Below are 72089 nucleotides of genomic sequence, written 5' to 3'. Positions count from 1 at the left end.
CACCGCGGTATGGGCCAATGTCGCGTCCCAACCGCCCTTCTAGCTACAGCCCGACATCCCAGGTAGTCCATCTTCCTTTTGGAGCCGGCTTGCTCCACTGCCGTAGCTCCATCTCCATGTCGATCTTTCTCTACTTCTATTGCCTTCTACTTGTGATGAGTTTATGTCTCATGAACTAGTTCCAGTACTATTATTCTAATCACACTTCTTCAATATCTTTGCCATCAGGGATGCTCAGGTCGATTTTAGCGGAACTGCACAAAAGCATCGTATGATCCGAGGGTGCCAGCCATCTTTCCTTCGACAGGTTCTACCTGGCCAGGAAATTAAATCATGTTTAGGGTTTAGGGTTTAAGTCGTAGTGACCCCATCAGTAGTTTTTCTATCGTACATGCTCTCACAACTTTTTTTCTTTAGTTGTGAAGTAAATATTGGCTATGATATGTGAATCATTGAGATGCATCAGCAGCGTGTTAGTTTTCCTTTGTATTTGATGGAATGTTGTAACGGGGCAACCTTGGAATAGGAATGAAAATGGAGTCGAAAAGTTTCCGTTTTTCCGGAGAAAAATGGAAATGGAGAGAAACCAACATTTCGTTTCGTTGGATCGCGCCATCGAGCAAAACCAACGTTTAAATCACGTCCGTCGTGTTCGTGTCTCACCCTCCTCCACGGCTCGACCCCACACGGTCGCTAGGCATGCCACTCACCGCAAACCGAGTAGTATACCATAACTTTCCCGCCTGCTTGTCGATGGATCGCACCATGGAGTACTAGCACTACTGGAAGAGATTGACGAGTTGGGGGAGGACAGCTAGTTGTAGCACGGACTCCCAAGAACTTACTACTGGAAGAGATCACGCATGTTGTAGCCGGCTATTGCGACCTTTGAACGCGGAGCAGCTGCGTGCACCCGGAAGCGGCGCGGGCGACGCTCTCTCGGCCAGCGCGCCGCTTCAATGCCGACGCCAGTGAGAGGTCGCGTCCGCTCTAGCCGGGCATGAATGCGGCACTAACCGTTTCGGGCGGGAAGCACGCGCGGGTGATGAAGAGGGTTCGGGTTCGTCAGGACCGGCTGTGGCAGCGGTCCGGACGTGCGCAAACAAGAGATGTTGTACGTTAATATTGCTGTGTATATAATTAACAACGTAAATAATGTGCCAGTTGGACAAATATGATTGGAGATGGAGATGGAAATGGAATTTTACGTAAACACGGATATGCATGTCTATGTCTATGTGTGTGTGAGCGATGACTCTCGCGACCTGGAAGCGGGGGCGTGTTTTTGATTGAGTTCTCTTAAGGGAGGGTAGTGTACCACACGTGAAGGACAGGAAGTGCGACCAGGATGCGTGGGCGTGGATCGTTAGTTCATCGGAAGTAGTACTAGTTTTCTTCACTGTACATTAAATAAAGAGTTTCGTTTCGTACTTACACAATTTAAAACGATTGTTATGGAGAGAATAAGAAAACCACTCCACTATATTTTAGTCGTATACACGAGAGTACTATATGGACGCAGCTTCATTGACTTAGTGCACCTGCCTTTGGATTTACGACAGGTGGGCCCAAAATGTGGCTGGCTCATCTGTCATACAGCCAAAAGCAGGTGCAGTGAAGGCACCGGAGCTTAGTCCATACTATAGTAGTATACATATAAGTGGGAGCCTCAGCGCTTGTTCGCTAGGGTTTGCACTCTCCACACGCTTGCCGCACTACATATATGTTACACGCTGGAGGCTCAGCGTTCATTTGCTAGGGTTTGCTATATTCACAGTCTCTCACCCTCTCTTCACCAGATCTAAACAAGACTGCATTGGCCTCTTGTCTCTCTCTCCCCCTCACAGCTGGTGAAGGAGGCGTCCGTATCCCATCGCACCGGGAAGGGGAGGAGGTGCAGCGTTCACTCTATCGCCTTCGGTGAGGGAGGCAATCCACTGTCGGCTGCGCTGTTCTCTTTCACCCAGCGCCTGTGCGGGAGGGCCACCGACCCCTTCTTCCTCGCTGTCGTACGTAGTGTGGGCAGATCCGTCCTCCCGCCGCACGCCTTTCCACATCCCGACGACCCTAAGGTATAAGTTTCTTTGAAACCGTCGTTGCTCTAGCTGCATGTGGATCTTTTTCGATCTGTAGTCGAATCTAGGTCTTGGTTCAAAGAGGAAAGAAGGGTGCGGTTGGCTGGAGCAAGAATCTAGGACATGGTTCAATGAGGAAAGGAGGGGCGGAAAGTAGTATAGACTGGCTATCCAGCCGCTTTGTAGGTCGAAAAGGGAAAAATGGGGTAACCTAGTACACACATCTGTAAGGAACCGATCTCTTTGTTGAAAAGGGAAAGAAACTAGGGGTCGAGTAGTTTGTGCACGACTAGATTTGTTGCCCTCACATAGGAAGAAGGTTGAAAGAGAACAAATATGGGACCAACGCATATATGCTGCTTGGCTACATACTCTGCATCACCCATTTATACGTGTGGACGCACATGGTGCTGGCATGTCCCATGCAGCTATTTTGCTGTTGTTAATCTCAGAATTAACTACTGATCTGTTTAAAAGAATTTCTCTGTTAATATGAATCAATGCAACCGTTTTAGAAATGCTACTATCCTATACTTTGTTTCCATCAAGATAAGGTAGATGCTTCTTTTTGTGGCCGCATGTTTCATCCTCCTTTATTGGCCAGTAATTGTTTTCTTTTTTGCCTCTTAAAACAGGGATATCTATTCAACTTGTTGCTATAGAAAACTTAAATGTCACATCGGCAACTTTGCTTGATTTCAGTGCAACTGCACAAAACTTGATTGGATTTCCTATTCGTGTTGGTAGATTCGTATTTTATGTTGGTCGTCTCATGAAAGGTCAGTACAGGCCTTCATCCACATGATTGTGTAGTGTGCTTTGAGATGATGTGCTACTTGTATTGGTATTGTTTTAAATAAATGATGAATTGAAGCTATTGTATTGCTGTCTTTTCCCATTAAGTAGTGAACAAAAATGGGACCAACCCAGACATGATGCTTGTTGCTTTGTTACAACAAATTCAGCATCACCCCCTTTATAAGTCAGTAACCGATGCCACTCTCAGAATTAACTACTGAATCTTATTTCAAAACTGCAACACTTGTTAGGGATTGGCAGGATTACCATTTTTGTGGCCGCATGTTTCATCCTCCTTTATTAGCCAGTAATTGATTCTTTTTTTGCCTCTGTTTATACAGGGATATCTATTCAACTTGTTGCTATTGTGACATTTTGCTTCGCTACGCGAAACACTTTGCTTGATTTTTGTGCAATTTCACAAAACGAGATTGGATTTCCTATTCATGTTGGCAGATTCGTACGTGATCTTGTGTGCGTCATGACAGGTTGGTACTTGCCTTCATCCACATGATCGTGCAGTGTGTTTTGAGATGCTGTGCTACTTTGTATTGGTACTGTTTTAAATAAATGATGAATTGAAGCTATTGTATTGCTGCCTTTTCCCATTAAGTAGTGAACAAAAATGGGACCAACCCAGACATGATGCTTGTTGCTTTGTTACAACAAATTCAGCATCACCCCCTTTATAAGCCAGTAATTGATGCCACTCCCAGAATTAACTACTGAATCTTATTTCAAAACTACAACACTTGTTAGGGATTGGCGGGATTACCATTTTTGTGGCCGCATGTTTCATCCTCCTTTATTAGCCAGTAATTGATTCCTCTTTTGCCTCTGTTTATACAGGGATATCTATTCAACTTGTTGCTATTGCGACATTTTGCTTCGCTACGCGAAACACTTTGCTTGATTTCAGTGCAACTATGCAAAACGAGATTGGATTTCCTATTCGTGTTGGCAGATTCGTATTTTATCATTGTCGGTCTCATGAAAGGTCAGTACAGGCCTTCATCCACATGATTGTGCAGTGTGCTTTGAGATGTTGTGCTACTTGTATTGGTACTATTTTAAATAAATGTTGAATTGAAGCTATTGTATTGTTGTCTTTTCCCATTAAGTAGTGAACAAAATGGAACCAACCCAGACATGATGCTTGTTGCTTTGTTACAACAAACTCTGCATCACCCCCTTTATAAGTAGATGGAAGCACATACTGTTGTTGCGCCCACTCTACCCTGGAACTGAATCTTAGTTCAAAACTGCAAACACTTGTTAGGGATCAGCAGGAGTACCATTTTTGTTAGGGATCGGCCGTAGTACATGTTTAAGAAATGTATTGTTCAGATAATGTCTCTGTTATTATATATTAGTTATAGACTTATAGTGTTTTACAAATGGTACTATCCTGCTTTGTAGTTCTTTCTACATGTTTAACCAAGGTATTGTTAAGATAATGTCTCTGTTAAAATGAATCAGTCGCATTGTTTTAGGAATGATACTTTTCTACTTTTTTGTTATTTATACATCTTGAAACAAGGCATTGTTAAGATAATGTCTCAGTTAATATGAATGAATCACACTGATTAAGAATTGCTACTCTCATGCTTTGCTTCCCATTAAGATAAGGTAGATCAGTAGATGTTTTTCTTCTGGGAGTACAAGTCATCAACCGTTATTTCTCAGTAATTGTTTCCCTTATACCTTTTGTTGCTTACAGGGATATCAAAATTAAAGCTTAGTTTTATTCCGACTTCGTTTTTAGTTCAACTGCACAAAAGGAGCCAATGTGTCCAAGGCAAACTGCTGCATTACTGGGTCCAGTTGGTCGTTCCACTTTGCAGAAACAAGTAGTCATTGTTTGCGCTACATTACAGAAGGAATGATCGAGAAGCTTTACAGAGTATTAGGCCTTCCACTATGTAGTCCAAAAGAGGTGCCAATTTCACCTTTTCTTAGTTTGGCACCGAATCCCTCCATTGCTACAGCCGGTGCCATAAATATTAGACACGGTGACATGACTAGTCTGCAGAGACCATTGGCAATTTAACAACATGTGGAGTGCCCTGGGCAAGAAGTGCCCAAACAAGTACAAGAAGCGACAGGACTCCAGGATCATAGGCATTACATATTTTGAATGGGAAAAGCTTGTCAAAGTTTAATCATTGATGTTAGCAAGAAGCGACAGGACTCCACGATCATAGGCATTACATATTTTGAATAGGAAAAGCTTGTCAAAGTTTAATCATTGATGTTAGCAAGAAGATGTTAGTTTAATATATTGGAATTGGAAAACCTTGTCAAAATTTGCTCATTGATGTTAGCCAGAAGACATGCATTTGATATTTTTGAGTGGGACGCCCTTGCTGTGAGCAGCGCCGAGTGTTTTTTCCTATTCCTATGTTCAGTTTAGAAGTAAATAGTTACTCTGCTGAGATATTCCTGTGTTAAGAGTTTGTTCTGAATATTGTCTATGTAATGCCAGGCCTTGTGTTTGATTGCAAAGTTGAGCTTGGAATGTTGTGGCATGCGGCATCACGAGTTGTTCACCGTGCCTCCTGAGAATAATGCTTCGTATTGTTTTGCATGTCGATCTAATGCCAGTGATTTGCTTGTTAAGAAGATCATACTCTTCTGTTGTTTCCGTGCTTAAGAAGTTCATCGTCTGATGTTTCATTCATAGCCTATACGACAAGTCGGGTAGGTTAGACGTGAAACCATATGATCTTCCGACCAACTCATGATATTAGGCCGTAATTGGATCGTTGTTTTCCAACCAAAACCGCTTGTAAAACTGACGCTTGTAAATTAAAGCAGATGGTCTCGGGCGACGGCGCTTGGTTGGTCGATTTCGACTAGTAAAATATCAGAAGTACTTGACACACGATAAAAACGCTGAACGACACTCGGACGATTGCTAATCCAGCCGTTAGCTGTTGTTTCAGCCTTGCCCATGGATGGCATGATATGCACGTCGTGCATGTATCGTCTGGTAATGTCGTCCATATAGCCGTGCTCGTAAAATATACACTGGTCTCTCAAATTACACGCGTAACCCGCCGGTTTTACTTACAGACCTCGGGCCCTCGGTTTCATTACGCCTGTATTTTACGCATTGTTTTCGATGACGAGTAAATTACACTTGTATGTTAATACAGGTTTGAAATAAACCAGAGCTCCCAAGCGCGACCTTACCGTTTCATGCCGTCTCAGTTTCTCGAAGGTGCTCATAGGTGTCCAATGATCCTGGCTTCCTGAATGAGTAGCGGGCGCTGTATCAGACCATCCGTAGGGCCCGCGAGGCCCTCTCTGTTGTCCTTCGAGTTGTTGCGCTCGTCGTGGCGCCGAGCATTGTTAACATCGTCAATGAACATGAGGATTCAGGAGATGACTTTATTCTGACTGGATGACACTAGGGACCCACTAGGGCCATAGCCGTACGTACGCAAGGGCCTCATTATGTACAACTATATTTTTTTTGCTTTCTCCTGGTTTCCTGACATCACGGTCCCACACCATTGTCAACCTATGTAGTCAATACAAACGAGAGAATTGCACAAGGTGTGGCCGACAGCTAGGACCAAGCAGCTCGAGCAGTATTTGTGTTTTTGAGGTGTGAGCACTGCAGAGTTTTTCTTGGCGATGATTTCGTTGTTGTTCAAAGGAGAGCAGGGTATTAACTGGGCGGGCTGTGGCCCGTCTAGCCCAGGCCAGATATCCAGCCCAGATACTAATTTTTTCAAGATGAAAATGGCTAGCCCAACTATACGTCTTTTTGAGGAATACCCAGGCAAGGTCAACTTGTTATTCTCCGCCCGGTTGGGCTGCAAATCTTTCCTAGGAGGGATGCATTAGGCTTAACAGGAAAATGGGCTTTAAAAATAATAAATGGGATGTAACTATAAAAACTGGGCAGTAACTATAAAAAAATGCACCAAACACGAAATTAGTTGATAAAATATTATTTATGGATTTTAAAAATCTTAAATTTTCATTGTTGCGCGCGCAATGTTTCGTTGGATTTTTACGTAATACAAATTTATATTTAATCTGACTACAAATTTCGGGATAAAAATATTTCAGAGCCCATCAAAATGTGGGAAATTTTATTGAATTCTGTCTTCAACGGTTGGTTGAAATTATTAATTATTGTCCTAGCTAGAAAATGGGTTGTACTTTTAACAAACTGTAAATGGGCTGTTGTAAATTCCATTAGAATTCCAAAATGGGCTATACATTCTTACAAAACGCAAATGAGTTATAAGTTCTCTGCCACACACTTGTGGGCCTACTAGGTGACGCATCCCCTAAAAAAATAAGTTGACACGTATGCAAGGCTTTGCCAACTTATTATAGTCAACACACGGTTCTAGCAGCAGTGGCCGTTGGATGTCTATCCAACGGATGTCGTGCTTCTTCTTCAATCTCGGATATTCTTAGCTTCGGCCGCCAAAAAAATGATTCCTCCCCCTGACATCTAGGGCGCATCGTTTCGGAGGCTGACCTGTGGGCCTACTAAGTTGGAGCGTACCAAGGGCTTTGTCAAATTAGTCAATAATAAACGTTTCTAGCTTCAGTGACTGTACGATGTCCATCCAACGGTCGTAGTGCTTCTTCAACCTCTGGTCTTCTTGGTCCAGCCGCCCAAAGCAGCGCCGGTCGTGCCGCCTACTCCTGCCTCCCATGGCCGGCTGTGCTGCCGTGGAGGCCTCACCACTCCCATACTACTCCCACCGCTGGCCAGGCCATCCCTCCACTCACCCACACCCCCTGTTATTCTGCGGCGATGGCAGCCTCACACCGCAGCCGAACCAGTGAACCCTCGTACTCCTCTCCGCGCGGGCTTCCACTGGTGCGTCTTCCCCGGCTCCGCGTCATCCCCTTCCTAGGCCTCGCCGTCGTCCAGACCACCGCCCTGGTGCTCTCGGTGCGGCGTGGTCAACATGGTCAACGACCGACTTCCATCGGAAGAGTACTGTACGTGGAGAGGCTGACAGCTGGGTCCAGGCGGCCGCAAGGAAGTGCCTCCTTATTACGCGCAAAATAATTATTCCTCCACCTTACAGTGGGGACCCACCGGACGGGCCACCTTATTTCACGAAAAAAAATGTTTCCCCCCTGACTGCTCGGACCCACCGGACGGGCCAGCGTATTTCGCGAAAAAAACGTTCCCCCCGCTGTCAGCTCGGACCCACCGGAAGTGCCTCCTTATTACGCACAAAAAATGAATACTCCCCCTGCTAGCTGGGACCCACCATGGTGGGAGGCGGACTTGTGGGCCTACTAAGTTGACTGGGACGGGGCCTTTGTCAACTTTAGTCAATATGAACGATTCTAGCTGCAATGACCGTACGATGTCCATCCAACGGCCTAGTGCTTCTTCAACCTCTAGTCTTCTTGCTCTAGCCACCCAAAGCAGTGCCGGTCGTGCCGCATGCTCCTACCTCCTGTGGCCGGCTATGCTGCCGCGGAGGCCTCACCTCCCCTACTATTCCCACCGCTGGCCAGGCCCTGCGGCGACGGCAGCCTCACACCGCAGCCGAACCAGTGAGCCCTCGTACTCCTCTCCGCGCGGGTTTCCACTGTCGCCTCTTCCCCGGCTCCCCGTCGTCCCCTTCCTAGGCCTCGTCGTCGTCCACCACCCTGGTGCTCTCGGCGCGGCGTGGTCAACGTGGTCAAGGAATGACTTCCATCGGACATGGACTATACGTGGAGAGGCTGACAGCTGGGTCCACGGTCGCAGCAAGGAAGTGCCTCCTTATTACATGCAAAATAATTATTCCTCCACCTGACAGCGGGGACCCATCGGATGCGACACCGTATTTCGCGAAAAAAACGTTTCCCCCCTGACTACTGGGACCCACCAGCTACACCTTCGCACGCAAGGAAGTGCATTCGGGCAAAAAAACAAAACGATTCGCCGCCCTGACTGCTGGGACCCACCAGCTACATCTTCGCACACAAGGAAGTGCCTGACAGTCGGGACCCACCTAGTCGAAGCGTACATAGCGTTGTCATTCTGGTCGCGAACGTGTACGTACATATATACTGGTTGATGTAGAGGCGCGCACGTGTGGTAGTAGAGGCGCGCACGTAGCATGTACATGTACGTACCGCGGTCAGGGTGCAAGAAAGAAAATACGGCCATGTATGTGTACATACGAGCAGGGTCTCGAACGCCTACTCGCGCATACGTACGGCGAGGGCTCATGTACATGGTTGGGTCGGAACGGAGAAACAGCATCGTCGTGCTCATGGGGAGGCAACGGAATGCGTCGTGTTCATGGGGAGGCAACGGAATGCGTCGTGTTCATCGGGAGGGCTTGGATGGAATAGGCGATGGAAACGAGGCCTAGCATACCGCATAACGGAGGAAACAACCTTGTGTTCGACCGGCCACGTTCGAAATGGGATCCTGTTCATCGGGAGGGGTGTGGCGTGTTGGAAATATGCCCTAGAGGCAATAATAAAATGGTTATTATTATATTTCTTTGTTCATGATAATTGTCTATTGTTCATGCTATAATTGTGTTATCCGGAAATCGTAATGCATGTGTGAATACATAGACCACAACACGTCCCTAGTGAGCCTCTAGTTTACTAGCTCGTTGATCGAAAGATATTCATGGTTTCCTAACTATGCACATTGGATGTCATTGATAACGGGATCACATCATTAGGAGAATGATGTGATGGACAAGACCCAATCCTAAGCATAGCTCAAAGATCGTATAGTTCGTTTGCTATAGCTTTTCTGAATGTCAAGTATCATTTCCTTAGACCATGAGATTGTGCAACTCCCGGATACCGTAGGAGTGCTTTGGGTGTGCCAAACGTCACAACGTAACTGGGTGACTATAAAGGTACACTATAGGTATCTCCGAAAGTGTCTGTTGGGTTGGCACGAATCGAGACTGGGATTTGTCACTCAGTATGACGGAGAGGTATCTCTGGGCCCACTCGGTAATGCATCATCATAATGAGCTCAATGTGACCAAGTGGTTGATCACGGGATCATGCATTATGGTACGAGTAAAGTGACTTGCCGGTAACGAGGTTGAACGAGGTATTGGGATACCGACGATCGAGTCTCGGGCAAGTAACGTACCGATTGACAAAGGGAATTGTATACGGATTGATTGAATCCTCGACATCGTGGTTCATCTGATGAGATCATCGAGGAGCATGTGGGAGCCAGCATGGGTATCCAGATCCCGCTGTTGGTTATTGACCGGAGAGTCATCTCAGTCATGTCTGCGTGTCTCCCGAACCCGTAGGGTCTACACACTTAACGTTCGGTAACGCTAGGGTTGTTGAGATATTAGCATACGGTAACCCGAAAGTTGTTCGGAGTCCCGGATGAGAATCCGGACGTCACGAGGAGTTTTGGAATGGTCCGAAGGTGAATATTTATATATAGGAAGTCAAGTTTCGGCCATCGGGAAGGTTTCGGGGGTAATTGGTATTGTACGGGACCACCGGAAGGGTCCCGGGGGTCCACCGGGTGGGGCCACCTATCCAGGAGGGCCCCATGGGCTGAAGTGGGAGGGGAACCAGCCCCTACTGGGCTGGTGCGCCCCCCATGGGCCTTCCCTGCGCCTAGGTGTAATGCCCTCGATGCAGCTATATCTCCCACGTGTCGAAGCACGACTTAGAGGCATAACCGCATTGAAAGCAATGTCGCAAGTGAGGTAATCTTCACACAACCCATGTAATACATAAGGGAAAGAGATACATAGTTGGCTTACAATCGCCACTTCACACAAATACATGAATAAAGCATTACATCATCCAAATACAATCAGGATCCGACTACGGAACCAAAATAAAAGAAGAACCCCAAAAGCGACAAGGTCCCCGATCGACCCCAACTGGACTCCACTACTAATCAACTAGAACGAAACAACACAAAGGACAAGATCTTCATCGAGCTCCTCCTTGAGCTTGATTGCATCACCTGCTCGGTAACATCGGCACCTGCAAACTAGTTTTGGAAGTATCTGTGAGTCACGGGGGCTCAGCAATCTCACACCCTCGCGATCAAGACTATTTAAGCTCATGGGTAAGGTAAAAGGTATGAGGTGGAGCTGCAGCAAGTGACTAGCATATATGGTGGCTAATATACGCAAATGAGAGCGAGAAGAGAAGGCAAGGCATGATCGAGAAACTATGATCAAGAAGTGATCCTAGAGCAACCTACGTCAAGCATAACTCCAACACCGTGTTCACTTCCCGGACTCCGCCGGAAAGAGACCATCACGGTTACACACGCAGTTGATGCATTTTAATTAAGGTCAACTTCAGGCTTTCTACAACCGGACGTTAACAAATTCCCATCTGCCCATAACTGCGGGCATGGCTTTCGAAAGTTCAAATCCCTGCAGGGGTGTCCCAACTTAGCCCATCACAAGCTCTCACGGTCAACAAAGGTTGTTCCTTCTAGCGGGAAGACCCGATTAGACTCGAAATCCCGGTTACAAGACATTTCGACAAGTTAAAACAAATCCAACAACACCGCCCGAATGTGCCGACAATTCCCGATAGGAGTTGCACATATCTCGTTCTCAGGGCACACTCAGATGAGACATCCTACGAGTAAAACCAACCCTCAAGTTGCCCCGAGGTGGCCCCGCAGTCTACTCGGTCGGACCAACACTCCGAGGAGCACTGGCCCGGGGGGGTTAAAATAATGATGACCCTCGAGAGAGCGACTCCCAAGGGAAAAGTAGGTGGTGGTGAGGCAAATGGTAAAACCAAGGTTGGGCATTGTTGGAGGAGTTTTATTCAAGGTGAACTGTCAAAGGGGTTCCCATTATTACCCAACCGCGTAAGGAACGCAAAATCCGGGAACATAACACCGATATGACGGAAACTAGGGCGGCAAGAGTGGAACAAAATGCCAGGCATAAGGCCGAGCCTTCCACCCTTTACCAAGTATATAGATGCATTAATTAAATAAGAGATATTGTGATATCCCAACAAGTAAACATGTTCCAACAAGGAACAACATTTCCATGTTCCAACAAGGAACAAACTTCAATCTTCACCTGCAACTAACAACGCTATAAGAGGGGCTGAGCAAAGCGGTAACATAGCCAAACAACGGTTTGCTAGGACAAGGTGGGTTAGACGCTTGGTTCAACAATATGGGAGGCATGATAAGCAAGTGGTAGGGATCGCAGCATAGGCATAGCAAAAGAGCGAGCAACTAGCAAGCAAAGATAGAAGTGATTTCGAGGGTATGGTCATCTTGCATGAAATCCCGCAAGGAAGAAGAACGAGTCCATGAAGAAGATAAACGGACATAGTCGAGCAGATCCTCACACACACGACGTTACCGGAACCAACCCGAAGAAGCAACACCGGAAAGAAGCACACAACATAGTAAACAACCACCACATAAGCATGCCATGATGCACAACCAAATATGATGCATGTCCGGATTAATGAGGCATGGCATGGCAAAGTGCACAAACAATCCTACAAATTAAGTGGAGCTTAATATGCAACTCCGTTGCATATCGATGAAACACCACATTCAAGTTATTTAGTTCGATCTCGTTTATGTACCCAACAATATTAAATGTTGTTAAACATGGCAAGAGGGTGAAGCAAATGAGAACTACCTATCTAGGCAAGTTTAAATGAGGCCGGAACAACAAACAACAAGTCCGGAAACTCCTCATGTGCACATATTAGGTTAGGTCCTGTTCTGCCCTAAACCATATTTTAGAGTTGTTAAACATGCTAGGTGAGTGCATCATGATAAACTAGGCAAAATTCTACCCCATATACATATAAAGTTTGTTAAGTTTGGAGCTACGGTTAATTAGTTATGAATTAAAGCATTTTAACATGGCATAGGAGCAAATTTAATCAAACAACATTTTAAACATTTCAAACATAGATGAAAGTGGCATATTATGAAACTACAAAAAATTCTAAGCATCTTTCATATATTAAGTTTTTACATGTGATGCATGGTTGGTGAGTTATTAAATGCAAGAAGAACAGGGTCTTTTCTGCAATTCTGCAAATCCCTGGAAATTAGCTAAATTTGTCCCGAGGAAAAAAACACTATATGGGCCGAAACTGGCTAGCCCAACAGGAGGAAAAGAAAAAAAACAAGAGGGGCGCTGGGGCAGCATACCCATGGGCCAAGCCTAGACGGAGGAAGAGGCAGGCCGCGAAGGGAGGCGCTGGGCCGGATCTGCTTGTGGCCCATGCGATCGCTAGAGCTGGCCCAGGGCACTGCGCTACGCGTGAAGTAGAGGAGGGGGTCGTGCTCATCGCAGAGTCAACGCCGGCACTGCCTCATCCTGTCGCTCGAAGCAGGGGAAGCAAAGGTCAGCGACAGGGTCGCCAGGCACGGGAACGACGTGCAAGTAGGCGAGGGGCGGCGAGCTCGACCAGATCACCCGCTTGGTCGCCGGACTTGGCCGGGCGGCGCTTAGGACGGAATGGAGGTCGGCGGCGGCTGGCGAGGAAGGAGACGGCGAGGCACGTCCTGGCAGGGCGGCGCGACGAACTGCATAAGGGTCGCCCTGGTTGGGTACTCCGGCGAGGTTGGAGGTCACCGGTTTCCTCTCTCCTGCAGCGCGCGGGGAAGACGACGCAGGGGCGAGGCTCGGTTCGAGATGGCGCTGACGGAGGCTGCAGGAAACTCCATGGAGTGCATCGGCATGGCATATCGAGGCGGCTACAGCAAGAACTTGACGCACGGGCGAGGAAGAGGGACTTGGCGCGGCAGCGGATGCAGGAGATGGCGGCGTCGGAACCTCGAGGCCGAAATCAAACCATGACGCTGGAGCTCCTGTTGAGGTACAGAGAGATGAAGAGGTTAGGGAGAGAGAGTTGCAGGCATGAGGGAACGAAAGCAGAGGGTCGCGAGGAGCTGGCCTGGCGGTTCCGATAGAGCTCCGGCGAGGTCTCCGGCCGGTGGTGGCGCGTGGGGTCGAGCGAGGCTCTCGGCGGCGGCAGTTGGGTGGATGGATCGATGGAATTGGAAGTTTTTTTTGGTGGTGGCTGATAGGTGCGAAGGGGATCCCGAGGTGGGAGAAAGACAGTGGCAGCGGCATCTGGACAGGGGAGGATTTGGATCGAGGAGGAGGTGGCTGGTTCGATGGATCTGGGAGGATCCCGAGGAAGGAGGGAGTTGGTCGGCTGGCGGCGGAGAGGGGATGGATGGATTGGACTAGGGTTTGATTCGGATATATATACCGAGTGGATTTGGGTAGGGTCGTTTGAATCCCTCCGATCGTAATCGGACGGCCCAGAATAAATAGGTAGGGAGCCTAAAAAAGAAAACGGAGACGTTTTGTAGATGTTTGGGGATGATCCAAATCCAACGGTGACGACTATTCGGGTCGGGTTCGGGACAGTTCCGGACGCGCGCATGAGGAGGTCCGCGGGCTGACAAGAGAGCTTAGGTTGGGCTTGGCGAAAGGCAGTGGACTGTTTAGATGGTCTCGAGCTGAGAGAAGAGAAGAGAGAGAGGCCCGGCAACTGTTTCCGGAGACCGAAAACGTCCGATGATAGACTGGCTATAATGCTGCTATAGTTTAACGGTTGGGCTATCAAACGAGCTCCGAATGCGATGAAACTTGGCAGTCGGTCTACCTACAACAAAAAAACACCACACGCCAACTTTCATCCCATTCGAGAACATTTCCCAGCCACTTATAAAATAATATTTCGGACATGCCGCGGGCGCGTGCAAGTGTGGTCGAACTCAGAAGGATAACGGAGGGAACTGGGGGAACCCGGACGGATGCAGGTTTTGAAAACATGATGATGCAATGCACATGATGACATGACAAGATGCGACACGCAAGCAAAGACAGGGCAACAACAGCGAATAACTGGAAGACACCTGGCACATCAGTCTCGGGGCGTCACAACACCCCACCATTACGAGAGGATCTCGTCCCGAGATCAAGAATGGCACCGGAGGGACAACGGAAGAGAAAGAGAAGAGGTAAAACTAAGTTTCTTCTTTGACAAACGAGTGAAACCACGAACCTTTAAAAAGTTAAGCCATTTCGAGAAAAGAATCAACGGCGATGAACGAAGTTGAAAACACTCCGTTAGAAAAGAGGGACAAGGAAGAACAACTTCGAGCAGCACTCCGTTTGGAAAGATATGCAAGGCTTGATAAAATGAAAGAACTTGAGCATCAGGCACACACTCCGGTTAAATGGATGAACCCAGAAAAGAACACGATCCTGACAAAACAAGAAGATGGGTTGAAGAGAGCAACATCACAATGCCTCCAGAACAAAAGAAAGAATGGAATTAAATGAACAAAGGGAAACAAGATCTTCTATCTCGAATGAGCTTGAAAAGGCATCCTTAGGGGAAGTGTCGAACGGAGTTGTTGGAAAACCAACAACGAAAAGAGTAAGCTTGATATGGTCTTATGGAATACATCTCAAATTATGAGGTGACAACCTGCCACTCACGGGAAAAGAATTGGATTGGTATGACCAAGGAGACGAGAAAATATTTCACCGAGAGGATAAAGAAGAACTTGGGTCCTTTATAAGCACCATAGATAGCAACAATCCTTAGGGAAGGCTTTAGGTGAAATATAACCCAAGACAACTCCAAAGAAGAGATTGATGCATTTAAAATATCTCATTCTTAACGACATGTGAATTAAGAAACATGAACTCAAATTATCAAGAATGACATAGCAGCACCTTAAATGGTACGGAAGAAAGAATTGCACACCGGATTGCAAGATGAACAATGCTTGAGTTCCTCTAAAAAGAATCTCAAAGAACACTTTGAGAAGGAATTAAATCCTTGATGAACCAACATGTAGAACCTCCATGAAGAACTCCAGTAACAAAAGAATAACAAAATAAAGAGAAGTCGGAAACACAAGGTGAAGACTTGCAATGATTTAGATGAAGCTTTTCGACGAGATAGAGTGGAAACTTGGAACTCCGGAAAAGAGAGATGGACAACTTGAATTGAGAATTTGAAGAACCTCCGGAATAAGGAATTAATCATTAGGATGAAACAAGAATAAGAATTACATTATGCTTGTCCTTCATCAATTAAATTGATGACAATCAATGTATTTGACATATTACTTATTCTCGTAGAAAAGATTAAGAGAGATATAACATATACTTGAGAATGTCTTCAACGAACCGCCAGTAGGATTGGAACATCGAATAAATTGATAAATAAGAGAACTCTTGAACAAACCACCGTTAGAATTAAAATGACCAAAGGAAAGACAGAGGAACACCGGGAAGAATTATGAAATGAACGAGGATACTTTAGAGAATTTAGATACAAGTGAACGAAGGGATCACGAACTGATTAGAGAATATTGAATGATGCACCGGTAAGATTTGGAGAATGATAGCTGAAAGGCTGAGAACGAATAACTTTGAGATGATGGGCTCCGGATAATCAAACTAAAAAGACTCCTGAATTGCTCCGGAAGGGTGAAAAGAATTCTCACAACCGAAAATAATTATGAGAGAATGGCATAAAGCTAGAATCTCGAATCTTGAAGAGAAAAGAGCAAGATTGAAAGAAGAATCTTCTTCGGTCTTCCAAAATCTGAGAATGACGATGAGAAACACCACTAAATTGTTGAGATACTCCGGGATGAAAAATTATAAAGGTTGAACCAACGATGAAAGAAAAGAATGATCTTGGAGAAAAGCATTTGACTGATGATAACTCATTCTTACGTTAAACTTTGAAATGAATTTGAGAATAACTCCGGAAGAATAAGAAGAGTCAGGTAAGATCCTAGAAAAAAACATGTGGGTTAGGGCCCACTCAAAAGATACACCGTTGAACGATTTAAAAGAAAGATTGCACCGGTTGAATTAAATGGCTTGAATTGAAATAACAACCTGGAAATAGGTTGGACGGAACTTGAATGACAAGACAAGCCTATTGAGATATCTTGAGCACTCCGGAACAATAGCAAGCGGGGAAGATTAAGAGGTGCACTGGCATAAGAACATATTTGAAACGAGGAAAAGGATGTGATCGACACCAAAAGCTTGAATTGAATCCACCGGAGAAGAAAAGAATGGAGAATATTGAACTAGTAGAGCATCTACATGAGAACCACCGGGTAAGAACATTAACGAAAAGGAATGGAGAAAATTCACATGAATAAAATGGATACTTGATTAAGAAATCTGAGTCCCCGAAGAAACAAGGGTGGGAGGGAGGGAAAAACAAAGGCAACTTGGAGACGGATGAAAACAAACACCGTTGAGAAGAAATGGTAATTGATCTTGCTGATGTTGAAATGATCGGATCCACTTGAAGAGAGACACGCCGGTTGAAAAAGGATTGACATGTCAATCCCGATTATCATGAAGGATTAGTGTTCACATTGGAGTATGAGAACACCGCTTAGGAAAAGTATGGAATCAACATTTGACTTCGAAGCAACTCGAATACCATAACTCAAAACAAAACAAAGGATTGACTTGCGGAATAAGTCGGAACAAACATATGATAGAGATTTCATCTGAAATTTTCGTGGTGGGGCCTACACGGGCTCGATCGTACAGCACCAGCATGTACAAGGCAGTGCACATGACATACGAAGCGTCCCCGAGTCGGCATAGCCAAGGACTCTTTAAGACACAATGAGACCACTGTAAAACCAACCGTGAATAGGCGGACCACTAGATGTCAAACCCCAATTTCATATCATACATCTGTCGGAAAGATATCCTAAGAGGTACTTGAATTCCCACTTATGAAACTCCTGAACCTTTCCGGTTATGCAATCAGGTGTTGGGGATACAGGGGAAGCATAATATCTCACCCAAAACTAGCAAATCCTACATCTAGCTGTATCCATCCTTCAACACATAACCAAGAAACCTTCGGAAATCGTCTACCTCAACCTTCGAAAAAACATCCGTTATACAAGTTATGGCAATACTCCCGAACTCCCGCCCCAGTACTGGGTGGCGTCGAGGTTATCTCACCAACAACTACATAAAAGAGATTTTCGATGTCGGCGAAACTAATCTCAGGTATTCCAGAACTGCAACGATAAAATTGTGACGACAACACCTTGGAGCTCAACTCCCCGGGACACTGCCACAACCACTAAATGACAGGAGGCACCAACAACAATGTTCTCGTCACAAATCCATCAGAATGATTCTAAGATACCCGCGTGATCCTAAAAAAAATTTAGTGAAATTTGAGAAGAGAAGAGTCAAAACTCTACGTCAGGATGCCTCACCAGAGCGACGAAGGGACTGGGGAGTAAAAAGAATTCCTAACTCTCTGATATATAATTCCTAATTGACTCAAAACATTTTTCTAGACTCAACAACGTCAACTAATTCGATCAAGCAGTGGGGCTCCTAAGATCAGGGAAGGCTCTGATACCAACTTGTAACGCCCTCGATGCGGCTATATCTCCCACGTGTCGAAGCGCGACTTAGAGGCATAACCGCATTGAAAGCAATGTCGCAAGTGAGGTAATCTTCACACAACCCATGTAATACATAAGGGAAAGAGATACATAGTTGGCTTACAATCGCCACTTCACACAAATACATGAATAAAGCATTACATCATCCAAATACAATCAGGGCCCGACTACGGAACCAAAATAAAAGAAGAACCCCAAAAGCGACAAGGTCCCCGATCGACCCCAACTGGACTCCACTACTAATCAACTAGAACGAAACAACACAAAGGACAAGATATTCATCGAGCTCCTCCTTGAGCTTGATTGCATCACCTGCTCGGTAACATCGGCACCTGCAAACTGGTTTTGAAAGTATCTATGAGTCACGGGGGCTCAGCAATCTCACACCCTCGCGATCAAGACTATTTAAGCTCATGGGTAATGTAAAAGGTATGAGGTGGAGCTACAGCAAGCGACTAGCATATATGGTGGCTAACATACGCAAATGAGAGCGAGAAGAGAAGGCAAGGCACGATCGAGAAACTATGATCAAGAAGTGATCCTAGAGCAACCTACGTCAAGCATAACTCCAACACCGTGTTCACTTCCCGGACTCCGCCAGAAAGAGACCATCACGGTTACACACGCGGTTGATGCATTTTAATTAAGGTAAACTTCAGGTTTTCTACAACCGGACGTTAACAAATTCCCATCTGCCCATAACCGCGGGCACGGCTTTCAAATCCCTGCAGGGGTGTCCCAACTTAGCCCATCACAAGCTCTCACGGTCAACGAAGGATGTTCCTTCTAGCGGGAAGACCCGATCAGACTCGGAATCCCGGTTACAAGACATTTCGACAAGTTAAAACAAATCCAGCAACACCGCCCGAATGTGCCGACAAATCCCGATAGGAGCTGCACATATCTCGTTCTCAGGGCACACTCAGATGAGACATCCTACGAGTAAAACCAACCCTCAAGTTGCCCCGAGGTGGCCCCACGGTCTACTCGGTCGGACCAACACTCAGAGGAGCACTGGCCCGGGGGGGTTAGAATAATGATGACCCTCAAGAGAGCGACTCCCAAGGGAAAAGTAGGTGGTGGTGAGGCAAATGGTAAAACCAAGGTTGGGCATTGCTGGAGGAGTTTTATTCAAGGCGAACTGTCAAGGGGTTCCCATTATTACCCAACCACGTAAGGAACGCAAAATCCGGGAACATAACACCGATATGACAGAAACTAGGGCGGCAAGAGTGGAACAAAACACCAGGCATAAGGCCGAGCCTTCCACCCTTTACCAAGTATATAGATGCATTAATTAAATAAGAGATATTGTGATATCCCAACAAGTAAACTTGTTCCAACAAGGAACAACATCTCCATGTTCCAACAAGGAACAAACTTCAATCTTCACCTGCAACTAACAACGCTATAAGAGGGGCTGAGCAAAGCGGTAACATAGCCAAACAACGGTTTGCTAGGACAAGGTGGGTTAGAGGCTTGGTTCAACAATATGGGAGGCATGATAAGCAAGTGATAGGGATCGCAGCATAGGTATAGCAAAAGAGCGAGCAACTAGCAAGCAAAGATAGAAGTGATTTCGAGGGTATGGTCATCTTGCCTAAAATCCCGCACGGAAGAAGAACGAGTCCATGAAGAAGATAAACGGACGTAGTCGAGCGGATCCTCACACACACGACGTTACCGGAACCAACCCGAAGAAGCAACACCGGAAAGAAGCACACAACATAGTAAACAACCACCACATAAGCATGCCATGATGCACAACCAAATATGATGCATGTCTGGATTAATGAGGCATGGCATGGCAAAGTGCACAAACAATCCTACAAATTAAGTGGAGCTTAATATGCAACTCCGTTGCATATTGATGAAACACCATGTTCAAGTTATTTAGTTCGATCTCGTTTATGTAACCAACAATATTAAATGTTGTTAAACATAGCAAGAGGGTGAAGCAAATGAAAACTACCTATCTAGGCAAGTTTAAATGAGGTCGAAACAACAAACAACAAGTCCGGAAACTCCTCATGTGCACATATTAGGTTAGGTCCTGTTCTGCCCTAAACCATATTTTAGAGTTGTTAAACATGCTAGGTGAGTGCATCATGGTAAACTAGGCAAAATTCTACCCCATATACATATAAAGTTTGTTAAGTTCGAAGCTATGGTTAATTAGTTATGAATTAAAGCATTTTAACATGGCATAGGAGCAAATTTAATCAAACAACATTTTAAACATTTCAAACATAGATGAAAGTGGCATATTATGAAACTACACAAAATTCTGAGCACTTTTCATATATTAAGTTTTTACATGTGATGCATGGTTGGTGAGTTATTAAATGCAAGAAGAACATGGCCTTTTCTGCAATTCTGCAAATCCCTGGAAATTAGCTAAATTTGTCCCGAGGAAAAAAACACTATATGGGCCGAAACTGGCTAGCCCAACAGGAGGAAAAGAAAAAAAAACAAGAGGGGCGCTGGGGCAGCTCACCCATGGGCAGAGCCCAATCAGAGGAAGAGGCAGGCTGCGAAGGGAGGCGCTGGGCCGGATCTGCTTGTGGCCCATGCGATCGCTAGAGCTGGCCCAGGGCACTGCGCTACGCGTGAAGTACAGGAGGGGGTCGTGCTCGTCGCAGAGTCAACACCGGCACTGCCTCATCCTGTCGCTCGAAGCAGGGGAAGTAATGGTCAGCAACAGGGTCGCCAGGCACGGGAACAACGTGCAAGTAGGCGAGGGGCGGCGAGCTCGACCAGATCACCCGCTTGGTCACCGGACTTGGCCGGGCGGCGCTCAGGACGGAATGGAGGTCGGCGGCGGCTGGCGAGGAAGGAGACGGCGGGGCACGTCCTGGCAGGGCGGCGCGACGAACTGCATAAGGGCCGCCCTGGTTGGGTACTCCGGCGAGGTTGGAGGTCGCCGGTTTCCTGTCTCCTGCGGTGCGCGGGGAAGACGACGCAGGGGAGAGGCTCGGTTCAAGATGGCGCTGACGGAGGCTGCAGGAAACTCCATGGAGGGCGTCGGCATGGCAGATTGAGGTGGCTACAGCAAGAACTTGACGCACGGGCGAGGAAGAGGGACTTGGCGCGGCAGCGGATGCAGGAGATGGCGGTGTCGGAACCTCGAGGCCGAAATCAAACCATGGCGCTGGAGCTCCTGTTGAGGTACAGAGAGATGAAGAGGTTAGGGAGAGAGAGTTGCAGGCACGAGGGAACGAAAGGAGAGGGTCGCGAGGAGCTGGCCTGGCGGTTCCGGTAGAGCTCCGGTGAGGTCTCCGGCCGGTGGTGGCGCGTGGGGTCGAGTGAGGCTCTCGCTGGCGGCAGTTGGGTGGATGGATTGATGGAATTGGAAGTTTTTTTGGTGGTGGTTGATAGGTGCGAAGGGGATCCCGAGGTGGGAGAAAGACAATGGCAGCGGCGTCTGGACAGGGGAGGATTTGGATCGAGGAGGAGGTGGCTGGTTCGATGGATCTAGGAGGATCCCGAGGAAGGAGAGAGTTGGTCGGCTGGCAGCGGAGAGGGGATGGATGGATTGGACTAGGGTTTGATCCGGATATATATACCGAGTGGATTTGGGTAGGGTCGTTTGAATCCCTCCGATCGTAATCGGACGGCCCATAATAAATAGGTAGGGAGCCTAAAAAAGAAAACGGAGACGTTTTGTAGATGTTTGGGGATGATCCAAATCCAACGGTGACGACTATTCGGGTCGGGTTCGGGACAGTTCCGGACGCGCGCATGAGGAGGTCCGCGGGCTGACAAGAGAGCTTAGGTTGGGCTTGGCGGAAGGCAGTGGACTATGTAGACGGTCTCGAGCTGAGAGAAGAGAAGAGAGAGAGGCCCGGCAACTGTTTCCGGAGACCAAAAATGTCCGACGATAGACTGACTATAATGCTGCTATAGTTTAACGGTTGGGCTATCAAACGAGCTCCGAATGCGATGAAACTTGGCAGTCGGTCTACCTACAACAAAAAAACACCACACACCAACTTTCATCCCATTCCGAGAACATTTCCCAGCCACTTATAAAATAATATTTCGGACATGCCGCGGGCGCGTGCAAGTGTGGTCGAACTCAGAAGGATAACGGACGGAACTGGGGGAACCCGGACGGATGCAGGTTTTGAAAACATGATGATGCAATGCACATGATGACATGACAAGATGCGACACGCAAGCAAAGACAGGGCAACAACAACGAATAACTGAAAGACACCTGGCACATCGGTCTCGGGGCGTCACACTAGGGTTGGAAACCCTAGGGGTGGGGGCGCCCCACTTGGCTTGGGGGGCACTCCACCCCCCTTGGCCGCCGCCCCCCTTGGAGATTCAATCTCCTAGGGCTGGCGCCCCCCTAGGGGTCCTATATATAGTGGGGGGGAGGGAGGGCAGCCGTACTCTAGCCCCTGGCGCCTCCCTCTCCCTCCCGTGACACTCCTCCTCTCCTTGAGCTTGGCGAAGCCCTGCCGTGATCACCGTTGCTTCCACCACCACGCCGTCGTGCTGCTGGATCTTCATCAACCTCTCCTTCCCCCTTGCTAGATCAAGTTGGAGGAGACGTCTTCCCAACCGTACGTGTGTTGAACGCGGAGGTGCCGTCCTTTCGGTGCTAGGTCATCGGTGATTTGGATCACGACGACTACGACTCCATCAACCCCGTTCGCTTGAACGCTTCCGCGCGCGATCTACAAGGGTATGTAGATGCACTCCTCTCTCCCTCGTTTGCTAGATGACTCCATAGATTGATCTTGGTGATGCATAGAAAATTTTAAAATTCTGCTACGTTCCCCAACAGTGGCATCATGAGCTAGGTCTATGCGTAGTTTCTATGCATGAGTAGAACACAAAGCAGTTGTGGGCGTGGATATTGTCAATTTGCTTGCCGTTACTAGTCTTATCTTGATTCGACGGCATCGTGGGATGAAGTGACCCGGACCGACCTTACACGTACGCTTACGTGAGACTGGTTCCACCGATTGACATGCACTAGTTGCATAAGGTGGCTGGCGGGTGTCCGTCTCTCCCACTTTAGTCAGATCAGATTCGATGAAAAGGGTCCTTATGAAGGGTAAATAGAAATTGGCATATCACGTTGTGGTTTTGGCGTAGGTAAGAAACGTTCTTGCTAGAAACCTATAGCAGCCACGTAAAAACTTGCAACAACAATTAGAGGACGTCTAACTTGTTTTTGCAGCATGTGCCGTGTGATGTGATATGGCCAAAAGGATGTGATGAATGATATATGTGATGTATGATATTGATCATGTTCTTGTAATAGGAATCACGACTTGCATGTCGATGAGTATGACAACCGGCAGGAGCCATAGGAGTTGTCTTTATTTATTTATGACCTGCGTGTCAACATAAACGTCATGTAATTACTTTACTTTATTGCTAAAGCATTAGCCATAGTAGTAGAAGTAATAGATGAAGAAACAACTTCAAGAAGACACGATGATGGAGATCATGATGATAGAGATCATGGTGTCATGCCGGTGACAACGATGATCATGAAGCCCCGAAGATGGAGATCAAAAGGAGCAAATGATATTGGCCATATCATGTCACTATTTGATTGCATGTGATGTTTATCATGTTTTACATCTTATTTGCTTAGAACGACGGTAGCTTAAATAAGATGATCCCTCGTAATAATTTCAAGAAAGTGTTCCCCCTAACTGTGCACCATTGCGAAGGTTCATTGTTTCGAAGCACCACGTGATGATTGGGTGTCATAGATTCTAACGTTCGAATACAACGGGTGTAAGCCAGATTTACACACGCAATACACTTAGGTTAACTTGACGAGCCTAGCATGTACAGACATGGCCTCGGAACACGGAAGACCAAAAGGTCGAGCATGAGTCGTATAGAAGATACGATCAACATGAAGATGTTCACCGATGTTGACTAATCTGTCTCACATGATGATCGGACACGGCCTAGTTGACTCGGATCATGTTTCACTTAGATGACTAGAGGGATGTCTATCTGAGTGGGAGTTCATTGAATAATTTGATTAGATGAACTTAATTATCATGTACTTAGTCTAAAATCTTTACAATATGTCTTGTAGATCAAATGGCCCACTTGTCCTCAACTTCAACGCGTTCCTAGAGAAAACCAAGCTAAAAGATGATGGCAGCAACTATACGGACTGGGTCCGGAACCTGAGGATCATCCTCATAGCTGCCAAGAAAGATTATGTCCTAGAAGCACCGCTAGGTAACGCACCCATCCCAGAGAACCAAGACGTTATGAACGCTTGGCAGTCACGTGCTGATGATTACTCCCTTGTTCAGTGTGGCATGCTTTATAGCTTAGAACCGGGGATCCAAAAGCGTTAGAGAGACACGGAGCATATGAGATGTTCGAAGAGCTGAAAATGGTTTTCCAAGATCATGCCCAGGTCGACAGATATGAATTCTCTGACAAGTTCTTCAGTTGTAAGATGGAGGAAAATAGTTCTGTCAGTGAGCACATACTCAAAATGTCTGGGTTGCATAATCGCTTGACTCAGCTGGGAGTTAATCTCCCGGATGACGCGGTCATTGACAGAATCCTTCAGTCGCTTCCACCGAGCTACAAGAGCTTTGTGATGAACTTCAATATGCAGGGGATGGAAAAGACCATTCCTGAGGTGTATTCAATGCCGAAATCAGCAGAGGTGGAAATCAAAAAGGAACATCAAGTGTTGATGGTGAATAAAACCACTAAGTTCAAGAAAGGCAAGGGTAAGAAGAACTTCAAGAAGGACGGCAAGGGGGTTGCCGCGCCCGGTAAGCAAGCTGCCGGGAAGAAGTCATAGAATGGACCCAAGCCTGAGACTGAGTGTTTTTATTGCAAGGGAAGTGGTCACTGGAAGCGGAGCTGCCCCAAATACTTAGCGGACAAGAAGGCCGGCAACACTAAAGGTATATGTGATATACATGTAATTGATGTGTACCTTACCAGTACTCGTAGTAGCTCCTGGGTATTTGATACCGGTGCGGTTGCTCACATTTGTAACTCAAAGCAGGAGCTACGGAATAAGCGGAGACTGTCGAAGGACGAGGTGACGATGCACGTCGGGAATGGTTCCAAGGTCGATGTGATCGCCGTCGGCACGCTGCCTCTACATTTACCTACGGGATTAGTTTTAAACCTCAATAATTGTTATTTAGTGCCAGCTTTGAGCATGAACATTGTATCAGGATCTCGTTTAATTCGAGATGGCTACTCATTTAAATCCGAGAATAATGGTTGTTCTATTTATATGAGAGATATGTTTTATGGTCATGCTCCGCTGAGCGTAATGTTACACATATTCATAGTGTGAATACCAAAAGATGTAAGGTTGATAATGATAGTCCCACATACTTGTGGCACTGTCGCCTTGGTCACATAGGTGTCAAACGCATGAAGAAGCTCCATGCAGATGGACTTTTGGAGTCTCTTGATTACGAATCATTTGACATGTGCGAACCATGCCTCATGGGTAAAGTGACCAAGACTCCGTTCTCAGGAACAATGGAGCAAGCAACCAACTTATTGGAAATCATACATACTGATGTGTGCGGTCCAATGAGTGTTGAGGCTCGTGGTGGCTATCGTTATGTTCTCACCCTCACTGATGACTTGAGTAGATATGGGTATGTCTACTTAATGAAACACAAGTCTGAGACCTTTGAAAAGTTCAAGGAATTTCAAAGTGAGGTTGAGAATCAATGTGACAGGAAAATCAAATTCTTGCGATCAGATCATGGAGGAGAATACTTGAGTCACGAATTTGGCACACACTTAAGGAAATGTGGAATAGTTTCACAACTCATGCCGCCTGGAACACCTCAGCGTAATGGTGTGTCTGAACGTCGTAATCGCACTCTATTGGATATGGTGCGATCTATGATGTCTCTTATCGATCTACCGCTGTCATTTTGGGGCTATGCTTTAGAGACTGCCGCATTCACTTTAAATAGGGCTCCGTCAAAATCCATTGAGACGACACCGTATGAATTATGGTTTGTGAAGAAACCTAAGCTGTCGTTTCTAAAAGTTTGGGGATGCGATGCTTATGTCAAGAAACTTCAACCTGAAAAGCTCGAACCCAAGTCGGAAAAATGCGTCTTCATAGGATACCCTAAAGAAACTATTGGGTACACCTTCTACCTCAGATCCTAAGGCAAGATCTTTGTTGCCAAGAATGGATCCTTTCTAGAGAAAGAGTTTCTCTCGAAAGAAATAAGTGGGAGGAAAGTAGAACTCGATGAAGTATTACCTCTTGAACCGGTAAGTAGCGCAGCTCAAGAAAATGTTCCTGAGGTGCTTGCACCGACTAGAGAGGAAGTTAATGATGATGATCATGAAACTTCAGATCAAGTTGCTACTGAACTTCGTAGGTCCACAAGGACATGTTCCGCACCAGAGTGGTACGGCAACCCTGTCTTGGAAATCATGTTGTTAGACAATGGTGAACCTTCGAACTATGAAGAAGCGATGGCGGGTCCAGATTCCGACAAATGGCTGGAAGCCATGAAATCCGAGATAGGATCCATGTATGAAAATGAAGTATGGACTTTGACTGACTTGCCTGATGATCGGCGAGCCATAGAAAATAAATGGATCTTTAAGAAGAAGACAGACATGGATGGTAATGTAACCATCTATAAAGCTCGGCTTATCGCTAAGGGTTATCGACAAGTTCAAGGGGTTGACTACGATGAGACTTTCTCACCCGTACCGAAGCTGAAGTCCGTCTGAATCATGTTAACAATTGCCGCATTCTATGATTAGGAGATATGGCAAATGGACGTCAAAACGGCATTCCTTAATGGTTTCCTTAAGGAAGAACTGTATATGATGCAGCCGGAAGGTTTTGTCGATCCTAAGAATGCTGACAAGGTGTGCAAGCTCCAACGCTCGATTTATGGGCTGGTGCAAGCATCTCGGAGTTGGAACATTCGTTTTGATGAGATGATCAAAGCGTTTGGGTTTACGCAGACTTATGGAGAAGCCTGCATTTACAAGAAAGTGAGTGGGAGCTCTGTAGCATTTCTCATATTGTATGTGGATGACATACTGTTGATGGGAAATGATATAGAATTCTTGGAAAGCATAAAGGCCTACTTGAACAAGTGTTTTTCAATGAAGGATCTTGGAGAAGCTGCTTATATATTAGGCATCAAGATCTATAGAGATAGATCGAGACGCCTCATTTGTCTTTCACAGAGTACGTACCTTGACAAGATATTGAAGAAGTTCAAAATGGATCAGTCAAAGAAGGGGTTCTTGCCTGTATTGCAAGGTACGAGATTGAGCACGGCTCAATGCCCGACCACAGCAGAAGATAGAGAAAAGATGAGTGTCGTCCCCTATGCCTCGGCCATAGGATCTATCATGTATGCTATGCTCTGCACCAGACCTAATGTAAACCTTGCCGTAAGTTTGGTAGGAAGGTAAAGTAATCCCGGCATGGAACACTGGACAGCGGTCAAGAACATCCTGAAGTACCTGAAGAGGACTAAGGATATGTTTCTCATTTATGAAGGTGACGAAGAGCTCGTCGTAAAGGGTTACGTCGATGCTAGCTTCGACACAGATCTGGATGACTCCAAGTCACAAACCGGATACGTGTATATTTTGAATGGTGGGGCAGTAAGCTGGTGCAGTTGCAAGCAAAGCGTTGTGGCGGGATCTACATGTGAAGCGGAGTACATGGCAGCCTCGGAGGCAGCACAAGAGGCAATCTGGGTGAAGGAGTTCATTACCGACCTAGGAGTCATACCCAATGCGTCGGGCCCGATGACTCTCTTATGTGACAACACTGGAGCTATTGCCCTTGCCAAGGAGCCCAGGTTTCATAGGAAGACCAGGCATATCAAGCGTCGCTTCAACTCCATTCATGAAAGTGTTCAAAATGGAGACATAGATATTTGTAAAGTACATACGGACCTGAATGTGGCAGATCCATTGACTAAACCTCTCCCTAGAGCAAAACATGATCAACACCAGAACTGCATGGGTGTTCGATTCATCACAATGTAACTAGACTATTGACTCTAGTGCAAGTGGGAGACTGTTGGAAATATGCCCTAGAGGCAATAATAAAATGGTTATTATTATATTTCTTTGTTCATGATAATTGTCTATTGTTCATGCTATAATTGTGTTATCCGGAAATCGTAATGCATGTGTGAATACATAGACCACAACACGTCCCTAGTGAGCCTCTAGTTTACTAGCTCGTTGATCGAAAGATAGTCATGGTTTCCTGACTATGCACATTGGATGTCATTGATAACGGGATCACATCGTTAGGAGAATGATGTGATGGACAAGACCCAATCCTAAGCATAGCTCAAAGATCGTGTAGTTCGTTTGCTATAGCTTTTCTGAATGTCAAGTATCATTTCCTTAGACCATGAGATTGTGCAACCCCCGGATACCGTAGGAGTGCTTTGGGTGTGCCAAACATCACAACATAACTGGGTGACTATAAAGGTACACTACAGGTATCTCTGAAAGTGTCTGTTGGGTTGGCACGAATCGAGACTGGGATTTGTCACTCCGTATGACGGAGAGGTATCTCTGGGCCCACTCGGTAATGCATCATCATAATGAGCTCAATGTGACCAAGTGGTTGATCACGGGATCATGCATTACAGTACGAGTAAAGTGACTTGCCGGTAACGAGATTGAACGAGGTATTGGGATACCGACGATAGAGTCTCGGGCAAGTAACGTATCGATTGACAAAGGGAATTGTATATGAATTGATTGAATCCTCGACATCGTGGTTCATCCGATGAGATCATCGAGGAGCATGTGGGAGCCAACATGGGTGTCCAGATCCCGTTGTTGGTTATTGACCGGAGAGTCGTCTCAGTCATGTCTGCGTGTCTCCCGAACCCGTAGGGTCTACACACTTAAGGTTTGGTGACGCTGGGGTTGTTGAGATATTAGCATATGGTAACCCGAAAGTTGTTCGGAGTCCCGGATGAGATCCCGGACGTCACGAGGAGTTTTGGAATGGTACGGAGGTGAAGATTTATATATAGGAAGTCAAGTTTCGGCCATCGGGAAGGTTTCGGGGGTAATCGGTATTGTACCGGGACCACCGAAAGGGTCCCGGGGGTCCACTAGGTGGGGCCACCTATCCCGGAGGGGCCCATGGGCTGAAGTGGGAGGGGAACCAGCCCCTAGTGGGCTGGTGCGCCCCCCCATGGGCCTCCCCTGTGCCTAGGGTTGGAAACCCTAGGGGTGGGGGCGCCCACTTGGCTTGGGGGGCACTCCACCCCCCTTGGCTGCCGCCCCCCCTTGGAGATTCAATCTCCTAGGGCCGGTGCCCCCCCTAGGGGTCCTATATATAGTGGGGGGAGGGAGGGCAGCCGTACCCTAGCCCCTGGCGCCTCCCTCTCCCTCCCGTGACACTCCTCCTCTCCCTGAGCTTGGCGAAGCCCTGCCGAGATCACTGTTGCTTCCACCACCACGCCGTCGTGCTGCTGGATCTTCATCAACCTCTCCTTCCCCCTTGCTGGATCAAGTTGGAGGAGACGTCTTCCCAACCGTACATGTGTTGAACGCGGAGGTGCCGTCCGTTCGGCGCTAGGTCATCGGTGATTTGGATCACGACGACTACGACTCCATCAACCCCGTTCTCTTGAACGCTTCCGCGCGCAATCTACAAGGGTATGTAGATGCACTCCTCTCTTCCTCATTGCTAGATGACTCCATAGATTGATCTTGGTGATGCGTAGAAAATTTTAAAATTCTGCTACGTTCCCCAACATGGCGTACCGCAAAACGGAGGAAACGAACCTCCTATGGTCGAAACGGGGGTCCTGTTGATCGGGAGGGGTGTGGCGTACCGCAAAACGGAGGAAACGGACCTCCTACGGTCGAAACGGGGGTCCTATTGATCGGGAGGGGTGTGGCGTACCGCAAAACGGAGGAAACGGACTTGTGTTGGAGCGCTACGGTCGAAACGGGGGTCCTGTTCATCGGGAGGGGTGTGGCGTACTGCAAAACGGGACTCCACGGGATACTGTTCATCTCCACCGTCGACCTCCTCCAGCCTCCACGGGCTCCTGTTCATCTAGCCTCCACGGGCTCATGTTCATCCAGCCTCCACTGTGCGCTACTCCACCGGCTACTGTTCAACCACCCCTCCACCGTCTACTGTTCATCCATCCCTCCACACCACGGGGTCCTGTTCAACCACCCCTCCACGGGCACCCCTCCACCATCTACTATTCATCCATCCCTCCACACCACGGGGTCCTGTTCAACCACCCCTCCACGGGCACCCCTCCACCGTCTACTATTCATCCAGCCCTTCACCACACCACGGGGTCCTGTTCATCCAGAGGCAACGCCACCGCTCACTGTTCATCCAAACCCCCCGCAACACTCACTGTTCATCCCAGAGGCAGCATCGATCGACTTCAGTTAGCAGCAGTAGTGAAGGAATGGCTCGATCGGGTTCAGTTAACATCCATCGATCGATCGCTCGGGTTCAGTAACGCGTAGCCTGCAGTGCAATCGCTCGGGTTCAGTTAGAGCCCAACGCCTCGCTCGGGTTCAGTTAGAGCCAACGCCTCGCACACACACACATATGTGTATGAGAGAAACGCGCATCGCTCGGCCCCCGACCTCCCACCGTAACCGGGAACTCCCCGAAATTTTCCTCCCCCTTGCTTCTACCACAGTTTTTTCCGTCATGGACGGCCCAAAGAATGTCATGCAGCTGCGTCTCTGGCCCGCCCAGGGCGAAAAGCCCATTTTCTGTCATGATTTTTTGTCATAGAAGTAGGAGCCCACCACATCTATGATGATACCGGGTTTTGTCACAATTATTGTCATAGAAGTGTCATATGTATGACAAAAAAAATTCGTTCGGCCCAAAATGTCATGGATGTGTCTTTTTTTGTAGTGTTAACTTATGTCTGTACTGAGATATTGTTGCTTCCGCTGACTCTTGTGTATCAAGTTTGTATTCGAGCGCTCGAGGCCCCTGGGTTGTAATATGAAGCTTGTATTATTTTGATTTGTGTCTAGAGTTGTGTTGTGATATCTTCCCGTGAGTCCCTAATCTTGATCATACACATTTGCGTCTATGATTAGTGTACGGTTGAATCGGGGGCGTCACAAGTTGGTATCAGAGCCGACTGCCTATAGGAATCCCCTTTCCAACTCCTTCGCCAAAGTTGAGTCTAGACTTTGAAAAACTTTTTTGCTAACATGGTTGTGTGGCTTACGGGCCCACGTCGCCATTGGGTGGTATTAGGATCTTTTATTCCTCGTCTATACTTTGAGAATCTGACCTCTCTTCTATTCTGGTTAAATGATTTTGCTAACTCTAACTCTAGGTTCTCATAAATACTTTCTCCCGGAGAGCCCCTCACTCCAGATGATCGCTTGGTGCACCAGAAGATTCTGAAGATACTTTGCGAAGTTTTCCCGAGACCCTTGTTCCCTTCGCCGATGCGATCCCTACCACCGATAAATCCTTATGAGTAACCACCTACATTGCCGTTCATTCCTTCTGAAGGAAATATGCCCTAGAGGCAATAATAAAGTTATTATTTATTTCCTTATTTCATGATAAATGTTTATTATTCATGCTAGAATTGTATTAACCGGAAACATAATACATGTGTGAATACATAGACAAACAGAGTGTCACTAGTATGCCTCTACTTGACTAGCTCGTTAATCAAAGATGGTTATGTTTCCTAACCATGGACAAAGAGTTGTTATTTGATTAACGGGATCACATCATTAGGTGAATGATCTGATTGACATGACCCATTCCATTAGCTTAGCACCCGATAGTTTAGTATGTTGCTATTGCTTTCTTCATGACTTATACATTTTCCTATGACTATGAGATTATGCAACTCCCGTTTGCCGGAGGAACACTTTGTGTGCTACCAAATGTCACAACGTAACTGGGTGATTATAAAGGTGCTCTACAGGTGTCTCCAAAGGTACATGATGGGTTGGCGTATTTCGAGATTAGGATTTGTCACTCCGATTGTCGGAGAGGTATCTCTGGGCCCTCTCGGTAATGCACATCACTTAAGCCTTGCAAGCATTGCAACTAATGAGTTAGTTGCGGGATGATGTATTACAGAACGAGTAAAGAGACTTGCCGGTAACGAGATTGAACTAGGTATTGGATACCGACGATCGAATCTTGGGCAAGTAACATACCGATGACAAAGGGAACAACATATGTTGTTATGCGGTCTGACCGATAAAGATCTTCGTAGAATATGTAGGAGCCAATATGGGCATCCAGATCCCGCTATTGGTTATTGACCGGAGACGTGTCTCGGTCATGTCTACATTGTTCTCGAACCGTAGGGTCCACACGCTTAAGGTTTCGATGACAGTTATATTATGAGTTTATGAGTTTTGATGTACCAAAGGAGTTCAGAGTCCCGGATGAGATCGGGGACATGAAGAGGAGTCTCGAAATGGTCGAGACATAAAGATTGATATATTGGAAGCCTATATTTGGACATCGGAAGTGTTCCGGGTGAAATCGGGATTTTACCGGAGTACCGGGAGGTTACCGGAACCCCCCGGGAGCCATATGGGCCTTAATGGGCTTTAGTGGAAAGGAGAAAGGGACAGCCCAAGGTGGTCGCGCGCCTCCCCCCTCCCCTAGTCCTATTAGGACTAGGAGAGGTGGCCGGCCCCCCTCTCTCTCTTTCCCCCTCGGGGAATCCTAGTCCAACTAGGATTGGGGGGGAGTCCTACTCCCGGTAGGAGTAGGACTCCTCCTGCGCCCTCCTCCTGGCCGGCGGCCCCCTCCCCCTTGGCTCCTTTATATACGGAGGCAGGGGGCACCTCTAGACACACAAGTTGATCATTGAGATTGTTCCTTAGCCGTGTGCGGTGCCCCCTGCCACCATATTTCACCTCGATTATATTGTAGCAGTGCTTAGGCGAAGCCCTGCGATGGTAGAACATCAAGATCGTCACCACGCCGTTGTGCTGACGGAACTCCTCCCCGACGCTTTGCTGGATCGGAGCCCGGGGATCATCATCGAGTTGTACGTGTGCTAAGAACTCGGAGGTACCGGAGTAACGGTGCTTGGATCGGTCGGATCGGGAAGACGTATGACTACTTCCTCTACGTTGCATCAATGCTTCTGCAATCGGTGTGCGTGGGTACGTAGACAACACTCTCCCCTCTCGTTGCTATGCATCACCATGATCTTGCGTGTGCGTAGGAAATTTTTTGAAATTACTATGTTCCCCAATAGTGGCATCCGAGCCTAGGTTTTATGTGTTGATGTTATATGCACGAGTAGAACACAAGTGAGTTGTGGGCGATATAAGTCATACTGCTTACCAGCATGTCATACTATGGTTCGGCGGTATTGTTGGATGAAGCGGCCCGGACCGACATTACGCGTACGCTTACGCGAGACCGGTTCTCCCGACGTGCTTTGCACAAAGGTGGCTAGCGGGTGACAGTTTCTCCAACTTTAGTTGAACCGAGTGTGGCTACGCCCGGTCCTTGCGAAGGTTAAAACAGCACCAACTTGACAAACTATCGTTGTGGTTTCTGATGCGTAGGTAAGATTGGTTCTTGCTTAAGCCTGTAGCATCCACGTAAAACTTGCAACAACAAAGTAGAGGACGTCTAACTTGTTTTTGCAGGGCATGTTGTGATGTGATATGGTCAAAATGTGATGAGATATAAGTTGTTGTATGAGATGATCATGTTTTGTTAAAGTTATCGGCAACTGGCAAAAGCCTTATGGTCGTCTCTATATTGCATAAGATGCAAGTGCCAAATAATTGATTTACTTTATCGCTATGCGATAGCAATAGTTGCAAGAGCAATAGTTGGCGAGACGACCGTGTGACGACACATTGATATAGATCAAGATGATGGAGATCATGGTGTCATGCCGGTGACGATAGAGATCATGACAGTACTTTGGATATGGAGATCAAAGGCGCAAGATGATGATGGTCATATCATGTCACATATTTTGATTGCATATGATGTTTATCTTTTATACATCTTATTTTGCTTAGTTTGACGGTAGCATTTTAAGATGATCTCTCACTAATTATCAAGAAGTGTTCTCCCTGAGTATGCACCGTTGCCAAAGTTCGTCGTGCCCAGACACCACGTGATGATCGGGTGTGATAAGCTCTACGTCCATCTACAACGGGTGCAAGCCAGTTTTGCACACGCGGAATACTCAGGTTAAACTTGACGAGCCTAGCATATGCAGATATGGCCTCGGAACACGGAGACCGAAAGGTCGAGCGTGAATCATATAGTAGATATGATCAACATAGTGATGTTCACCATTGAAAACTACTCCATCTCACGTGATGATCGGTTATGGTTTAGTTGATATGGATCACGTAATCACTTAGAAGATTAGAGGGATGTCTATCTAAGTGGGAGTTCTTAAGTAATATGATTAATTGAACTTAAATTTATCATGAACTTAGTCCTGGTAGTATTTTGCAAATTATGTTGTAGATCAATAGCTTGCATTGTTGCTTTCATATGTTTATGTTGATATGTTCCTAGAGAAAAATTGTGTTGAAAGATGTAAGTAGCAATGATGCGGATTGGATCCGTGATCTGAGGTTTATCCTCATTGCTGCACAGAAGAATTATGTCCTTGATGCACCGCTAGGTGACAGACCTATTGCAGGAGCAGATGCAAACGTTATGAACGTTTGGCTAGCTCAATATGATGACTACTTGATAGTTTAGTGCACCATGCTTAACGGCTTAGAATCGGGACTTCAAAGACGTTTTGAACGTCATGGACCATATGAGATGTTCCAGGAATTGAAGTTAATATTTCAAGCAAATACCCGAGTTGAGAGATATGAAGTCTACAACAAGTTCTATAGCTAAAAGATGGAGGAGAGTCGCTCAACTAGTGAGCATGTGCTCAGATTGTCTGGGTACTACAATCGCTTGAATCAAGTGGGAGTTAATCTTCCAGATAAAATAGTGATTGACAGAATTCTCTGGTCACCATCACCAAGTTAGTAGAACTTCGTGATGAACTATAATATGCAAGGGATGACTAAAGTGATTCCCAAGCTCTTCGTGATGTTGAAATCGACGAAGGTAGAAATCAAGAAAGAGCATCAAGTGTTGATGGTAGACAAGACCACTAGTTTCAATAAAAGGGCAAAGGGAAGAAGGGGAACTTCAAGAAGAACGGCAAGCAAGTTGCTGCTCAAGTGAAGAAGCCCAAGTCTGGTCCTAAGCCTGAGACTAAGTGTTTCTACTGCAAAGGGACTGGTCACTGGAAGCGGAACTACCCCAAGTGATTGGCAGATAAGAAGGATGGCAAAGTGAACATAAGTATATTTGATATACATGTTATTGATGTGTACTTTACTAGTGTTTATAGCAACCCCTCAGTATTTGATACTAGTTCAGTTGCTAAGATTAGTAACTCAAAACGGGAGTTGTAGAATAAACAGAGACTAGTTAAGGGTGAAGTGACGATGTGTGTTGGAAGTGGTTCCAAGATTGATACGATCATCATCGCACACTCCCCTATACTTTTGGGATTAGTGTTGAACCTAAATAAGTGTTATTTGGTTTTTGCGTTGAGCATGAATATGATTTGATCATGTTTATTGCAATACGGTTATTCATTGAAGTCAGAGAATAATGGTTGTTCTGTTTACATGAATAAAACCTTCGATGGTCATACACCCAATGAAACAAGTTCATTGGATCTTGATCGTAGTGAGACACATATTCATAATATTGAAACCAAAAGATGCGAAGTTAATAATGATAGTGCAACTTATTTGTAGCACTGTCGTCTAGGTCATATTGGTGTAAAGCGCATGAAGAAACTCCATGCTGATGGGATTTTGGAATCACTTGATTATGAATCACTTGATGCTTGCGAACCATGCCTCATGGGCAAGATGACTAAGACTCCGTTCTCCGGAGCGAGCAACTGACTTATTGGAAATAATACATACTGATGTATGCGGTCCGATGAGTGTTAAGGCTCATGGCAAGTATCGTTATTTTCTAAACTTCACAGATGATTTGAGCAGATATGGGTATATCTACTTGATGAAACATAAGTCTGAAACATTTGAAAAGTTCAAAGAATTTCAGAGTGAAGTAGAAAATCATCGTAACAAGAAAATAAAGTTTCTACGATCTGATCGTGGAGGAGAATATTTGAGTTACGAGTTTGGTGTACATTTGAAAAATTGTGGAATAGTTTCGCAACTCACGACACCCGGAACACCACAGCGTAATGGTGTGTCCGAACGTCGTAATCGTACTTTACTAGATATGGTGCGATCTATGATGTCTCTTACTGATTTACCGCTATCGTTTTGGGGTTATGCTTTAGAGACGGCCGCATTCACGTTAAATAGGGCACCATCAAAATCCGTTGAGACGACGCCTTATGAACTATGGTTTGGCAAGAAACCAAAGTTGTCGTTTCTTAAAGTTTGGGGTTGCGATGCTTATGTGAAAAAGCTTCAACCTTACAAGCTCGAACCCAAATCGGAGAAATGTGTCTTCATAGGATACCCAAAGGAGACTGTTGGGTACACCTTCTATCACAGATCCGAAGGCAAGACATTCGTTGCTAAGAATGGATCCTTTCTAGAGAAGGAGTTTCTCTCGAAAGAAGTGAGTGGGAGGAAAGTAGAACTTGACGAGGTAACTGTACCTGCTCCCTTATTGGAAAATAGTACATCACAGAAAACTGTTTCTGCGACATCTATACCAATTAGTGAGGAAGATAATGATGTTAATCATGAAACTTCAGGTCAAGATACTACTGAACCTCGTAGATCGACCAGAGCGAGATCCGCACCAGAGTGGTACGGTAATCCTATTCTGGAAGTCATGCTACTAGATCATGATGAACCTACGAACTATGAAGAAGCGATGGTGAGCCCAGATTCCGCAAAGTGGCTTCAAGCCATGAAATCTGAGATGGGATCCATGTATGAGAACAAAGTATGGACTTTGGTTGACTTGCCCGATGATCGGCAAGCCATAGAAAATAAATGGATCTTCAAGAGGAAGACGGACGCTGATAGTAGTGTTACTATCTACAAAGCTAGAATTGTCGCAAAAGGTTTTCGACAAGTTCAAGGTGTTGACTACGATGAGATTTTCTCACTCGTATCTATGCTTAAGTCTGTCCGAATCATGTTAGCAATTGCCGCATTTTATGAAATCTAGCAAATGGATAAACAAAACTGCATTCCTTAATGGATTTACTAAAGAAGAGTTGTATACGATGCAACTAGAAGGTTTTGTCGATCCTAAAGGTGTTAACTAAATATGCAAGCTCCAGCGATCCATCTATGGACTGGTGCAAGAATCTCGGAGTTGGAATATACGCTTTGATAAGTTGATCAAAGCATATAGTTTTATACAGACTTGCGGTGAAGCCTGTATTTGCAAGAAAGTGAGTGGGAGCACTACAGCATTTCTGATAAGTATATGTGAATGACATATTGTTGATCGGAAATAATGTAGAATTATTCTGTAAAGCATAAAGGAGTGTTTGAAAGGAGTTTTTCAAAGAAAGACCTCAGTGAAGCTGCTTACACATTGAGTATCAAGATCTATAGAGATAGATCAAGACACTTGATAAGTGTTTTCAATGAGTACATACCTTGACAAGATTTTGAAGTAGTTCAAAATGGAACAGTCAAAGAAAAGGTTTCTTGCCTGTGTTACAAGGTGTGAAGTTGAGTAAGACTCAAAGCCCGACCACGGCAGAAGATAGAAAGAGAATGAAAGTCATTCCCTATGCCTCAGTCATAGGTTCTATAAAGTATGCCATGTTGTATACCAGATCTATTGTATACCCTACCACTGAGTTTGGCAAGGGAGTACGATAGTGATCTAGGAGTAGATCACTAGACAGCGGTCAAAATTATCCTTAGTGGAATAAGGATATGTTTCTCGATTATGGAAGTGAAAAAAAAGGTTCGTCGTAAAGGGTTACGCCGATGCAAGTTTTGACACTAATCTAGATGACTCTAAGTCTCGGTCTAGATACATATTGAAAGTGGGAGCAATTAGCTAGAGTAGCTCCATGCAGAGCATTGTTGACATAGAAATTTGCAAAATACATGCGGATCTGAATGTGGCAGACCCGTTGACTAAGATTCTCTCACAAGCAAAACATGATCACACCTTAGTACTCCTTGGGTGTTAATCACATAGTGATGTGAACTAGATTACTGAATCTAGTAAACCCTTTGGATGTTGGTCACATGGCGATGTGAACTATGGGTGTTAATCACATGATGATGTGAACTATCGATGTTAATCACATGGTGATGTGATCTAGATTATTGACTCTAGTGCAAGTGGGAGACTGAAGGAAATATGCCCTAGAGGCAATAATAAAGTTATTATTTATTTCCTTATTTCATGATAAATGTTTATTATTCATGCTAGAATTGTATTAACCGGAAACATAAAACATGTGTGAATACATAGACAAACAGAGTGTCACTAGTATGCCTCTACTTGACTAGCTCGTTAATCAAAGATGGTTATGTTTCCTAACCATGGACAAAGAGTTGTTATTTGATTAACGGGATCACATCATTAGGTGAATGATCTGATTGACATGACCCATTCCATTAGCTTAGCACCCGATCATTTAGTATGTTGCTATTGCTTTCTTCATGACTTATGCATGTTCCTATGACTATGAGATTATGCAACTCCCGTTTGCCGGAGGAACACTTTGTGTGCTACCAAACGTCACAACGTAACTGGGTGATTATAAAGGTGCTCTACAGGTGTCTCCAAAGGTACATGTTGGGTTGGTGTATTTCGAGATTAGGATTTGTCACTCTGATTGTCGGAGAGGTATCTCTGGGCCCTCTCGGTAATGCACATCACTTAAGCCTTGCAAGCATTGCAACTAATGAGTTAGTTGCGGGATGATGTATTACGGAACGAGTAAAGAGACTTGCCGGTAACGAGATTGAACTAGGTATTGGATACCGACGATCGAATCTCGGGCAAGTAACATACCGATGACAAAGGGAACAACGTATGTTGTTATGCGGTCTGACCGATAAAGATCATCGTAGAATATGTAGGAGCCAATATGGGCATCCAGGTCCCGCTATTGGTTATTGACCGGAGACGTGTCCCGGTCATGTCTACATTGTTCTCGAACCGTAGGGTCCGCACGCTTAAGGTTTCGATGACTGTTATATTATGAGTTTATGAGTTTTGATGTACCGAAGGAGTTTGGAGTCCCGGATGAGATCGGGGACATGACGAGGAGTCTCGAAATGGTCGAGACATAAAGATTGATATATTGGAAGCCTATATTTGGACATCGGAAGTGTTCCAGGTGAAATCGGGATTTTACCGGAGTACTGGGAGGTTACCGGAACCCCCCGGGAGCCATATGGGCCTTAAGGGCTTTAGTGGAAAGGAGAAAGGGACAGCCCAAGGTGGCCGCGCGCCTCCCCCCTCCCCTAGTCCTATTAGGACTAGGAGAGGTGGCCGGCCCCCCTCTCTCTCTTTCCCCCTCGGGGAATCCTAGTCCAACTAGGATTGGGGGGGGGGAGTCCTACTCCTGGTAGGAGTAGGACTCCTCCTACGCCCTCCTCCTGGCCGGCGGCCCCCTCCCCCTTGGCTCCTTTATATACGGAGGCAGGGGCACCTCTAGACACACAAGTTGATCATTGAGATCGTTCCTTAGCCGTGTGCGGTGCCCCCTGCCACCATATTCCACCTCGATTATATTGTAGCAGTGCTTAGGCGAAGCCCTGCGACGGTAGAACATCAAGATCGTCACCACGCCGTCGTGCTGACGGAACTCCTCCCCGATGCTTTGCTGGATCGAAGCCCGGGGATCGTCATCGAGCTGTACGTGTGCTAAGAACTCGGAGGTACCGGAGTAACGGTGCTTGGATCGGTCGGATCGGGAAGACGTACGACTACTTCCTATATGTTGCGTCAACGCTTCCGCAGTCGGTCTGTGTGGGTACGTAGACAACACTCTCCCCTCTTGTTGCTATGCATCACCATGATCTTGCGTGTGCGTAGGAAATTTTTTGAAATTACTACGTTCCCCAACACCTTCATCCCCAGTTGTTCTTGTTATTACAAGATGTCTTGAAATACTCTCTAATGTTCCGAGAATCCTTTATGCTTACTGCCCTGCAGTTCTTTGCTGCATGAATACCCCTATGAATAATTCCTCAGACTTTTCGAGGATTTGTTCATTCCTAGTTGATCAAGTGATTCACAAGATACTTTGAAGTATTATCCGATCTTCCGATAATCCTCTCCAACTATTGATTTGCAAATACTTATTTGCTTGCATTATGGTTACTCCATATGTCTAGCAATACTCATTATAGCATCCTTTGTCATCATAATTTCGAGCATTTGATTCAATTTGTTTGTGAATGCTCGCGATCATCAGTCCTAATTAGAATTATTCCTTTCGGCTCAGACGTCACCCCATACATGAGCTGGTGTTTGACAAATCAAACCTTGATTGATTGTTAATCTATGTCTATTCTACTTAATTGTCTTTGATCAGAGCCACTGCTTCTGATCCCCCGTTTTGGAAATCATAATCCCTTTGCATTCGATCTTAGAATTAGTTAGTTGTTTCTATAATCTGATATCCTTGCATTCTTTCTTCTTCTGGTTGAGTACCGATGCTCACATCAGATCCCTTGTGAACCACCAGATCCTTTGTGGGGTTCTATCCGACAACGTCCTTCATATACAGTAACCTTGTGAGCTTTTCCTCGGATACATAATGCCTTTGGTAAATTGTATTTTCTGCATCCTCAATCATGCTCTACTCTGAGCTTGAGTTATTTACTTGTGAAGTTTGACACTACAACTTCATCGAAGACGAGAAGTAAATGGAAGTTATGCATTGATGAAGTGGGAGTCAACCTTGAACTTTTGTGATCATGCCCATGGACCCGATGTGGAACTTATCATGGAAGCTTCTTGCTATAATAATAATCCCCTTGTGATAAGTTCATATTGTATCTATGTTTGGTCCTTTGCCACCGTGGTTCCGACCATATAGTTCTACTTTGATCCCATTTCTCGGACAAGTCAAAGTACTTGTCTTCTGCAGATCACTTCACATGTCCAACCTCTGTTCTTCTCTACCCTCGAGTATTACCCTCTGGAATCTCGAGAATATCATGGAACTACAGAACTTCTTATGAGTTTTTCATCAACTATTATTCTCGTTGATCCAAATTTTCCATGGGTTCTAAGTTGTTAGACACTCAAGGACACCGATAACTGATTCGAGTCTACACTTTCCTTTCCATTGTTTTTATTAACCTTTCTTGTAACCTAACATATACGAGCAGTGATAATTACCTGCTTGTGTAAACACCTCGGTGTACAAAATCTATCAGTAAGACCTTGTTACTATTGTTGATGACATTCCGGTAGCCACCGATGGACGAGAACTTTGCCTATTGGTCCGCCTCATCTTAACGAGCAGGAAAATGGTTCTCTTCATCCCTCGCCCTTGGTACCAACGTTGTTGCCAACGTAATTGACATGCTATCCTCTGACCCGCTTTGCTATCATGACCGTGCAAAATGTTAGGGCCTTCCTGCTTTTAACCCACATGGTGGGCCCATAACCCACAGTTCCACAGGATCGAAACCTGACTCTCCTGTACATCCCTATTTTCCAAAATTGTCCCTCGTGCTTGGTTTCGCAAGTAAATCACGAGCCACCTTCCTAGTGATCTATTCTGGTATCAGACACAATACTTATTCCCATCACTTTGAACCCTTTCACCCTCTGTTTCAGGCAACGAGCGATTGCCTACCCAGTTGAAGCTTCTTATTGAACCTCCTTACCTTGCTCTCGATGACTTTCTTGAATTTCAACTCTAGGGATGCCTCTGCCATGTTCATTGGGATAGTCCCCAGGTACCTATCTTGTGTTGAGCTCCGCCCTTCCTGAGTCTTTCCCACTTACTCCACCCCTTAAATCTTGGGATGAGATTTCTTGTAGCGGAGAGGAATTGTGACGCCCGGATAATTAAGTTACAGTAATTCCCTGCTAATGACGCCACATCACCACATTTACTATTGATAAACTCGTGTTGTTTCAAACCCTGTTCAAATTCAAAATCAACTCAAACTTTAAAAGTTTTCAAATGTCAGAACTAAAATGTTCATGATGTTGCAATAATCACTGAGTAATTTTCATGTTGGAACCAACCTCTTTTGGATTCCCAAAGTGCCCCTAGAAATTTATTTAGTGGTCCAACAACATTTAAATTGGCCTTTTCAAATTCGAAAAAATGGTTAGACAACTCCTTTTGACCCTGAACCTTTTATTCCATCTCAAGGTATTGTGTTAGATTTATGTGCCAAGTTTTGTTCAAAACAAAACTCATTTGGTACTTAAAGAAAATGCAAAACATAAACAAAGTTAGAAAAGGCAAAGAAAAAGAGAAAAGCTTCCCCTGCCCCCCGGGCCTTGGCCCAACAGGGACTGGCCCACCTGCGTGGCCTTGCCAGCCCACCTAACCCCCCGGGCCGCCTTCTCCTTCTATTCATCGGGCGCGCCATCGGCGTCGAGGGGATAAGGGCGCCCCTCCGACGCCTCGGTCTCCCCTCCCCCACCTACCGCTCCCACTCCATCCTCCCTACCAGCCTCTCTCCCTCTCGCCCCAGATCCCCGTCGACTGAGCTCCATCGCCGCCGGCTACCTCACACTGCCGCGGCCACCGGCCAGCCCTCACCTCGCAGGCATGTCATAGAGCTCCACCACTGGCCGTTACATCGCCTACGCCAACCGGAATGAGCCCGGGGCCCCTGCAGCGCGTCGTCGCCGTTGTCTTCTCCACCTCCGGCCACCAGGCGCTATCACGGCTCCATCAACCTCTGTTGCTCCTAGACCTCAGCCATCTTGAGCTCCGCGGTGAGCATCTCAACGCAAACCCCTTGTTGCTGCTCTCGATCCGTAGCTAGATCATGTGACCACCATTAAATTGCTCTGCCGTGGCTCTGCTTCCGCCAGCGATCTCGTGGTGGTCGATCTCGTCCACCCCGGGTCGAACCAAAGCCACTGTCGCGCTTCTTCGTATCCCAAGCAGCGCATGAACCCCTCGAAACAACGAATCCGAAGCCAAATGCTCGAGCTCGTCGAGCTCAACCTTCGGCCGACGCAAGACCTCATCGTCGGCGCCACTGTATACCACCGCCACAATATCCAAGACCACCATTCGCCTCGCCACGCCGAGGGCATTCGAACGCGACCAGCCCCACTCCCATCCGGGACCCGGGGCGAAAATTCCGGCGAGGCCGAGCCCCTCCGCCGCGTTTGGTGCTGCCGCCGCGCGCGCAGCCTCCCTGCTGCTCGCCTCCCGCTGCTCTTGCTGCTACCGCCACCACGTGTTGCCTGCCTGCACTCGCCAGCGCCGCGCTGGCTCCTGCGCTCTCTCACCTGCCCGCGCCCCCTATCACCCCGATGCGCCAACCGCCCCCCGCGCCGCGCTTGCCGCGTCCTGCCGCTGCATGGCCTCGCCCACCGTCTGTCTTGCCTCGCAGCCGCGTCGCTTGCTGCTCCCCCGCTGCCGCCGCCCGGCTAAAGCCCCACCCCCACTGCTCGCTGGTCGACGTCCTCGCCGCGGCCGGCGCCCTCCGCTGGTCGCGCCATGGCCACGCCTCCCTGTCGGCGGCCTCTGTCGCCCCCGTGCGGGATTGCTTTCTCGTAGGGAGTCGAGGAAGTATCTCTGGGCATTAATGTTACAACACGTTTGTTAAATATAAATTGCTATTCTTTACTCTTCTACATGCTGCGAGATGCTTGGAGCTGCTTGAAGATGCTAGTCTTTGATAGGACACGAGAAGTTGTTGGCTATTGGAGAGGCCAGGGAGTTTCCAGGAATGCTCGGATCAATTGATTGCATGCATTGGCAATGAAAAAACTACCCCCAAAAGTTTGTGGGGAATGTATGAAGGTCACACCAAAGAGGCCACCATCATACTAGAAGCGATGACATTACATGGCTTATGAATTTGGTATGCATTCTTTGGAATGTCGGGTTCTCATAATGACATCAACGTGCTTCAACGATCTCCGGTGTTGAGGAGGCTTTGCAATGGGGAATCACCGCTGCGCAACTACACCGTCGATCAACGGTCGAGACTACAACATGAGATACTATTTTGCTGATGGCATCTATCCTTGGCGGGTGACATTTGTGAAGACCATATCTGAACCGCATGGAAATAAACAAAGCCACTTTGCAACAATGCAGGAAGCGGCTAGGAAGGATGTGGAGAAGGTATTTGGTGTGCTTCAAGCTCGTTGAGGAATTGTTCGTGGCGGTGCAATGGTGTAGGAATCGGAAACTTTGTGGCAGCTCGTAACATGTTGTATTATTTTGCACAATATGATTATCGAGGATGGGGGTGATGGTGTAGCCCAAACCAATGATTTCGAAGCACCAGGAGAACACGTTAAAATCTCGGAAGATCAAGGTGCAACTTAGCTCCTGAACTTTCTGCAAATGCATCAGAATCTTCGAGATCATCAGGTGCACGTGCAACTTCTGAATGATCTTGTGGAGCATATCTGGACCCACAATGAAAATCAAAGAGCTGATGTTTGAGTTGTGCATTTAAAATAAATTTTATGTAAACACTATTTTATATTCGCTACCAAACATTTGTTATTTACATGTGAATGGGATGTATGATCGACGTGCATGAATTTAAGAGTCTGGATTTAAGATATACGGCGGACATATGTGAGACTGAATTTGCCAAGTCCAGCCATAGATGCTCTAACCTAGACATGAGTTTAATAAAAGAAACAGACCAAGATCTCCGATATTTTCCGGGCAGAAAAACGCCTTCCAGTTGACCACCGAACGACCTTCCACATGATTGGTCGCCATCATCGCTCAAAACTCTGCACGGATTTCATGTTTAGTCCATTTATGGAGAAAAGATTCGCTAAATACGATTTGTTTGGCCGGACCCTGGCAGCATAGCATGTGACGGGGTGAGCTTTGGTGCACAGTAGGAACGTTCCTGCCACCGAACGACGCACATCCTACACCCCAAGCTCTGTGCCATGTTCGGCGAACCGTGGCGACACGGCAGTAGCACGGCACGTGGCCACAGCCGCTGGCACACTGCTACCGTGCTCCACCTGCCGGCGCTCCCATCCGGCGGCCCCATGCAACCTGAACCTGAACCACCGTCGTTCCACCGCAGTAGATCCACATGCTCCATGGTTAGCCGGATGCGCTGAAACTGCGCGCTTGCAAGCAGAGAGGTCGCCGTCGCTCCAGCTGCGGCCACCGCGGCGCGGGGCCAGCCGGGACCCCGCTCCTGCATTGTTTCACGCCTGGGCTTTCACTCCTCGACCAGGACGCCGTCCGTTGCATGCCATTGCCATTGTTTCACGGCAACCGACCGTCGTCACGAGACAACTATGCTGCAGTAATAAACCGACGTGAACCGAGTACGGAGACGGGTGGCGACGGCACGGGAGGTGCGGTGGGTGGAGTTGGTGAGGGGGTTCCCTGCGCCGCGGGGCAGAAGAAACAACAAGTGCGACACCGACATGGACGGGGGCGCCGATCGGGGTAAACTGTCCGTTGATTTCAGCGCCGCGCACGTTCTTGGAGCTCGCCTCGGCTCACGTTGCCTCGCCTCGCGGCCTCGAGATGCCGGACGTACACCCACGTCCCAATCCGCTCGGCTTCACCGCCTGACACGTCTATTAAAATGCCAGGACTTCTCACTCCTCCATACCCGCCACTTTTAATGGCCACCGCCGGTTGAGGGGGAGAGCACAGCAGACTCACTGACGAGGCAGGCGGCAGGCGGCAGACGGCAGGTGGGATTCTCGCTTTCTTGTTTTTGAGACAAAATGCGGGGCGCCGGTGATTGCGAGCTGGAGGTCCGGGGCGTAATGGGGGAGCAGGAGGAGGCTGCCTCGGCGTCGGCATCGGAGAGGGCAATGCGGCGGCGGAGGGGGCGGCGTCGGTGGGGAAGAGCGGGGGCGGACGACGGCTACTCGACGAGCTCCACGGGCGGCCGCGGCGGGAGCAGCGGCAGCGGCTCCTTCGGCTGCGACTCGGTTGGTCTCGCCCCTCTCCTCCACCACCCATTGCTGCGTTCCTTGGCCTCGATTAATATTCGCACCTAGAGTCTCTCAGCATTGCGAGCTGTGGCAATGGCATGGGCGTGGCGCCATGCAGATCTAGCCAGAGAGCACCATGGCCTGTCGCAGGTGACCACACACCACATGAGCCTTTCCGGAAAGTGGAGGGTAAGACCCAGGAATGACATGATTAGCGAGTGAATCTAGCGATCTAACGACAAAGCCGGAGGGCCCGAGGGTTGAGGATAGGCACCATCATCGCCATCTTGATTCTTGCAGCATCGCCCTCGCTAGCAAGCGAAAAAGGAGCGGAGGGGGGGCACCACCCACCCTGGGATTCTCTCCGGTTTCCAGCTTTGCAAGATTAACTTTTTAATCGGTGCTTGATGGTTGGCTGCAGCCTTTGGCCGGATTCGTGCGCGCGGATGGCGACATGGACACAGATCTGGAGACAGACGGGCTGGCCGCCACTTCATCCTCCAGTGCCAGTGGTGAGCACCCAGCTCACAGCTCACGGCTTGTATTCTTACCAGCGTTCTTGCTGGAGCTCCACTTTACAGCCCTATTAAGAGAGTTTGCGCTCCCTGAAGCCTCCGCAGCGTTCACGGAGCCGCACGACGACGAGGAGGCGCAGTGCGGGGCGAAGGGAGAGTGGCAGGAACCGGCCAAGAGCCCGGCGGGCGGCGCCACTGCCATCCGAGGTACGTACGAGATTTCCAGGTCTGCAACGTAGTACTAGGTGGTGTGAGGTTTTCCAATCTTGTATGCTTGTGTGCTGTTCGACAGAATGCCAGAGCCAGCGACGGTGCCGGACAGAGGCTGTTTACCTGCACGGTAGGAAGGGGCTGAAGCAGCGGCCGGCCTCGCTCGACTTCGGCAGCGCCGGGTTCAACAGCGGGACTCCGTTTTCTCCGGGCTTTGTGGTCGGAGGCGCCGGGTTTGCGAGCAAGGGACTTGTGTCGTCGCAGATCAGCTCCGGCGTGTTCCCTAGTCCCGGCACGCCGAGCTATCCGCGGCGGCACCGGCCGTCGGCCTTGGGGTACCAGAAGGGGTGGAGCTCGGAGAGAGTGCCTCTTCCTTCCAAAGGTAATAATACTAGGAGGTACCCAGGCAGCAGCATGGCATTTCCTCTCAACAGTAGGAGGACACTGCCCTCAAAATGGGAGGATGCGGAGAGGTGGATCTTCAGTCCCAAATCAAACGCCGGCGATGCGCGTGAGAAGACCGCCACATTGCCCCATGCTCGACGGCCGAAGGCTAAAAGTGGTCCTCTTGGGCCTCCTGGAAGACTTGGTGGACAGTATTCATCTGTATCTTCATCTGTCTCTTTGTTTGACAGTGGGAGAGTTGGGCATTTAGCAGCAAACTCACCTTTCTTGGCTGGAGTACTGATACCTGAACACTATGGTGGGGCGAAAAGTAATGTTGGGAGGTACACAAGTGGAACAGCTGGTGATGAGTTCGGTATTGGCATAGTTGGCGGGTCTTCTCTAGCACATATCGGGTCTCCTGCTATGCAATCTACCATGGTGCGCCGACGACTAGATACTGCAATTGAGTCATCTGCATCATTGCCCAGCACCCAAGAATCTGTACAAGGTATTAAGAAATTTCTACCCATCATTTTTAGCCTATTGCTTAGTATTGAATTATGGGTCTACAAAGTATAAACATGTAGAGGGCAACCCTCTGTTTGGGGTTTGCGGTTGTCTCTCTGGTTGCTAAAGCACTGTTAAATTGTGAAGCTCCTCATGAGTTGCATTATAAACACTAGTTTTGGGCATTTGGTATCTTGGTAACTTGGTAACTGATTTTATCATAGCACTTGCAAGCTGAATATCACCAGAAGTTGATCTTATGCTTTTACTGTACCTAATGAGAATTAAGTAAATCTTCAGCTGACGCTTGTTTGTTTGGTTTCATATCAGGCGAAGAGGCTGAGTTCGTAGAAGATTCAGCCCCCATTGCCACCCCTATAATTTCAAGGAAGGATACCGCAACTCAAACTAGTCCAGATCTAAGTAGGTCTTCTTCGCCCAGCGCAAGGCCTTCATTTGTTCGTTCATTCTCAATGCAACAAGCCAAAGAGAGGGAGAGCTGTTTCTCTGATCTTGAGATCAGGGATGTGCAGATGGATGAGCGCGTGAGTCTTACCAGATGGTCCAAGAAACATGTAACACAAGCCTCTAACAAGAATTCTACAAATATGTTAGAGTGGAACAAAAAGACGGTGGACTCTAAATCTTCTTCCTGGGAATCAACAGAAACAAAATGCACATTAAAGTAAGGGACCAGTGCTTACGATAAATGCTGCTTTTTGTTCAGGCATACCTCTGCTATTTTAAACCACTTTCATACAGTAATACTTGAAGCTTAACTTCTGAAAAAGTGAAAATATATAACGTGACCTGCTTATCTGGTATGTTGTGCAAATATCCAATTTTTTACCGTTGCTAAAACTCTGCAAAGTAAATTTATTCGATGAAATCATGAAATGCTGATCACTCTACCATTGTTAAAAGGGTTGAGAGAGAAGAAGCAAAACTTACTGCTTGGGAGAATCTTCAAAAAGCGAAAGCCGAGGCTGCAATTCAGAAGCTAGTGGTATGTGCTTCAGACTATTTCATAATTTCTAACTGTTTTTTTATTTAAGCAGTAAGAGCCCTACTGCCCTACTGAAATATTTTACTCATCCATAAATATTATAGTAGCAACGAGCCAAAGGATCCAAATAGTGAACTAAGCAAGTCTAGCTACAGAATAAGATAAAATCTGACTAGTCTTAGGATTGGCATCCTCTTCCTCCACCGAAATAAGCATGTGAGAACATTTTCCAAAAGAACAACTGCTTAGTGCAAGCATCCAATCCATTAGACAGGACATCAGTCATATTCTTGGGGGCTCTTACTTTCAGCCATTCTTTGTCAGACAGTCTTTTTCCAGCTATATTTGTTTGCAGGAACCATATCAAAACATACATCTCCAGCCGCCCAAGTATATTTTTTGGCCTAGCTCCTTTTAGAAGAAAAAAACTGGGACCAGTATGAACTGTAGCATGTCTACTTGTAACTGTTGTCTCATGTCACTGGTTAAGAGTATATTTTATATCTTTATGTGCTCAAATTGGGCGTGATGCTTGCATTATTTACTGTAAGATGGTTCATTGTTTTGTTTTTCTCTATTGCCGTCTAGTTGACCTTCTATTGTATCCATACTTTCATTATCTCAGATGAAACTCGAGAAGAAACGATCATTTTCCCTGGACAGAATTTTGAACACCCTCAGGTCTGCTCAAAGAAAAGCACAAGGGATGCGTGATGCAGCAACAGCAAGCCAAGACGAACACCTTTGCAGGAAGGCCAAAAAGACATCACACGTTACAAAGAATGGCCAGATCAGATCTCTGAGTGGCTGTTTCACTTGCCATGCTTTCTAGTATCATGCAATCCCACTACTGAGTAAGTTGCATACTGATGCCTGCAGTACAGGATCTCTGTTGATGAATATTTTCTAGTGATTTAGATGCCCATTTTTAATAAAGCCAGTAGCATCTATACTACGCTCTTTCTGTCGCATCATGCAGAATAATATAAACCGTGAAATTGCCAGTATTGTCCTTGAAAATAGTCATGTTTAATTATATGCTGCAGTGATGCTTGCAGTTCATAATTATGTCACTCAATTTAGCGTGTCGATGGCTCTTATGTTCACACATGAATACATAATCTATCAAATCTCCAGGATTATGGAACTTCCTGTAACATGTTCCATAGGCTTGTCACTTGTGACTGTGTTGATCCTTTAAGAACATAATTATTCAGAAATGATTTGAGGCAGGTTGAGGCAACATTTGTAGCATTGGAACTTCGTGCAACATGTTACATACTTACATAGGCTTAACCCGTTTCTGCAACATGTTCCATAGGCTAATCACATCTAGTTGAGGTAGCATTGTAACCTGTACGTGTACTGAACTTGTAAATTGCCCAAAATCCCTTACACTGTCGATAAATAAGCAGTGATTAATCTAATCACAATTCAGACCTAAGAACCTACACTATCATCCATACATGATACATGAACTGTTCCCTACTACATCCTCTGTTCCTAAATATAAGATGTTTTGGCAGTTCAAATACATCAAGCACCACAAACAGCATGCTTTAGCTCTTGACATGAGGACTTGTTGTTTTATCTTCAGGGATCTGGAGGCCCTTCAGCAGGGAAGTTCAGAGACTCACTCTGTCAGTGAAGAATCCAGGCAATCCTCAACCGACCCCGTCGCATTTTCAGAAGAATATGCTGCTGCCGCGGCTTGAGCAGGGACCATGCGTGCGCTGTCCGTCATCGTATGGACCTCCGCACAATCTGCCAAGGGGACAGGAGAAAATGGCGCCACCGAGGAAAGGAGCGATGGTGCCTCCGCGTCATCGCATGTGCCTGCCTGCCTGCTTCTTCTCATGCTTGACGCCACGCCCAGCAGGCCTGCAGCTAGCACAATGGTAAAGGCCCCCTTTATCGTTGGCCCTGTAGTGTATGTAGGTGCTACCTACGGAGCAATTCGGCCCTTGCTAGGCCGCTAGCCGCTGCGTGCCTGTGCTTCAGGCCGGCCTTGTACGAGTTCTGCTTTTGGTGTGGTTGCTTCAGGTGTAGCCCAGTTGGGATCATGTCTTGGTAGTACAATCGTTGCGATACCAGGCTGGCTGCCTGCTTCAAATGTGGTTTTAGCCGGGAGAAGCATTTTTTTTCATGTCCATTTGTTGTGTTCGCGCTCAATGTTTCGTGTGCCGGCGCCTCGTGGGTGAGAGGTCACGAGATCGCTGGGATCTTCGACAGGAGGTGCTTCCTCAGGAGGGGGAAAAGGTGGACTGGATAAGGTGGACTCCGTCATTTTTGCAGCTTTCCAACGTTCGGATAGAAAGCCGACGTTCAGATAGAAAGTGTCCTACGACTACGAGTGAGGTTCTTTAGTGACTTGCTCTCCTGCACCCTCACCCTACGGCAACATAATGCACGTCCAAACAAAACCGATACTTACCCCTCATAAAACTAAATAAACCTGGATGCTTTTTGAATAAACAAAACCGACTACGAGTGAGGTTCTTTCAAGAATGATTTTTCTTAACTTACAAGGTTTTCACCATGAGAATAACATGCAAGCCAAAATGTCCACAACATGCTCAAATGCTCCCTAATAAGCAGTAAAATAAAAAAAAAAGTTAGAAAAGCTCTGAACTTTTTCTTGGTAATATTTGATAAATAATTTGTGTGCTTGCAAACGATTATCATAAAATGACATTCGTGAAAGTTGTGGTAAAAAAATCATTGCTTCAAAATGATAGTCACACAAGACATTCCGTGCTGAAATTTGTCATGCACACAAACACATTTACTCAAAGGGTTACTAAAATCAGCGACAATTAATATGGATCAAAAAGAGCACCATAGTTTGTCATATATATTTTAGAATATTTCATTAATTTATTTATTTGGATTATGTTTATTTTGAGCTCATTTGAGCTCGGCAGCAACTTGCAAAAACGTTTTATATTCTATTTCCTCCGTTCTGAATTACTTGTCGCAGGTATGGATGTATCTAGATGTATTTTAGTTCTAAATACATCCATTTCTACGACAAGTAATTTGAAACAGAGGGAGTAGGATGGAGGGAGTATTTTGTAACAGGCTGACCTTTTTAGGGTCGTTGCTTCATGCGTCCGTCCCGCGTAAAACGAACTGGTTTTGTATTGTCACTTTGCTCTTTTTCTTAGTATTTTGTACCCAGGTGGTTGGCGTAGTGGATCATTCTGAAAGGTTACGCCGCACACGATCTAACACCTTTTCCACACTCTTAGACTTTGGATGCTATAATTTACAATATCTTGTGGGCCCTTTGCTTGCTTGGATAAGACACTTTGGCATATACATAACCAATTTGTTGTCGTGCGTGCCCTCTCCACGTGGTGGACTGACAGATGATGTTGGTGTCGTCTTGTATTCTTTTTCTTCACTCCAGCACTAATCATCCAAACTATCTCCGAACTGAGAGCTTGATCTTACTTAAAGCTTATCAAACTCATCACCACGTTACTAATCAAGCATATAGTTCTAGAGACTAGAGTGCTTGGTTCCCTTGTTAGAGACAAAAAAGGAAAGATAAAACTCCTACAGAAAACTTCCTTTACATTTTTATAGAATATCATTTTCATAGGAATTTTTGAGAAACCATTCATAGCAATTTTATGACACTCATGTCGGTCTACAGGCCTCACAAAGACAATCGGCTTGGTCTTTTAGGAAAGGCCAGTGCTAGGCCCTTCGGCCGGGTCAAATTTCGGCCAAACCGCCGCGCGAGCCGCACAATGAAGACATTCACCGTTGTTAGATCCTTTCTTTATCCCCTTCATCATGCGTGTCATGCATTTTGAAGCATTGACCTTCGAATCTCTTCGCTTCCCGACCGCATTTGCCCGCGGCACTCACTGCATAGCCGCCAGCCTGCCGCCCGCGCTCGCAAACAACGACGCTACCCCACAGCTTGCCGGTAGTCACCGTCCCCATCTCCCCTCTTGCAACTTTTTCTAATGTAGCACCACCACACACTGGTTCTAAGGGCATCTCCAGCCGTTGGCCCCCCAGGGGCGCCTAAAATCGCCGTCTGGGGGTGAGCCGGCGCAAAAATTAGACCTGGGGCGAGTTGGTCCCCAGCCGCCGGCTCCAGGGCCGCCCCCAGGGCCGCCCCAGGCACGTTTTAAAATAAAAGGAGTTCGGCTTAAACACGATAAAATTCGGCCAAACACGATAAATTTCAACCAAACGCGATAAATTTCGGCACATTTCGGCGAAGTTCGTGGATTTTCATTACATAGCACATATACATAAACTATTTAAAGGAAAAACTGGTTGAAGTCACCGCCGTCGTCGTCGTCGGCCTTCTCCTCCTTGACGCGGGCGCCCCTGCTGGACCCCTGCCCGGCGTCGCCATGGCGGACTGGTGGCGGCGCATCGTCGTCGTCGTCGTCGCTGTCGCAGATGAAGACGACTCCGCCTTCGTCGCGGCCGCGTCGACGCTCCGCGAAGCGAAGCAGGGCGGCGCGCTGGCGCTCCTTCGCCTTCTTCAGGCGCTCCTTCTCCATCGCTATGGAGTCCCTGCGCGCCCATTTCAGGGCCGCGTCATCGTCGTCGAGCTCCGTCGTCACCGGCGCGGCCGGCTCCTTCTTCACCGGCGCGAGCTCCGGCTCCGTCTTTGGCTTGACGAAGCGCGGAGGAGGAGCCGACGAGTAGGCGCGCCGGCCGCCCTCGTTGATGACGATGCCAACGCTGCGAGTGCGCCGGCCGAGTGGCGTCTCCGCCGCGGGCTCGGCCTTAACGCCGAGCAGGGACGGAGAGCCGGAGGAGTGCGATGAAGATCGGGAGGAGGAAGAAGAGGAGGAGGACCCGAACCTCCTTGGCGCCCATGGCCCGGCGCGTCGGTGCTGCGCCGGGGCGGCCGCCCTCGCCGGGTACGCCAACGGCGGGTCGTTGCCGCCCTCGAGGTACGTCAGCACGCCCTCGAGTGTGCGGCCGGGGACGCCCCACCACAGGTGGCGCCCCTCGCTGTTCTGCCGACCGCCAACCACCGGCGCGCCGTTGATGGACGCCAAGCGCTGCTGCTGGCGGCGCTCAAAATACGCCGCCCAAGCCGCGTGGTTGTCGGTGGCGTACTGGGGGAGGGAGAGTTGGGCGTCGGTGAGGGAGGCGCGCACGACCTCGACTTCCTCGGCGAAGTACTTTGGCTTCGCCACGGCGTCGGGCAACGGGCACTCCCCCGGCGCTGAGCCTCCACCCCGTCGGCCCGGCGCGCATGTCCGGCGGCGCCGGGATGTTCGCCTGGAACAGGAGCCAGAACTCCTGTTCGCGGAGCGAACGGCGGCCGAAGCCGTTGGCCGCCGCCTCGTCTCCGGGGTAGCGTTCCGCCATGGCGACATGCTCGGGAGAGGTAGAGAGATAGAGGGAGGAGCTGGGCGGCGGCGCTCGGGAGAGGTAGGGAGAGGGAGGAGCTGGGCGGCGGCGAGGGGCGGGGCTGGTGTGGGCACAGGCGAGTGCAGGCCACCGGCTATATAGCCGCGCCGCACCCGTGTGTACGCGTGCGAGGGAGAGGAGGCGTCGGCGCGCCGTCCCGTGACGCGCCGCCCATGAGGAATCAATGGCAAGGCTGACCGACGGCAGCCTTGGCATTGATTCCCCGCGGGAACCGAGGCCGTTGGGGGAAGACGAGGCGTCGTGTCGCTGACGAGGCGCGCCAAACAGTTCGGCCCGGCGCCCCCGGGCGCCCCCCAGCGCGCCGGGTTCGGCCTGAGTCCGCCGGCGCTGTTTTCGGCCCAGGCCGGTGAAAATCGGGCTCCTGGGGGTGCGACTAGGCCGTTTTTTTGGCGCCGACGCGAAAAAATCGCCTGGGGAGGCCTTCCTGGGGCGCGGCTGGAGATGCCCTAACTCCGCCTCCCACAGGATGCCGCTTCCGGCAATTTTATACATGGGTCATCGGAGACAAAAAAAACAAGCTCGTTGTAGCTCTGCCCCCACTGGTCGCCGTCTCCGCTCGCCGCCGTCGTTGACTTGCATCCTAAAACTCCAGCAAACAGTTGAAGCAAACAACAACCAGTTCCAGCAAAAGAAACACCGGTTCCCAGCATACAAAACTCACACAACAAAACTCCAATAATCCTTTGAAGCAAAATAGTTAGCCAGTGTTCGAGATAAAAACACCGATTTCCAACTAAAAAATCCCACAAAACAAAACTCAGTAGTCAACTGAATCAAAAACAAAGGCCGGTTGTAGCATCCCTTGCCTATGGTTGGAGCAAAAAATCTCACAACAAAACATTTGTAGTCAATTGAAGCAAAAAACAGAAGTCGGGTTGTAGCATCCCTCGCTTGTGGTTGTACCATCTTTCCCAACCGGTTGTAACTTCTGCCGTCGCCGGATCCAGCAAAAAATCCTCTATGTATCGCGCATCGATCACAACTCCCAACACCGCCGGTTGTGCGTGGTTGCAACTTCTCCTTGGGCCGGTTCTAGCAAAAAATGATGTTGTAGGGGAGAGAAAAGGGGACCACGACATGTGCCCTCCATCAAGGCTACAGGGGAGAAAAAAGGAGACGAAACCATGGAGCCGAGGAGATGGCGACCATGGCACGGCTCGGCTGGGTTAGTGTGGGCGTGTGGGCACGGTTGAGAGATAGAAGGAAACCAGGAGGAAGAAGATAGAGGAAGAAAGAAGCTAAGGTGGGTCAGGGGATGTTTGCGAGATGTATGATGGGCCTCGATCATGTGCCTCGCGTGTGACCGAGCAAACTTCAGCCGATCGCCCGGCCATAATCATTTGCCTTTAGAAACAACCAAGAGATTTATGTATTGACATATACAGTGGTTAAAGAATTGAATGGTCTCCTAATTTTGAGTGTGTTTCGAGTCGGCTATTGCACATAGTTCTTTTACTTTTTTTACTTTTAAGACTTTGCAGGGGGCAACCAAAGTTGACGTAGAAGTAGATGGTAAAAGGGGACTTGAAGCTACTTAAAATTTATCTAACTCATCACCACATTGCTAATCAAGCATAGTACTAGGGTGCTTAGTTCCCCTCTTCAAAACAAAGAGAGCAACATAAAGAAATTGGAAGATAAGATTCCTATAGAAAAAAATCATTTAGGGCTTCTTTGATCCAAAGGACGATGGAATTTCCTTTCAGAAAACCCTTACCGTCGGCAGCAAGGTTTGTCGGGCTAATGGTCTTCGGTCAATGGGAACACTAGCGTATTTCTTCTTTTCGCTTAGGAGGGGGGGGGGAGGGGTCGTCTTGAGGAGATGACGCTAACCAGTATTTCTTCTGTCAGCTGTAGGGGTCTGAGGTTAGGTATTCATTGCCGACACTTCTAGTTTGGGTCATGAAAGAGTTGGTGGCATCAGGCAACTTCTCCATTGGAGACTGCTTCACTTGTGACAACCTAGAGGATCCAAGTACCATACCAACACCCACCCCCTCGAGTCTTACTTCTGGTGATCCTGACCTCCTGAGAGCACGACATGGGACGTGGTTGTGGTAATGGTAAGGGAGCTCAGAGCTGCCAGGGCATCAATTATGTCGCCGCCACAATACTTTGGATTCTATGGTACCCGGGTGGCCTGATGCCGCAATAATGGGGTTTTCCACCGCTTTATAGGGACCCTTCCAACCGCTTACCAATTATTGGGTCAACCTGTAGGGGGCTTGGTAGCCGCAGAATAGCCATGGCCAACCTCTTTCAATAGATGGCCCTGGTTGTCTAGTGCAATCTCGAGTCCCTACCTTGCTATTGGATGCCACTGGATTTAGCAGGTTGCATTCCTGACCTCTTTCCATCGATGGCCCTGGCCATCTAGCACATTGTCAAGTCCCTGTCTTGCTATTGGATGCCATTGGATTTGGCTGGTTGGGGTGCTTTTGAATATCTGCTTGTGTTGGCATATGTTCAATTATCTCTTTGGTGTTATTTCGATAAAACTTACCATTGGAGTGAGTAGATTTTTAGAACACAAAATCATAGTCGGGCACCACGGGGACTCCGACACCCCCGGCCCATCCAAAACCAAGGTAGAACCCATGCATTTGGAGTAGTCCGCACTAATTCCACACCAACCTCCTCTCCCCACTCTCTCCTCTCCGATCACCACCGCCCTCTACCCAAATTACCGCGCTTCTCTCTTTTCGCCGCCACATGGACCTGTACGAATAGCTGTCAGAGCCAGCGGATGTGGAGGATCCAAAAAAGATGGCTGTCCAGAAAATCAACTCAGCGACACAGCAAGCTAGGGTAGCGGGGGCAATGGGTAGGGCTGTGGATGGGTGGAGGGGCCGAGCAGGGTCGGGAACGCTAAACTATGTAGCCGCCGCTATCCATGAACACGCCTCCCTGCCCGGAGCAATATTAGCTGCCCTGCTTCTACGCCGCCAAACAACTCGATGGCAGTAGCAGTCACTAGCCTTCGTCGTCCGGTGCGTGTCATATTTCGTCAATGTCAATGCAGCGCTGCTCCATTTCGCCGACTCGACATCGCTGCAGCTTGTTCGGTCATAGACGCCGAACGTGGATTAGCTTGGTGCCCGCCCGCTATTCGCTGGTATGTCTCAATCAGGCGTGACAGCATATGACGACACATATAGGGAGATGATGAAGATAATCCACAACGGAGATGGGGCGGCTTTGAGAACGAACAAGTGGATGGCTCAAAGCCGGAGGTGTATGCCCAGCAGCCGGGCACGTACACCCAGTCGGTTGCGCAGCCGGTCACATACGCCTAGCAGCAGGGCTCGTGCACGGGGGAGCAGGACGCGTACGACGACAACAACCTTGATCTGAAGGATTGGGCGACCAATGCAAAGAAGAGGTGTAGAGGAGAAAGTTTCAACACGGGAGGACGAGTTGTTTGCCAACGCATGGTTGGCCACTAGCATCGATCCAATCCATGACACGGAGCAAAATGGCTCAACATTTTAGTCAAATATTCATTCTTGGTTTCATCAGCACACGAATTTCGAGCCCTGTCTCAATGAACTCATCCGTGATCGTGGAAGAAAGTCGCTCAACCATCAATGGTACATCATCCAAGAGGCTGTGAGCAAGTATTGCGGCAATTAAAAACAACCAATCATTTGGTGGCCAAGTGGTGCACAAATCACTGAGTAAGTAATTGTTCTATGAGTTGTTCATTTGGCCGGATATGTAACTTGTTGGCCGGATATACTCTATGTGTTGGTCATTTGGCCGGATATGTAACTTGTTGACAAGGTCTTTTTTTTCTAGCTCTCCCATGTGTGTAACTTGTTCTTGAAGGTGTAGAAGAAGAACTTCATCCTTATGCACTGTTGGTTGAAATTTAATGGCCAATCCAAGTGGAAACTATCCATTGTCAATTCCATCGATACCATCGGCATCGACAAAAATGCCGTTTTTGCACGGACCGTCGGACTGGAAATTTTGTGTTTGGGCCCATGTAAGAACTATGAATATCCGCCTCTTTTTTATTGTGATTAGGCGCTATAAACACACAATTTAATTAATTTGCTCAAATAGCTATGCATTTCAAATAAATTGGCTGGAATTGGACGGAGGTTTAAGGGATACGATTGAATGTCCGACTCCCGCATTCGTGTCCGCGGACTAGTTTGTACCAGTTCACAAATAATGTGTCGGGTTTAGAGGATGTTGGAGATACCCTAAATTTTCATCACTCCAATACAGTCAAAAGGACCCACACATGGCATATCACAGCGATGTCAGAAATTTGCAGGGGCACACACCCGCCAAGCCTTGCCCGACAACTTGATTACCTCACGATTCGCAAGGTTGTTAGATCCGCACAAGGGCACAGTAAGTTTTAAGTTAAATCGTTAAAATTTACAATTTTATATCTGATTTTTTTATTTTCACGGTCGCGAATATGAAGTTTCAGAGTTGAAACTTTAAGTGGTTTTTGTTGTCCATAGCAGGTACCAAAGTCATGATTTTATCGATCGCTCGTACTAAGTTTTAAGAGTTAAAACTTAACAAAAAATTCAAAATTTGTCAAAACATATTCAGAATGGATCTTATTTGAAAGCCCTCGTCATGAAAAACATGAATCTGAAAACAAAACTTAATTTGAATTTTTTTATTCAAAAGATATAAAAATTTGAAAATCAAAAGCCAAAAGAAGAAACACACATGAGGGACTCGGTGCCTCCCCTCCCACCTTTGTGCCCTCCCAGTGCGATGTGATAGGAGGTGTTCTGATGGAAGCAAATTAGGAGCACTTGGGTGCTCCACCCCCCTATATTCAAAAATAGTTTTGTAATTCAAAAAAGGGTCAAAAATTCTGGAACTTTTTTGGAATCAAATATGACCAGGTATTATACTCGTATAAACAGTTTGGCCAATTAATGATACCCATTGATTTCATGGCAAAAACAAATTTATAATGACAATATAGCATGAATAGTACTTGTATCTAGTTTTTTCGGTAAATCTTTGACCCGAAGTACAATGAAAGCCATTCCATGTACATCTTTTTATACGAGTGCAATACATGGTCTTCTTTGATTCCATAAAAAATCAGGATTTTTTGACTTTTTTTGGATTGCTAAATTATTTTTGAATATAGGGGGTTTGTCACCCAAGTGCTCCTATGTATTTTCGGTGTTCTGATGTTTTTTTTCTAGGAGGCAACAATAGATAGAGTGCTGCTAAAACTAAAATTATTTTTGCTTGGAGAGCTACAACCAACAGTTTGGCAGTTCAGGTGAATAGAGTAACTCACCATCAAACGGTCTCCAGTCATGAGTATGTGTACTATATGTGGAGTTCAGGAAGAAAATATCTTCCACGCTCTGGTGACCTGCCCTAAGGCGCGTGCTTTGCGTATCGCCTTGGGGGATGTGTGGAATATTCCGAGGGAGGAGTTGTTCAGATTTACGGGGCCAGGCTGGCTTCTCATCCTGCTTGACCAATTGGGGTCTCAGGTACGCGAGCAAGTGTTATTTATGTTCTGGAGAGCTTGGCATCCGAGGAACGATTTGATTTTTGGAAGAGGGAAAGAATCGGTGAATGCGTCTGTTATCTTCGTGGAAAATTACTGGAAGACTTTCTCCACTTTCATCGCTCGTGTGCAAGTGGACCAAAGCACCAAAGGGAAGGGGGTGATGGGTAATGGGGAGAATCTTAGTCCGCTAAATAAAAATGATTGTGTTGTTTGGAAGTCCCCCAGAGCGGGAGTATATTAAGATAAACGTTGATGCTAGTTTTGTGGAGAGATTGAGATCTGCTAGCGTTGGGGTTGTCGCTAGGAATCAACTCAGAGAAGTCCTGATGTCTTCTGGGATTTTATTTGAGTCTGCTCCAGACGGAGGAGGTGGAACTTCGTGCGTGCCTCGCCGGGCTGTACATTGGTATTAGTCTTCACAAACCAATTATCTTGGAAACTGACTGCTCCTTTGCTGCATCTTTCCTAGCAAAAGAAACTGTTGATAGGTCTCCTTATGTGGATTTAAAAATGAAGCGATCAGCGCCTCCAAGTTTATTGTTGATCCCAAGATTATTAAGATTGATAGGCAAGCTAACAAGGCGGCGCATGTGATAGCAAAATTTAGTTTTGATACCATGTCCGATGGTATATTTGTAATTCTGTTCCGCCCTGCGTGGCTAATTATGTAATGAACGATTATTATAAGACTATTGTTATTTGATCAATATGTGGGTGGAGTTTTTCAAAAAAAAAGTCAGCAAATAAGGTTTTTAATTCTTGGAGTGCTAAGGGAAAAGACAAAAGCATCTCATCGATGGTGTGATTTAGCACCTCGATCCTGTGAATGGACATCCCTCTTGGCTCTTGCTACTACGGAGCATCACGTATCTTTGGCCTTTTGCTTCTAAGATTCGCGGTGTGACGGTCCTTTTGCTCGATCGAACAGGACCATCATCCTTCATCCCACGTGCATAGATGGGGTCTATTACCATCGCTAGAGTGAGGGCTTCGACATTGTGATGGTTTGATTAGGAAACCGCATGGACATGAGCTGGACGCTCCAGGATTTTCTTCGGAATAGGGCCCTGTAGATTAGGAGGAGGTTGTCATTCCATGGAACCATCGTGACACCAGCAGCAACTGCGTCATCCATCCAGAGCAATTAACGCGTGTTGTCCTAGCGCCTCACTGTTGAGACTTCGTATGGTCTTTTCCGAGGACGATATGGGGATGGTGACAAGTCATTTGCAAGAGCAATGTTGTATCCCACTCACCATCTTCACTGATTATCAGCTCGGTTGGATTTTCAGATTGGTGGATTAATAAGTTTGGTGAGAACCACTTATGAGGCGTGACTGTACCTGAGAAACATACTCATTTTGCCAACTAAAGTTAAGCCATGTATGAGCGACCGGTCGACGTGCTATCTCCGTCAACCATCCATGCATCTGAACGATTATATTCATTAAGTTGCTTACATCACATGCTATGTGAAATAATAAATTGAAATAAGGACCATTTTAACAAAGGAGTCAATTATCGATATATGAAACATATATGTGAAATTGCAGGTTGGGGCATGTCTAACGTCGTCCCCCCAAACGCCCGCAAATGTTCGAGCCAACACATTCGAACTTTTTTTTGCCATCCAACACGATGCCGCAAACGTCCGCGTGAGATGCAAAGCTAGGGAAGGTCTGCCGGAGTCCGGACCTCCGTCACGTATGACTCCGACAACCTCGGCACACCCGAAGCCCACATATTTCGCCACATTCATACTATTTCCACACCAAAAAGTTCACGCATTCCCACCCTCTCCAGCCGATCGCCGCCGTCATGCACCAATGCTCCCACCCTTTTGACGTTTGCCACCGTATGGATTCATTCATCCCGTTGCCGGAGTCTGAGAAGGAGGATCCATCGGTGGTGGCCGCCTAGATGATCAACTCGGTGACCCGCAACGCACGTTGCCACGTCCAAAGGGGCAAGGATGTAACACACAAGATGCGTTCCTAGTCCCAACAAAATCTTTGCAATCTTCATGGGCTAGAAGTGCATATTGGTCGCCCAACATATGAACATCACAACTAATACAACTAAAAGAGATGAAGAGATAAATACGAGTGACAATGGGGCAAGCACATCCCAATACGTAAAAATTTCACCAGGGTCAACACGACCCAACATTACATCATTCATGGCAGCGGAAGAAAGATGGGCCCGGGTACGGACAAGAACCGAGGTTGACTAAGAGGCGAGAGAAATAGGCAAAACGTTCACCCTGCAGTCCTAGACCGCCTACCGAAATCCCAATCTAATGATTGTCGTGATCGCAACCAAGAGTCACGTAGCATCTGCCACTATCTCCATCGTAGTGAGCCTGGTAATTGAGGACATAATTTGAACCTACACTTGTCTCGTCGACACCTGCATCTGGAGTTGTTGTGGTATTTGTTAGCCTTTTGGACTTAGCAAGTACATTAACAAGGGTACTAAGACTAGCATCACTTATGGGTATGATATCATTAAGTGGTGAGGGTGCAGTAAGCATCTAAGAAATATAAACCAACTATTCCTACATATACTAAATAAGATGGGATCAACCTACACAAAGGGGCGCAACTAGCTAATTAAGGAGTGATCCTGAACACCTACCTACGACTCATTCCTAACCCCATGGTGTCCCCTTCTTGCTTGCTTACCCACAAGAAGAGATAATCACGATAAGCACACGGTTGGGCAAGTTTTATTCATTAGTTGAAGTTGTCTACGCCTGGCATTATAAATTTCCAAGTCATCCGTAACTGCGGACACGGCTTTTTGAAAGATTTTAACCCTACATGGGTGCTTCCAACTTCCCATTATAAGTTTCGCATGCATACCCGTTGCACCATGTAGCGACCCGACCTCAAACGGTCAAGTCTCTGTGCTTCAGTGTCATTTCTGGATCGATAATGCTGACACACACAGTACTCGAATGATTTATAACAGAGTGGCAGTCACACACTTATTACATCGAATGTCTCAAGAGAGAACTTATTACAAAAAATATGGCTTAAGGCCATCTAATGCGATAACAGCGGAAAGCTTGGAAGATAAAGTGAGTCCATCAACTCCAACGGCATAGCTGAGTGCAGGACAAACGACCTATCGCGTCTTACTCCTCGTCTGAAAAGTCTGCAACATGATACGTTGCAGCCCGAAAATGGGTCAGCACATGGAATATGCTGGCAATGTAACACAGGAGAGTAATGAACAGAACAAATGCTATCACTACATGCATATATGGCTGGTGGAGGCTGTATGGTTAATATGTTTTGCCTAAAGCCAATTTTTTCCTACAACAAAGGAATATATTTTATTTAACTATCATGGTAGTTGAACAATATTGAGAAGGTTCATCCAAGTCAATCCCAAGTAAAAGTAATTATCAACCCAACAAATTAATTTAGAGTGATGAGATCCTTATGATAATCCATAAACCAGATACTCAAGATGTCCATAACCGGGGACACGACTAACCATGATTAGTTTATACACTCTGCAGAGGTTTGCGCACTTTTCCCCACAAGACTCGATCCACTCTGTTGGATTTCTCGCACTACATGGTGTTTGAGAAACGGATGACCGAGACACAATCTTTCAGAAGCACTTGCTCTCTACTCCGGATGGATCGGTACACCTACAATCCCCTACATCTGCTAGTCCACCTCTTCAAGAACTCACGCAACTTACTCAATTATGCCAGAGCCCATAATGGCTTGTGGCTGCACACAGAAGTTTCTAGCATGAATAGCCTTAAGATCTCTTTGAGCCTGGGTGGCGGACCATAGGATGATCACACGGGTACTCCGGAATATCCTAGGACAACACTGGATTCTCCAGGTGCCCACAAGCAATCCACCCAGATGTGTATTAAAGTTGCCACCTTAAGTTAAACCATTAATTAACATCTCACATCTGTCATGGATACGCTCAATCCCAATCCATGTCTATGAGCATAGCATGACAATATAAGCATAACGTAGAAGTAACTCCCAAGGGTTTGATAATAAAATAGGTAATAGGTTCTACCTCATTATCTACTTCCCACACCCACATGTTAAGAGACCCTACTCATGCAATGTGTGAAGGTTGAAACTAATGCATAAAAACTAGGTGATAAAGGGGTATGATCAAAGTGTTACTTGCCTTGCTGACGATCTGCAAATCCTAAAGACTCGTAGTAGCACGCTTCGCACTCCGGGTTTTCTATCACAAAAAAACAATAGGATACATAAGCAATCAAGCAAGGATGCACGGGTAAATCTCAAATAAGAAGATCTAACCAAAAATTTCAACTGAAGAACTCCGATTTGCAAAAAGAAACAAATCAAACGGAGCAACGAAACTCAAACTGCGAAAGAAACAAGATCCGATTACTAATCTGGACTAAAGTCAAATTTTATAGTACCAAAATCTTGTTCAAGTTTGTTAAACAGAAAGAAGGCTTCGAGACGAAGATCTAGGCGCTTGAATCGCCTGATTCCGATAAACGAGCGAAAAGATAAACTAAAACGAAAACCAGGTCAGAAATCGCGATCGAAAATAATCGCGAAAAACCCTGGAAAAAGAAAAACTGATGAACAGGCTAACGAACGAATGTTCGCTGTCTGTGACTAACGGGTGAACGGAGTTCGTTAAAACGAATGTACGGACGAACGTCCGCAACTTAACCGAACCGGAAGAAAAACCGAAACAAAAACTGATCTAATAAAAAAACGGTCTAGGGTTTCTAAAAAAACCGACCGGACGAAAGTCAACGGCGATGGCTGGGTGGAGATCGGCGACGGCGGGCGACGACTCCAGTGGCGGCGAGACGGCGGCATAGCGGCGGTGGCGAGGCGCGGCGGCGGCTTAGGGTTTGGCGGGGCGTGCGGGCGGGGGCTGGCGGCGGGTCGGGGCCTCGCCTCTTAAAGGGCCGGCCGGGTCAGTGTCCCAGGCGGACACGGCCCGGTAAGGCGGTAACTTTTTTTAAAATAATTCCGTGCAAAAAAACAAAGAAAAGAAATACTAAACGGACTCCAAAAATCCTGAAATAAATTTTCCCCGTCCTCTAAAAATACGCCGGACAAGGTGAACACTTATTTGGGCCTCTAATGCGATTTTGAAAAACGCATATTTTTCCTAATTCAAATAAAATAGCGATAAAACGCAAATAAATTAACTTATTTTATTTTAATATTTTTCCTCTAATATCTCATTTATTTTGGAGAAGTCATATTATCTCCTCTCATATATTTTGATATGAAATATTTTTGGAGAGAAAACTAGTTAAAATCAAAGTGATCCTTGTTCCAATATTTGATGAAACTCAAATATGAGAACGAGGGAAAATCCCCAACTCTCTCCAAGGGTCCTTGAGTTGCTTAGGATTCCGAGGATCACAAAACGAAATGCAATAAAATATGATATGCATGAATGACCTATGTATAACATTCCAAATTGAAAATTTGGGATGTTACACACCAAGTCCAGGGCCCATGAGAACCACCATGTAAACACGATACATTCGAGGTGTTCAAAAGTAACAAGTTCCTCTAGGTAATGCCAATCTAATCAGAGAACCTCCCGGTGGGTCATCATCTGCATATGATCTGAATATATCTCTATGCCCGGTCCTAGCCGGATTGGCTAAGGCCATGACTAGCCAAACCCGGTTCCCCGTGGTGGCCCCGTGGGCTGCCATTGCAGCCAACGCTTTTGAGGCACTGACCCAAGTTGTTTATTGAACAATCCATGGGTTGATCACTCCCTATGCAAGTTTTATGTTGGCAAATTTTAGTACCAATTTTGGGTCCTTTTGAAGACTTCAAACCTAGATAAAGGAGTTCAAGGGGAGCCCCATAACTCCCACACATGGTAGGATGCGCTCATCAAGGAACATAATAGCCAGAACAATGGAAACTAGTGTGGCAAGAGTGGAACAAAACACCAGGGCAAAGGCCTGAGCCTTCCGCCCTTAGCCAAGTGTATAGTCAAGTTTAACAATTAAGCACGATAAGATATCCATGTTGTTACATGTAAACACCTACGTCTGCAACTAGCAAAGCTATAAGAAGGATTGAGCAAGCGGTGACATAGTCAATCAATGGTTTGCTAGGTAGTGGAGGTTAAAGGTCGTATCATGTCAATTGGGAGGCTTGAAGACAATGTGGTAGGTAGCGAGAGAAAACTTTAGCATCAAGACACCTAGCAAGTAAAGCTACTAATAGTATCCGAGGTAATGATCATCCTTGCCTATTGTATCCTCAAGTTGATAGTAAGCCAACTCTTCGGAGAGATCGTCGCTCAGTTCCTCGAACTTCGTAACGTTGTCTAACTCTACCGATAAGAACCAAACCAGAAAGAAGCAAATGATGCGGTAAACAAACAAGGCATGGCATAATGCATGAACATCAACTAGCATGGCATGCTAAAGATGCATTTGAATTAATTCACTAGCAAGTTTAATTGGAGTTTGATCAAAGTGAGTTTAATCCAAGTGAAACTCCAAGTGCATTTATTTAATTGAAGTTACTAAAAACAGTGGCAAATGGTGACAGTAATGCATGATCATGTCAAATGCATGTTGTTCATGAAAATTTACCCAAAATGCATTAAACATATACCAAACAAATTCATAGTTTGGAAGTTACGAAATGAAGAAGTTTTAGGGGTTGTTTTTGCAAAACAGGAAGGTTTTGAAACATAGTACATAAACTTAACATTGAAATATTATTTCTTAATTCCTTGGAACTTTCTGATGCAAATATATAAAAAGTTTGCATCATTTGGACAAAGGATAAAAGGATGCAATAAAAACAAAAGAAGGGGGTTTTGAGCAAATTTGAAGTAAACATGAAAATGGTTTGTTCAACTTAAAAAGTCACACCAACAAAATCCTTGCGAGATTCTGGTCAATATTCATATAGCATTTGCTGAATTCCAACCAAGCACGAAGACTTGTGAATTTGACAAAGGTTAGGGGTCTATTTGCAAAAGAGACATGTGTTCGAATTTTTAAAATGTTCAAATGCAAAAACAAATTCCGAATTCATAATGAGTGGAAAATTCTACCCCAAAGTCATTTATAGTTTGTATATGTTGGGTTTTAGAATATCCAGATGTGAATTATTCAAATACAAATATATATGTAAAATACTTTTGGAAATTCAAAAAAGAATTTAAATTAAAAAATAAAACAAAATAAAAAATAAACAAAAATAAAGCCACCTAGGACCCAACTAGCCAATGTGACTACTAGTGGGTCCAAGGTGCTTGCGTGGCAAGCTGACTAGATAGAGACGACGTAGTCACTCACAAGTGGGACCAGGGCCCATTTGTTATGACGAAATTAATTGGCAAAAAGGGCGCTCATGAGGGATTGAACCCGCATCGCCGCGGTGAGAGCACAAGGGTTGATCCACTTGGTTGGCTCGTCGTGATCGAACACACACACACACACACACACAGAGAGAGAGAGAGTTGGGTGTGTTAAGTGTTTGACCCCAAGTATGACAAGGGGGGCCCATGCGTCCGTGATTGTGATGAAAAAGAGCAGTAAATGAGTATGCATATTCTAATCCTAACTATGCAAACGAGATCTGATGGTGGCAGTGCGATTGCGTGTCGATGAATAGAGGAAACAAGGGGGTGCGAGCGGCGAGCAAAGCCCATGGTTGAGGCTCACTGGAGTGAGTTCTCGGGTTCCCCCAGATGCTTGCATGTGTGCACTAGAACAAGTGCATGATTCTACACTCTCGCGCATGTCACATATCTCCAGGCATTGTTGACATAGAGGAGGAAGACAGAGTTCCTCGACACCTCGCCGATGCCTTGTTTCATCGGTGTTCATGTGCTCTCCATGAAGGCGCTCTTGGGTGCTCACGGGTATGGCATGGAGAGGAATAAAGACATAAGGGAATAGTCTTTGTTGGCGGCGGAGGAAGAAAAACCCTAGAGGGTTGGGGCGGACACCAGGGGATGTTTTATAGGGGGGGGGGGTAGGAAGGTGTGGATGGCGTGTGCGCGACCTTAGTGCCATGTGCGCTCGGGGTCCCTCATGTTTTTACCGTGAGAGGGAAAAGGCGAGGAAGATGACTATCGATGTCAAAACTGGCGGATCTCGGGTAGGGGGTCCCGAACTGTGCGTCTAAGGCGGATGGTAACAGGAGGTAGGGGACACGATGTTTTACCCAGGTTCGGGCCCTCTTGATGGAGGTAAAACCCTACGTCCTGCTTGATTTATTCTTGATGATATGGGTATTACAAGAGTTGTTCTACCACGAGATCGGAGAGGCTAAACCCTAGAAGCTAGCCTATGGTATGATTGTATGTTGTCCTACGGACTAAAACCCTCCGGTTTATATAGACACCGGAGAGGGCTAGGGTTACACAAGATCGGTTACAAAGGAGGAGATATACATATCTGTATTGCCTAGCTTGCCTTCCACGTCAAGTAGAGTCCCATCCGGACACGAGACAAAGTCTTCAATCTTTTATCTTCATAGTCCAACAGTCCGGCCAAAGGATATAGTCCGGCTGTCCGGAGACCCCCTAATCCAGGACTCCCTCAGTAGCCCCCGAACCAGGCTTCAATGACGATGAGTCCGACGCGCAGTGTTGTCTTTGGCATTGCAAGGCGAGTTCTTCTCCAATTTTCAAGTGTTTGTAAGCAGTGTCCGGCCCCATAAATGTTGATCCTCTTGGCTTCTGTGCCCAATAAGGGCTATCTCTCATGCGTCGAACGAATACGAGGCACCAGGACATTTTTACATTTGTCCCCCTAGCCAGATAAATAAATTGTCTATTAAAGGGATGGGGATTCTTAGATCCGATCCACACCATCTTCCCCCAGCGAGAATCCATCAGAGCGCGTTTCGGAAAGATCCATTCCAGCATGGCCGACCTCCGCAGCTCCTCCTCCCGCCCCCGTAGCCCTAAGCTCGGTGATTTGGAGAGGTGTTCAGTCCCACACAGTCGATTGGTCGAACTACAGACCAAGGGATTTCTCCCTCCGGCGTATATGGTGCCCGTTCGAGCCGGGCTTGCCACCTATAATGGTGGGGAGCAAGCGGAGAGCTTTCCCTGTCCCTCTATGGGGGAACGGGTCTGCCTTGTTCCTTACTTACTAAGGGGACTCAGATTTCCAATTCATCCGTTCCTCCGCGGGCTCCTAGAGTTCTACGGCCTCCAATTACACAATTTCACCACTGCCTCCATTCTACATATCGCCGGCTATGTTGCTCTCTGCGAGTTGTTCCTGGGCTGCGAGGCTCACTTCAAGCTGTGGAAAAGGCTATTTTGCCTCGTCCCTCGCACACAAAGGGAATCACTTTATCAAGGGGCGGAGCCGAAATATGGCGCATCGCCGATACCGGATACCTGTCCGGTACCCCGAAGAAGTCGTCCGAAGACTGGCCTTCAGAATGGTTTTATATGGAGGACGTTCCCCTTCCGGACCCTGTTCGGCGGGGTCTTCCTAAGTTCAACAATGCTCCTCTGAAGAAGCGCCGAAGTTGGAGCCCACGGAGCCCCCAGGCGGAAGACAACAGAGAAGTCCTCTATCTGATGAACCGGATCAAAGCACTGGCTCAATCAGGATTGACGATAATCGAAGTTATGTCGATTTGCATAAGGCGGGGAGTGCAACCACTTCAATACCGTGGGCACCCCTTGTGGTGTTATAACGGGGCGGATGACGCCACCCGCTGCGGGCGTAAGGGTCCGGACAATGCTGCCGCTTTAGCGAAAATTCTGTCCGAATTGTTCAAGGGTGAGGAAGAGGAGTTCACCCGCATCAAGCCACGGGATGGATTCTCCATGTACAATCCTCCAAGCTGGGTAAGTTATATCTCCCCGCTCCCATTTTTCCCGCATTCTTTGTCATAAGTATTCACCTTGCCAATTTGCTGCAGGAACTGCGAAAAGCCATAAAGGAGGTCAGCAGCCCTTCTCCACAACCAGAGGACCCTGACCAGGCCCTCGACTCTGGACTTGAAGAAGATCCGGTTATCTCCGTGGAGCTAATAGACCAGCAGTTATATCAGTTAAGCTGCAATGATGCCATGGTGGCCATTACGACCGACTATCCCGGACTGCTCCCTGCATCGCATGTAAGAAAAACCAAAAAATCCTAACCCCAAAAACTAGGATCCCCTTTTAAACACTTCACCTACCATATACGCATGGCATTTTTTACAGGGAAGGCATTCGGGACGCCCTGCCGAACCCGCAACAACTCGCCAACAAGAGGCACCGGGGCCGGGTAGGCCAAAAAGGAAGGCGGTCAGGATGGAGACGCTGGCACAAAGGTATAAAAACCCCGCTCCGTGGTTGTCGTCTTTCTCAAAATGTAATGACACCCGTGTTTCTTTAACAGAAAAAACGCTCGCTGGAATATGTCCAGCGATGTTGCCGATCAGGCCTCCACCAGTCGGGCGCCAGGACCAGACATAGAGGCGGAAGCCGATATGGGGCAGGCACCGAATAATCCCCCTACAGAGGATGCGGATAGATTATCCGCTACTAACTCAGAAGTGGAAAGTGCCATGAATCATAGGCGCCGCCGGGCCGTACTCCGCGACGCTTGTTTCTCACCAGAGGCATTTGATGCCTTCAATTTCGGAGAGGCATACCTCCGTGCTGCTCAAGATGGTCTAGCCAGAGCCACGGATCAGTATGTAAAGGATCTATGGGTAAGTAAATCTGGCGATTTATATGTATCGGTAGCCCGTGAGACTTGAAACAGTTAGCAGAACTGATTTAAGGATCATCTCTAATGTGCAGATTCTTACAGAGAAGAATACTAGGCTGTCCCAGGAGCTGGAGGAATGCAAGACCCAACTGCGGGCCGCTGTTGCCGCATTGCAGGAACAGAAAAAGTCTCCCACTGGTAACATTTACTTTAAAGAATGATGGTTACCATATAGTGTGCGGCGTGGGTGCAGATCTAACAATAAATTTTGCAGATGAATCCGGAGAAAATCCAGGGGACCAGCATGTCGTGCGACAGCTAGAGGCTGGCAAACGCGTGCTGACTGAGGTTGGGCGGGAGAAAACAATCTCCAAGACGCCAATGTCAAGCTGAGCGTGGAACTAAAAGACATTCGAGCCCAGCTTGCAGACTCCGAGAAGGAGAAAAAGCGGCTTCGGCGCGGCATTTTCAGTAAGTGCTTGAACGAATCCTTTTAAAGGAGTTCGACAAAGAAGCCGACTAACAGCGTTATGTCTGTAGGTATGCTGATGGGTCGTCCCGCGGAGGAGATGCCCGGGTTTGCGGGTGATCTTCTGTTCGAGCTGTCACATCTGCACGAACAAGTTCAGCAGGTGATGCAGGGTGTTGCCCAGGCCCTGTGGCCGTCCATCTCCCTGCCAGAGGGCGTTACAGAGCTTGCGGAGAAGCTCAAGGGAGCACGGCGGCGCTTCCGATTATGGAAGATATCAGCCTGCCGACAGGGTGCCAGAGAAGCCTGGGCCATGGTGAAGACACGGTATACCAAGGCAGACCCAAATCACATGGCCGAGGTCGGACCTGTGGGGCCCGACGGAAAAGAGATCCCCGTTAGCTTAGTTTATGGGCAAGTAGAATTAGCCGCAAAGTATTCCCAACAGGATTGTAAGCTAGGCCACCTATTGGATGGTATAGAAGAGGAATTTAGTCAGTCTGCATGACTATGTAATTAAAGTGACATGTATAATGCCTTCTAGCCGGATTGTAGATCATTTGTCGTTGCGGACCTTTTCGCTTCAACCTCCGGGCCCAATAGTCCGGAGTGTATCCGAATACCCGCTCAGTTATATAAGAACCAGGGTATGCGTGGAGACCAGGCGTAGGGGTCATTAGTGCTTTATCAGACAAGTGCCCAACTAGTAGTGTTATATTACATGGGTAGTAAGAAACATCTTCCAGGGAGAATAGTTCCGTTAAGGGTTCCTTTCCCTGGGTAAGCATGCCCTAAAGTGCATGTCCGGACTGCGATAGGAAACGCAGGAAAAACATCTGGGGGCAGATATGGACAATAAAATAAAAATCATCTTTTGTTCACCGACCGAATATTTCCTTAAGAACGCTAGCTTTCGGCTTCA

At 46.9% G+C, this 72089-nt stretch overlaps 1 protein-coding gene and 1 long non-coding RNA gene across 3 annotated transcripts; both read left to right on the top strand.

Annotated features, from left to right (window-relative positions):
* The first annotated feature begins 42943 nt into the window (after positions 1-42943).
* LOC119301814 lies at positions 42944-45057 on the top strand. The gene is made up of 2 exons (XR_005147193.1): positions 42944-43264; positions 44186-45057. It is a non-coding gene; the product is annotated as an uncharacterized LOC119301814 (long non-coding RNA).
* A 956-nt stretch (positions 45058-46013) lies between these two features.
* On the top strand, positions 46014-51221 carry LOC119301813. Of its 2 annotated transcripts, none has more exons than XM_037578790.1 (8): positions 46014-46441; positions 46866-46956; positions 47056-47166; positions 47252-48064; positions 48394-48748; positions 48988-49069; positions 49695-49923; positions 50667-51221. In XM_037578790.1, the coding sequence occupies exons 1-7, from the start codon at positions 46232-46234 to the stop codon at positions 49899-49901; spliced, it is 1869 nt and encodes a 622-aa protein (XP_037434687.1). In that variant the 5' UTR covers positions 46014-46231; the 3' UTR covers positions 49902-49923; positions 50667-51221. The 2 variants fall into 2 exon arrangements, with proteins under 2 accessions (XP_037434687.1, XP_037434688.1); XM_037578791.1 differs by lacking the exon at positions 46014-46441 and adding an exon at positions 46492-46633.
* Positions 51222-72089: the final 20868 nt, after the last annotated feature.

Source organism: Triticum dicoccoides, chromosome 5A (assembly GCF_002162155.2).
Source record: "Triticum dicoccoides isolate Atlit2015 ecotype Zavitan chromosome 5A, WEW_v2.0, whole genome shotgun sequence".
Classification (NCBI taxonomy): Eukaryota; Viridiplantae; Streptophyta; class Magnoliopsida; order Poales; family Poaceae; genus Triticum; species Triticum dicoccoides.
Note: the sequence above shows the minus strand (reverse complement) of the source record. Positions and strands in the feature narration are given on the sequence as shown.

Coding starts and splice junctions, on each gene's coding strand:
- LOC119301813 (XM_037578790.1), top strand. CDS start 46,232: ATGCGGGGCGCCGGTGATTGCGAGCTGGAGGTCCGGGGCGTAATGGGG. Junction 46,957..47,055: donor TTCATCCTCCAGTGCCAGTG/GTGAGCACCCAG, acceptor CGCTCCCTGAAG/CCTCCGCAGCGTTCACGGAG. Junction 48,749..48,987: donor GAAACAAAATGCACATTAAA/GTAAGGGACCAG, acceptor CATTGTTAAAAG/GGTTGAGAGAGAAGAAGCAA.